Source organism: Gossypium hirsutum, chromosome A06 (assembly GCF_007990345.1).
Source record: "Gossypium hirsutum isolate 1008001.06 chromosome A06, Gossypium_hirsutum_v2.1, whole genome shotgun sequence".
NCBI classification, from domain to species: Eukaryota; Viridiplantae; Streptophyta; class Magnoliopsida; order Malvales; family Malvaceae; genus Gossypium; species Gossypium hirsutum.
This window is the reverse complement of record NC_053429.1, coordinates 32,021,618-32,093,706: the sequence shown is the minus strand read 5'-3', so window position 1 is coordinate 32,093,706 and position 72,089 is coordinate 32,021,618. Positions and strand designations below refer to the sequence as shown.

Genomic DNA, 72,089 nt, shown 5'->3' with positions numbered 1-72,089 from the left:
ACATAGGCCATTCCAACTGTTCTCTTTGTTTTATTGCTGCGTACATTTTCCAGAGCATTGCGGAGTTACTTCGTCTTAATGTGCCAATGGCGATGAAGTTAGCTTTTGACCGTATAACGGATTCAAATTATAAAACAAGAGATACTTCGATTCGAGATTTAGGTGGTTTTGACAGCGTGGAGTTGTCTGTACTCCTTTGTAATGATGAGTTCATACGGAAACTAAATAAGGAATGGAGGGATGAAGACCATTCTACCGATGTCCTTTCCATGTCCGAACATATTCCTGAACTTAATCTTCCTGTTGTAAGTATATCTGTTGACTGAAATGTTTTCTATAACTTGTGAGTGAAACCAATTGACACGTCCTTCTTTCTTTCTTTGCAGCTTATGTTGGGTGATATTGTTATTTCCATTGAGACTGCTGCAAGGCAAGCAGAAGAAAGAGGGCACACGCTTATTGATGAAATACGCATCCTTATGGTTGGTACTGTAATTTGAACTTCCTCCATTTATTTGATTGAGACTTGAGAGTGATAGAAATATTGGGCATATTATTTATATTAGATGTTTGTTGATAATTTAACAACTTTATATACTAATGGTATGAATAGAATTTCAAGAACTCTTTTCTTTAGAAGATAACACACAACATACACTCAAAAAGCAATCCTATAGATTGACCCTGTTGTATGTGAAAAGCCGAAAGTACAAATTTGTGGGAGGTACAACTGGTATGTAGGATTGAATTTCACAAGAGGGGTGAGAAAAACCCGAAAGGAATCAATCTAAAGAAATTACCATCGATACCAAAAAACTTAATGTAGTTGAAGGGTGACTCCAGCTTTTTTATCCATTTTGCAGGTTCATGGGTTGCTGCATCTGTTGGGTTTTGATCATGAAATCAATGAAAATGCTGAGGAAGAAATGGAGGAAGAGGAGGAATTTGTTTTGAAGAGTCTTGGATGGAAGGGAAAAGGACTAATACGCAGTGCATATGATGCTGAAGCTAATGCAAATATGGAAAATTCAAACGGTAATATCCTATTTTGTCTGTTTGTTAATAGTTGGACCCTTTTCCTGTGAGGTTTATATTCTTTTTGTATGTGCAATTTGTGTAGTGATTCAAAAGCTAAACAATAAATAATAGTAATATATTGTTTCAAGTGAGATAATCTTACAGGTAGTTTGTTAAAAGACAAGAAGAAAGAAGGTAGTCTTCGATTCTACAAACCAAAGTTCAAATACATCTTCTGTGATATGGATGGTGAGATTATTCCCACTGTAATTCTGTTTCTTATTAATTCCAGTACCATATCTAATGCTTTGGTAACTTTAACGCTAGGCACACTGCTGAACAGCAAAAGTCAAGTTTCTTTGACCAATGCAAGAGCTTTGAAAGAGGCATCATCGAGAGGCTTAAAAATTGTGATAGCCACTGGAAAAGTAAGATCAACGGGCATTTTACAATAAGTTTACCACTGTATTTCTTCATCTAGTAAACTGGAACATATGTATGCTTGTCTTATATTTCTAACCTCAATTTTACTGTTAGCATTCTATTGATTATGAGTTGCCGGATAACTTTTTCTTTTTTTTTTTCTCATCCATCTAGCATTTTGCTTGCTAACAAAGATATTGGTTACCAATTCCTGACTTGTTGCTTGTCAGGCGCGTCCTGCTGCAATAAGTGTTCTGCAGATGGTTGATTTAGCTGGAAAAGATGGCATCATTTCTGAGCATTCTCCTGGGGTTTTCTTACAGGTACTTTTCCTTTTTCCTTGCTGACGGCTTCTGTTTTGACTCTATAATGATATAAGAACTTCTATTAGATCAGTTTGTAAGAGTAGAGATGCCAAGCTGAAACGTTGAAGGGACCTCTTGTTAGAGAAAATTGTTGGACTTTCACGGTCCTCTCTCTTTTTGATGTTTTTCTTGCTTTTTTTTTTTGTTTTACTTTTATTTCTCAATGAATTTATTTTCCTTCCATTGAGATATTAATATAAGAAGTAATATGCGACAAAATATGGAGTGACTTGTGGAGAATTCACCATAAAGCGTGTGTGGTAAAATTCTGCTAGCAAATTTTCAGTTAACCCAACTAGAATACAATGTAAATTTTGATTCTGCATATTATTTTGCTTGCAAATCTGTGGCAGCTTATTTTATTACCATGATGTTGACTCAGTTGCTTTCTTTCTTCTTGGTTGCAGGGATTGCTGGTTTATGGTATAAATGGTCGAGAAATTTTTAAAAGGAATTTAGATCCAAATGTTTGCAGAGAGGTATCACTTCTTTTCTTTGAAGATCAGATAGTTCTTATTGTAACACTTTGGAGTTTCAACTTTCTTTGGGGCTACTGATTTTTTGACTCAGAATTATGGTTTCTTTTATAGATAAAAGGAATACTTGCAAGCATTGGCCATTTTTCTGCAACTTGCATATTAATTTTTCATTGTCTTAGTAAGATGTTACTGGGTCTGCCCCATAGGGACTGGAGAGAAATCTCACATTATGAAGTTTTATGAATTGTTTTTCAGATTGTAGATTTGTTGAGCTAAGTGTGCTAGTTACTAGTAACTGCTTTGATGATAGTACCCAAAATTTCTGTGGAGGACCACAGTTTTTGCTGCTATTTCATTACTTTACTGATATTACTGATTCTGCCAAGTTTATCTGGAAAATATCATATTCTTGTATTCTCTTCCAAAGTCTTGATTTTATTTCATTCTAATTTGAACAGTCTTTTTGCAAGTGGCTGCAATTTATTCTCATTTCGGTTTAGATAGGACTTTGTTTAATAGTATTCATTGCCAAATGTAAGGATATTCTTACTCCTCTCCTGTCCCACAATACTCCAGAGGGAGAAAAGGAAAAGGATCCATTAGCCATTATTCATCTTGTTATCTCTAAGTATTACTCCTAGGAATGACCGGAGAATTTTGGGTGGGCTGTTTCAAACATCAAGGGAATTGGGGGAATGATTTTTATCAACTCCCTTCCCAAAAGAAAAGGAATCAAAGATACTAAATGCTTAATGCCCTGATAAGGAATATTCATGTAAGATCCTTTATAAAAGAATCCATTGTTTTATATCTCAACTCTTCTTAAATTTTGCAGGCTGGCCATTACTCTTTGGAACATAAGGTTCCTCTGGTTGCATTTTGCCAGGATTGCTGTTTAACCTTATTTAATCACCCTCTCGTTGACACGCTACATACTGTATATCATGAACCAAAGGTACCATATGCTGTCATATTCTTTTTCCTTGTATTAATACATTTTGTTTGTTGACCATTAAACTTTTATGTTGTGTATTATACGCATAACAACTTTTACAGGCAGAGATCATGCCTTCAGTTGAGCATCTGGTGACTGCTGCCGACATACAGGTAGAGTCAGAGATTTAGTCTCTTGTTCATGCTTAAAGCATAGATAGAAAGTACTACGACTCTATCTTTTGTCTGCAAGGCTCATTGTTTTTGCTTGCAGCAGAGAAGGAAAAAAGGAGCTATGGTGATTTTTTTGTCTATTATTCGTTCTGAGTGGGTCTGGTTATTAGTTCAATGACCACAATCTTCAATATTCTTCGAGAAATCCTAGCATGTGTACCAAAATGCATTTACTTTTTAATCCTGCATAAAATCCTAAATGCAATTACAAAAGGTAGTTTCTGCCAATTAGCTTCTATGAATCTAATATAAATGCAAGTATATGATAGTTCTGTTGACACCAAACCACTTTCTAGAAAGAATAGCATAGTGCTTAAGATTTTTTGTTCAAGTATTATTCAATTTCACTCAGTTTCCAGTACATAATCGTACCCAGTAGGTTTTGTAAATTTTGTTGAATATGGTCCTAATTTAATCACATATTCTGGATTTGCAGAAGCTGATCTTTTTTGACACTGCTGAGGGAATAGCAACTAATTTGCGTCCATACTGGTCGGAAGCAACAAAAGATCATGCTAGTGTTGTCCAAGCTGTATCAGACATGCTTGAAATCGTTCCCTTTGGGACATCAAAGGGGAGTGGAGTAAAATTGCTACTTGATCACTTGGGTGTCAGTTCAAAGGAGGTACAGGACTCCTATCTTCTTTTCTCTTTCTGTTCACGCAATTTGCTTCAATAAACAGAAACCAGCACTCCCATGGTTGATTTTGCATACACACAGCAAATGCAGCATTCATGCTTTGATGATTCGGGCATTTTTTAGCTCAAATAGTCAAATGTAATGGCATTACCAATGTTGACCTTAATAATTCTAGGAAAATGTTAAGTTGTGCATAGTGGCACTGCTTAAGGTAATATTCAAGGAAAGACTTGCATAACTATTGCATTGTTTTCTTTTGAATTGATGAAAACAATACATCAAAAGGTCCAAATATGTCAGTAGCCGCTATACTTTTGTCAAGTTTGAGATTCCAGTCCATGTACTTAATAGAAAAGTCCTTTTACTTTGTCAATTTAAAAATTCTAATCCAACAGTTGACACAGTTAGCATTTTCTGTCAAAATTTGCTTACTATCAGTTATACTTATTGAATTCATAATGATTTCCTTCTCCCCTTGATATGATTGCACGAGTGTATTGATGATTAATTTTGACCAAAAGTAGTAAGGGTGTCAACAATTGGGCTAGGATTTTTAAATTGAAAAAGTAAGAATTTAACTTTCCAAGTATAGAGATCAAATCTCAAACTTCATTTATTTAAGTATAGTGGCGGACAACAGATTTTGACCTTTTTAAAATAATCTTCCTAGAATAGTATATTATCTATTCGCAGTCAGCACGTAAAGGCTAGAGACACCCGTCATCCAAGCCCATAATTCTAATCAAAATTTCCTTTTTCCTTCTATTTGGCCATAGATAATGGCCATTGGTGATGGTGAAAACGACATGGAAATGCTTGAGTTAGCATCTCTAGGAGTTGCTCTCAGCAATGGATCGGATAAAACAAAAGCTGTGGCCGATGTAATAGGTGTTAGCAATGATGAAGACGGTGTAGCTGATGCTATCTACCGGTATGCCTTCTAAAAATCCAAACTTCAAGCTTAAGACATACAACAATACCTTAAATGGTATATTGCCTGCAATTTTAGGCACTCAATTTTTTTCCCCTTCAAATGGAACAATTAGATTGAAACTTGTATAAATGGAGATGCATTTGTCATCTTTGCCAATAATTATTATTTTCTTTTCCTTATTATTTGTGCCTCTTGTTTCGCTTTGTATAAGAATTGCTATTATTTTTGGCTTCCAATTTGAAAGCATATGTGGCAACTAAATTACCTTGTGTAATATATTCTTCATTAGTGTTGGCAAGGGGCTGAGATTAGAGGACCATACATATCCGTATATTTGTGTCATGTTTTTATATTTTTACATGTTACAATCATATGTAATTAGTTCAAAGTAGCTTTGGTTCTGCTCAATTTTAGAATTGAACTCTTTTATTTTATTTTGGAATAATTTAAATTTTTATTTTTATGTCATTAGTTAGAACAAATAGTTTACATGGTTAACTATTTTGATTAAAATATGGATGTGAATTCTTTTTCTATTTTTCTTTTTTGAGAGTTTACAAGTACAAATTAGTCACAAACTAGAATCGAATCAAATAAAAATAGAATAAAACTTTGCATCTGATAACTACATATGATGGGATTAAACCCAATTTTTCTCTCTTAGTCTATCTATTTTTCTCTTTAATTTTGTAAGCTTGAAGGAAACTTTTTTGCCGATTTCCGTCGCTGGCCCTTTGGTCCCCCCTTTCTCCTTCCCTCCCTCTACCTCCTCTTACCCGTTTCTTTTTTTTTTCTTCCCCTGTTCTTCTTGCTCTTTGCTGGTGGGTCTTGCGTTGGTGGGTCTTCCCCTCATTCACCAACCGGTACTCTCTGGTGGTTAGGTAACCCTTGGCTGCCACCCATCCTGCCCCTTTCCTCCACCCACCGTTTCTTTCCCCTGTTCCCTCCTCTTCTATCTCTTCCTCTCTTCTCTTCCCACTCTTGTTTTCCTTTTCTCGGCATAATAATGATCACCAGAGGTTTCCTTTGGGTCCTCTATTGACAAGGTTTTCTCGAGACTTAAAGGCTCGTGTTTCCCAGATCCCTTGTGTTCCGTTTTATCGAGTCCTTTGTGGCTCATTTTCGGTTGTTTTGTTTCCTAGCAATTCCACATCTGTTGTTTTCGGGTTCGTAATTTTGTGTTCATCACCACCAGAGCAAGGACTCGGAAAGGGACCCAATGATTTAAGGTGATTTGTTCACTTTGTTTCCCTGCAACTTTTATTCTGGCGTGTTGAAGTCTTCCGCAGTGTGGCTTGATTGCTCTACTTCAAGCGGTCGAGGCTTGATGCAAGTATAGTTTGCTCTTTTTTTATATGGTTTGGTTAAACATACATACCATGTCCTTTATTGACTGAGCTTTCCTATGTTTTTGGGATATGTTGGTATTTTTTTATTAATGTTACAATTAATGATTTTTCCTTTTTGAAAAAAAAAACTATAATAAAACTTGAATTAAAATACTCAAGGAATAATCACACATACACAAAAGACAATGTAAACATTTTAATCGAAACAATTGTTCATGATAATTATTTTGAACTAATTAATAATATTATAAAAATAAAAGAATTAAATTATCTTAATTATGCTAAATTTTAAATATAATATTAAATCTCAAATGAAAAGATTATACATCATAATTTAACCTTTATGATTACAAGTAAATGTCAAAGCAATAAAATCGCCATACTTTTTAACTGCTCATGCTTTGTTGCTACACTCCACCATCTTTATTCTCCACAAACATGCAATTAAACAAAGTAAATCCAACCAAAACTCCATGAAAGAACTCAACTGAGTTCCATGTTAAAGGTCATAAAAGGATTATATAATCTCATGCCTATAAACTGAAACGTAAAGCATCGCCTAAATACATTAAAACTGCTTAATTGATGATAAAATTCCACAGAAAAAAAAAAGAAAAAAAAGTGAATGCATGGCATACAACAGCCTTAAAACTTATTGACATGTATCATACTTGCCCTGCGAACCTTCGCCACTGAATACCTTCAATTCTAGCATTCAAACAGTTTTGTCGAACTGTGCTCGAGAATTTCTCCTAGCACTTTCCAAAACGGTTTTATCTACGGTAATGAAGTAGGCCGCAATTGATGCTGTTAACCAATAAAGACAGCCCATGTTATTGCTTGACAAAAGAAGTAAGATCAATTATACTAACAAGTCATTCCCATTTCTCTCCTATTTCTATGTCATCAATGGACCCACCCAAATACTATGATGCAATTTATATAAATCATGAATTCATAGGTTGGGACTTGTAAGAAAATCCCATGGCTATAGACTCGAGAATACCTCCACTGATGATAAGAGCTTGAGCAGTATGGTTGAGGTTTGCCTTTGCCCAAGGAATCTTACGTACTGCAATCAACTGAAAAAAGGAGCGATCAGGGGAGCTCAAAATACAACTAGAAGGCAATCATAAAGTCAGCACTTAAGTTCACTAATTGAGTGATATCATGAGATAATGACACCCTAAGATTAGAATTGTTTTTTTAGGAAACCATTAATATTATGTACAACTTATGCAAGAAGGGATTGTTTGAAATTGTAATTACACGTCATCCTTATCCTTTCCAATAGGAGAATGACAAATCAGACTTTTCCTCCTGATTTTTAGCTTTTTCCAGTTGGAAAGAGATAAGGATGACATGAAATCACAGTTTCATACAATCAACTTATGCAGGTAATGAATTAATTGAGTTCTAATCTCAAAATGCATTGAACCTAGATGGAAAAGACATGGTAATTTTAAGCTAAAAGTCAGAATTAAAACTTTTCAACATCTGCTAAGTTGATACAATATCATCACACAAATGATGAACCTTGCATTACTTATGGTTCAAAAGACTGCAATAACCCATGACAAAAATAATAGAAACATCAACCAATGAGACAATTTTAATTCTCAGGATAATACCCTTTTAACTTTTGATGAAAAAAAAATTAAAATCCTTCTAAACCTACTTATATGAATTGTAATTCGATAGGGTAGTCTTCTCTGGTTGTTACCGTTTTCTTAAAACTCATACACATAATTTTAAATAAATAAATTCTAAGTAAATTTAAAAATATAATTTTTATAATGAACTATAAGCTAATCCGATCCTACCTTTTACTGAATTAGATCGCTAGGGTTCGCTTGTTGGGATCGTGCGATACCGATAATTAAATCGATGGGGGAGATGGCGATTTCTAGTATCAGAGTCCTAAATTGATATTTTCATTTTCGAAGTACCAGTGAATCATGATGAGATATTTGTAATATAGTTAAAAATGATTTATTAATGTAGATTAATTAATTTTGATCCTTCCCAAAAAAATCGATAAGAGCGAGGTTAGTTAACGTACGGTAGGTACGGCGCTGACAACGGCGGCGACCGCAGCCGCCTTGACACCGGCACGAATTCCTTCTGCAGTTTAAACAAAAACTAAGACATTTAAATAATTACGTCTCAACCTATAATTCAAATTCGATATTTTCCAGCTGCAAAAAATGAAGGAAATGAAAGATTAAAAGAAAAAAGGCCAACCTTGAGAGAATTGCTTGGCTCTCAAATTCTTCTCGTCTTCAGCAGGGGAAGGAATTATGAAGGAATTTCTTTTCCTCTGTATCCAAACATCCCTTATTTCTGATGGAATTCCCATTTTTCTACTTTGCAATTTCAAAGCACCAAAAAGACAATTTTTTTTTTTATTTTTCTCCTTTTTTGTAAAGCGTTCGATGACAGAAAAGAGTTTTAAGAGAGAAGAAAGTGAAGGCGGTGACTACATGTCACCTAAAGCTAGCTTACCATTTTCAACTTTTCATCATAGCCGTCCATCACTTAACATATATGATAAAATTGGATTATTTTTTAGTTAAATATAAAATTAATATCCCAACTTGTCCATTTCTCTCAGTTTGGCACCTATGATTTTTTTTTGTCTCAGATTAGTATTCGAATTTTTTTTTCGTTTACTAGTTTGGTACTTGAGCCTAACGAGTTAAGATTTTGTTGGTGTGGCAACGCTAGTCACTCGTGCATTGCCACGTGTAACACTCCCAATACCTTTTTGACCCATGTTTCATTTTTTTACCAGATTATTTTAAATATTATTACTTAATAATATTAACCCATAATATTCTTCCTTTAAATTTTTTCTTCACCATCGTCTTCAACATTTTTCACTACTATCCATTTTTCATTCATTTTCTCTACCGTCTTTTTCATATTTCCCTCTTTCATTCGTCCATGTGTTTTTCCTTTCCTTTCTTTGTTTCCCATCTCTTTCGTTCTCCTTTCGTTTTCCTTTCATTTTTTCCTTTTTTGTTCATCCATTTGTGCTCTCGTTCGTTTTCCATCTCCTTCACGTCTCCACCATGTATTCTTCTACAAACAAAAAATCAACTGCGCAGAAAACAGTTCTGTACTACCATTGTGGGTTAAGGGCTCTCATTTGCAACGCGAATACTCCAAAGAACAAGAGAGAAAATTCTTTGGGTTTGTGAACTTAAAAGAGATAAATTAGGGTTTGTGTTTTGGTCTGTCATAGTTGGGTTTGTAAGAAACAAAGGGTTTTGTATATACTGGCATTTTGTTGCAATTTGGGTTTAAGATGTATTCTTAGCTTTTTAATATTTTGATTTTTTTTTGTTGTTGTTGTATGTGAGAAATGAAGACCAAAGGTTGTGCTTTTTTTCGGTGGATTGAAGGTAACTATAACGGAATAGATTCAACTGCAGTAGAATAGGGATGCATAATAGATGAAATAATACTTCAAAATAAGATGCTATTGACAGAGAACAGGAGATTAAGACTTGAGAACGATGAGCTCAATATTGACAAAATGCAAAGAATGCGATTAAATGTAACTCATTTGGAAAAGAAGATAACATTATAGAAGGTTAAAATGTCAAGGAACAACAAAGTAATAGTTGCTTATAAATTGTTGTTAATTGTATCATGAATGGTGTTTTTGGGTTATCTTACTTATGGATGGTGAAATGTTGTCCATGTATTAGTTGCAGGTCTTGTTAAGAATGAATGAATCGAATTAAATGGAAAACATTTTTATGTTGTTGTAAAAGTATATGCAAATGCCAAAATCTACAACCATCATAAAATTATTTAACAAAATAGAACTATCAAAATGATCCAACAAAATAAGACCATCAAATTATCCATGTATGTTAACTAACTGAACCCAACTGGAAGGTACAAACAAAAAAATAGAATTCATAACTCATCTACGAAATCATATTGACATCAATTATCTTTATGGCTTACGATTGTTCCTGGGTGGATCTTTGGACTTAGCTTCTTTTGTGTTCCTACTTTCCTAAGTCCTACCAGTAGTTTCTTTGTTATCGCTTCCCTTCCTTTTATTGGTGCACTTGGTTGGGGCAGTCACCATGATTTCTCCTATCATACTAAGCTGCAATGCATAAAATACATAATTAAAAAACATGTAACCAAAATACAATAAGCATAACAATTCAACAATTGGTAACTTACATTCAAAATTTACATCTCTGTCCTCTCATCAGTGTATAACCCAATCCATTGCACAACTTATTTTTTCCTGCTATGAAGTCTTGTAAGTATTTGTTGTGCTAAAGAGGTTGGAATGGTGGGAGGAGTTAGTTGTGCTGAAAGAGCTGATGGTGATGATATAGATGCTTCAAATGCAACGGTTTGAAAAGGAGCTGGTAGAGTAGGATCAAAAGGAGCTGATAGAGCTGGTGGAGTAAGAGCTGGTGGAGGTGTACGCTACAAATTTAACATGTTAGAAGGTCTTAAATTAGCCAACAATTGCATTAAAATTCTTAGTCATCAAAACACTTACAATAGATGAGGTCTGACAGTTTCTGAAGTTGTGTCCAACTATGAAACACTTACGACACTTTATCTTCCTTCCTCTTCTAGACAAGTTACTCCCACTCCTCTTTCCATCTTTTCTCCCTCTGTTCTTTTTTGGTCTCCTAGACATTTTCCTTGGAATGGAGGGGGGTCAATTGGTCTCATATTAGTTTTTAACCAAAATTTCTCCCTTGGGATAGTAGGCAATACAAAACCATACAAATTTTCAAACATATCTTTTTTTCCACAAAATGGTTGCAACAGCATTTAGACATGGGATGCTAGTTAGATCTTATCTCCTACAATTACATGACTACTGAAATAAGTCAACAACTACAACATCACCAAAGTTTGCCACTTCAAACCCTTCTGCTCCATTCTATTTAACATGACAGTATGAACTCATTTGGATACTCTTGTGTAACTTATCACATGTTTTAGGAAAGAATTGTTCATTCCAATTTATCACATATCACATATATCATGTTGAAGTGTGATAAGTTTGAAAGTACTCATTTGGCCAATGCCCTTAAAGACAAGGGTAAGAAAAGAAAATATCATAATGAAGCTGCTAAGGGTCTAGCTTAAAAGAAACAACAGCACGCTACAGAGAGTTGTTTCTTTTGTAACAAGTCTTGACATGTGAAGAAAGATTGTACCAAATATCATGCCTGGTATGCAAAAAAAGGTATCATTCTTAATCTGGTCTGTTCTGAGATTAATTTAACTTCAACAAAGGTATAATTCTTAATTTGGTCTGTTCTGAGATTAATTTTACTTCAGTACCTAGAAACGCTTGGTGGATAGATTTTGGTGCTACTACTCACATAAGTGTTTCTTTGTAGGGTTGCTTGAATTACCAAAAGCCAAGTGATGGTGAAAGATACATCTTCGTAGGTGATGGAAGCGATTGGGCATTTTAGGTTGTTATTAGGAACTGGTTTTTATTTGGATTTAAAAGACACTTTTATTGTACCGTCATTTAGACAGAATTTAGTTTTTGTTTCTTCGTTAGACAAATTTGGTTATTATTATTCATTCGGAAACAATCAATTTAGTTTGTCTTTAAATTTAAATGTTGTTGGAACTGGTTATTTAAATACTTATGACAACATTTATTTGCTAGAAACAGTTGCATCCTATAACGAAACATTGCATGTGGAATCACGTGGTATTAAACGCAAATTAAATAAGGAAACTTCAGCATCATTATGGCATAAGCACTTAAGTCAAATATCAAAAGTTAGAGTTGAACGTCTTGTGTCTAATGGTATTTTAGAGGCCATTGACTTCACAGACTTTGATGTTTATGTCGATTGCATTAAAGGAAAACAGACCAAAACCAAGAGATTGGGTGCCAACAGATCTTCATACGTCTTAGAATTAATTCATAGATGTATTTGTGGGTCATTCCCTACGACATCCTGACATGGTCAACAATATTTCATAACATTCATAGACGATTACTTACATTATGGGTACCTATATCTCATTCATGAGAAATCTCATTCTCTAGATGTGTTCAAAGCTTATAAAGTTGAAGTTGAGAATCAACTCAACAAAAGGATTAAAAACGTTAGATCTGATCGTAGTTGTGAATACCGCGGTTGATATAATGGCTCAGGTGAACAATGTCCAGGACCATTTGCAAAATTCCTAGAGGAATGTGGTATTATCCCACAGTACACCATGCTAGGATCACCTACTATGAATGTTGTAGCTGAAAAATGAAACAAGACTCTTAAGGATATGGTAAGGTTCCTCTAAGGAGAAGCATTAAAGACAACAACTTACATTCTAAATAGAGTACCCAATAAAGCAGTTGCAAAAACACCTTATGAGCTTTGGACAAGTTAAAAGCCTAGTCTAAAGTATTTTCACATTTGAAGATGTCTAGTTGAGGTAAGGCTTTTAGGCCATATGAAAAGAAATTGGACTTCAAAATAGCGAGCAGCTATTTTAATGGTTATTTTGAGCGATCTAGGGGTTGTAAGTTTTATAATCCCATAATAAGGAATTTTTTTAGATGGGAACTGCAACATTTTTTGAGGATATTAAGTTTGGGGGGAGAAATAAGGTTAGAGACATTGCTTTTGAGGAGGAATTGATTCTAACTCAGTTCCTATTATCACTTTTGATGATGTTCAAGTTCTCATACCTATCATTTATCAAAAAGTGAATCCAGAACCTCAACAAGACAATGTTGAACAACTCCCCATTCAAGATGAGGTAATTGTTCCAGAAGAACAAACTCAACAACCTCAAGAACAAGTGCCATTAAAAAGGTCCACAAGAGAAAGGAGAAATGTTATTCTAGATGATTATGTTGTATTTCTCCAAGAATATGAGGATGATAATGGAATGATGGAAGATGATCCAATAAACTTTCATCAGGTCATGAAAAGTTCTAATTCTCAAAAGTGGATTTATGCCATGAAATATGAGTATAAGTCTATGCAAGACAATAAAGTTTGGGAACTTGTCCCATTACCTGAATGTGCAAAACCAATTGGTTTTAAATGGATATTTAAAACCAAGAGGATACAAATGGTAATGTGGAGAGGTATAAGGCGCGTCTTGTAGCTAAAGGATATACTTAGAAAGAAAAAATTGATTTTACTGAGACTTTTTCTCCAGTTTCATCGAAAGACTCTTTCAGGATAATCATGGCGCTTATTGCTCATTTTGATCTTGAGTTACATTAGATGGATGTTAAGACTATCTGTAATACCCCTACCCGTATTCATTGCCGGAATAGGGTACGAGGCATTACCGGAGTTTACGAATTAATTTTTTTTTTATATTCAATATAGCCCCTTTATAAATATCTAACCTTCCCTGCAATATTAAATCGAGACCAATCCACATCAACCAAATCAATTCAACATATTTTCAAGATAAATTCATGCATATTTATAAGATAACATCATCACATATCTAAAACCAGGTTTGTTAACCATACTAATGGCTAACTTTACATTCATTTCACATTAACATTTACTTTGTTAGCTTATACATGCCATTGATTTCCAAAATAAAGTTTCTTTATATACCGAAATCCTGAGGTTGACAGTGTGATGTGTCTCCGACCAAATCCGACCTCCGAGCTCTTAATACTACAAAACAGGGAAAAAGGAAACGGGGTAAGCACTTTGTGCTTAGTAAGCTCATGTAACAAGAATTATACTTACCTAATATTTTCAATACAATATAATAAACATTCATATATCCATTCAATGCATTATTACCCTAACATGCACAAACTCAACATTCAAGTTAGTACAATAATTTCCATGTATCAATAATATATATACCATGATTGATGAGCTCGTCAATACCATGATTTCCATTTCCTTGTTATTTTTCCATATTTATCCCGTTGAATTTATCGGAATTTCGATGGATTTTCAGAGGTACACATTTATTGTACAATTCCGGGTCCGTCAATTCATATTCATGTGCGCACATATCCATTTCAGATAGCACACTCCCGCGAACCTCAACCTTGCAGCGGGATTACCAGTCCAGGCTAAATCCCCTACAATATAAACTCATAGAGTATTGTCGGGATTACCAGTCCAGGCTAAATCCCCTGCAACGACAATTACTCTAATGAGCTTGGATCTGAATTACTAGTCCAGGCTAAATTCAGACCCTAATTCGGATTACCCGTCCGGGCTAAATCCATTTTACACATATTCTTCGGGAGGGCTATATCAGGATAGGATCACCCGTCCGGGCTAGATCCTTTTTACCGTCAATTCCTTTTCAGAGATCATCGAATTTTCCTTTCATTCAAACGAGATTTCTTCCCATTTTATCAAATATATCAATATTTCATAAATTTCCATATAATGAACATTCAAATAATATTCATATCAAAAACATGCATTTCAAGCATTTAAGAATATAATTCAAGTTACACGAACTTACCTTGATACTTGTTTGTAAACAATAAAAATCTACTAATCCCGAACTTTTTCCTTTCCTCGATCTAGCTTCGTATTTGAATCTTCCGGATCTAAATAAATAAATTTAATTATCAATTTAATACATTTCATGCTCATATGCAACATTCTCTATAATTCAACTATTATTTATAGTTCATTCAAAGCTGTCTACTTGAGTCATAGTCACTAAATTATTTATAACTTGAGCTACAGAACTCCAAATTAAGATCCGTTAATTTTCCCTGAAACTAGACTCATATATATTTTTACCATAAAATTTTCAGAATTTTTGATTTATCCAATAAGTACAGTTTATTCTTTAAAGTCACCCATGTTCTGCTGTCGACAGTTCTGACCCTTCTTCACTAAAAATTAATTATCTCTTCATACAGAATTCAAATAATGTTCTCGTTTGTTTCTATTAAAAATAGACTCATTAAGGATTCTATACATATAAATTTAAGCCCATAATTGTTTTTATTAAATTTTTTATGATTTTTCAAATTCAGAATAGGGGAACCCGAATTCATTGACCTTGTCTCACAAAATTTATTATATCTCAAAATTTACAAATCCATTGCTTACACTATTTATTCTATAAAGAACTAGACTCAATAAGCTTTAATTCTATATTTTTTTCATCTTCTAATTCAATTTATACAATTTATGGTGATTTTTCAAAGTTAGTCTACTGCTGCTGTCCAAACTGTTTTTGTGCAAGCTGTTTATTACCATTTTCCCCTAAGCTTTTAATAAATGATAATTTCATCCCTACTCAATTAGCCTCTCAATTGAGCTGATTTTTCTCAATTAACATTTTATTCTATCACCTTAAACTATTTTACAACCTTTAGGAATCAGAATTTCAGCAATAGACTTTAATTCCAAGCATTTTTACAATTAGGTCCTAAAAATCAATTTCTATTGAAATTACCTAATAAAATCATCTCATAAACAAATTAAAGCTTTAATTTCATTCTATTTCATCATAATCTTACAGCACTAAACCATGGTGACCTTCAATATCATCCATGAAATCAAAAACTAATGAATTTAATAGTAGGACCTAGTTGTAAAAGTCTTAAAAACACAAAAATTACAAGAAAAAGGCAAGGATTAACTCACTTGGTGCAAAAAGTATGGAATACCAGCTTAGATAACCCTCCTATGGCGTTTTTAGCTGCTGGAATTGAAAAGAAATGAAGAGAAATCTAGATATTTCCTATTTAGTCCTAGCTTTATTTAGTTAATTTTGCAATATTCCAATTTTACCCTTAATTTATCAATTTTTCTGCTGATTTCATACCCTTGCCGTCCAGCCCAAATAAATTTTGGGTCTAATTCCCTTTTAAATCCTTTCTCATTAGACTCTTAAGCTATTTAATCATTCTAGCAACTTTTACACCTATTACAATTTAGTCCTTTTCATTTAATTGACTACCCAAACATTAAAATTTCTTAACGAAATTTTAATACCACATTAATAACATTTCATAAATATTTATAAAATTATTTTTGACTCGGTTTTATGAGATAGATGTCACGATACCTTGTTTTTACCCAATTTCTTCAATAATTTCTTTTTCCATCTAATCACTAAATTGGTAAAATTTTTCTATCAATATTTTCATACGATTTTCCTATCATATCAATTTTCAAGCAAAAATATTGAAATAAATTTCTCTTTAAATCGGATCTATGGTTTCGAAACCATTGTTCCAATAACCTTGAATTTAGGCCATTACACTATCTTTCTTAATGGCAACATTGAAAAAACAATTTATATGATGCAACTAGAAAATTTTGAGTTGGAAGACTCAAAGAATATGGTTTGAAAATTGACAAAACTCATCTATGGACTTAAACAAGCTTCTCGGCAATAGTACTACAAGCTTCATCAAGTATTGTTTCGTTCGATTTTGAGATGAATATTGTTGATGATTGTGTGTATCACAATTTCAATAGGAGTAAGTACATATTTTTGGTTCTATATGTCAATGATATTTTACTTGCCGCTAATGATATAGGTTTATTGCACAAGACCAAAAGGTTTCTATCTAAGCATTTTGAGATGAAAGATCTTAGGGACGTCTCTTTTATTTTAGGAATTTAGATACATTGAGACTAATCTCAGGATATTCTTGGATTGTCACAAAAGAGCTATATCGATAAAGTACTCAAAAGGTTTGGCGTGCAAAGTTGTAGACCAGGTGACACCCCTATCGTTAAAGGAGAAAAATTTAGTCTTACTCAATGCCCTAAAAGTAACCTTAAAATTTAGGAAATGCAAAAGATTCCCTATGCATCACCTGTTGGGATTTAATGTATGCTCAAGTATGTAAGCGTTCGAATATTGCGTACATTGTTGGGATGTTAGGCAGATATTTAAGCAACCTTACTATAGACCGTTGGATAACAACCAAAAGGGTTATGAGATATTTTCAGAAACCAAAAGATTATATGCTTACTTATAGGAGATCAAATCTTTTGGAGATTGTAGGGTATTCTTATTCTGATTTCACTAAGTGCCAAGGTAGTAGGAAATCTACATTAGGCTATATTTACCTGTTAGCTGGAGGAGCTATATCTTGGAAAAGTATCAAATAGACACCTGTAGCTTCATCCACTATATTTACCTGTTAGCTGGAGGAGCTATACTTACAATAGAGGATACCTCTGTACCAGACATCATTGCTGGTACTTTTTCTCTTCTTAATACTGATATTACTGCTTTGATTGATCTTGGTTCCACATATTCATACATATGCACAAATTTAGTGTCTGTTAAAAATTTACCTGTTGATTTCACTGAATTTGTGGTTAATGTTTCTAACCCCCTAAGCTAGAATATTATGGTGGATAAAATTTGTAAAAATTATTCGTTGATGATAAGGAGTTATTGCTTTTCAACTTATTTAATGTTGTTACCCTTTGATGAATTTGATGTGATTTTAGGAATGGATAGGCTAACCCAGCGTGATGCAATAGTGAATTGTAAACAAAAATACATTGTGTTAAAATATCAGAATGGTGAGTTACTTCACGTTGAATCTGATAAACTAGATGCGTTATCTACTGTGATTTCAGCAATATCAGCACAAAAATATGTCAGAAAAGGTTATGATGCTTATCTTGCACATGTGTTGGATACTAAAGTATCTGAGTCAAAGATTCAGTCAGTGCCGGTTGTTCATGAATTTCTTGATGTATTTTCGGAAGAATTACCTGGTTTACCACCGATTAGAGAAGTAGAGTTCTCTATAGATCTTATTCTGGGGACAACACCGATATCCATAGCATCCTATAGAATGGATTCTATCGAATTGAAAGAGTTGAAAGCACAGTTACAAGAATTGATTGATAAAGGCTTCACTCGACCTAGCTTCTCACCTTGGGGTAGACCGGTTCTGTTTGTAAAAAAGAAAGATGGATCATTGAGACTGTGTATTGATTACAGGCAGCTTAACAAAGTCACAATAAAGAATAAGTATCCATTACCTCGTATTGATGACTTGTTTAACCAGTTGAAAGGTGCCACTGCATTTTCGAAGATTGATATTCGTTCTAGTTATTATCAGCTACGGATAAAAGATTCAGATGTGCCAAAAATAGCTTTTAAAACCAGGTATGGGCACTATGAGTTTCTTGTAATGTCGTTTGGCTTGACAAATGCACCTACAGTATTCATGGATTTGATGAACAGAATTTTCAAACCGTATCTAGACAGGTTTGTGGTGCTATTTATTGATGACATCTTGGTATATTATCAATATGAAAATGAACATGCTAATCATCTAAGAATTGCGTTGCAAACTTTGCGTGAGAAACAACTATATGCCAAGTTCAGTAAATGTGAATTTTGGCCACGAGAAGTTGGTTTTCTCATACATATAATATCTAATAAAGGTATTTGGGTGGATCCAAATAAAATTTCAGCTATTGTTAATTGGAAACCTCCAAATAATGTGTCTGAAGTTAGAAGTTTTTTGGGACTAGCTGGATATTATCGAAGGTTTGTTAAAGGGTTCTTAACGATAGCTTCTCCAATGACTCGATTGCTGCAGAAAGATGTAAAATTTGAGTAATCTGATAAATGCCAGTAAAGTTTTGACAGATTAAAACCTTGTTGACTGAAGCACCTGTGTTAGTTCATCCTGAACAAGGTAAGGAATTTATAATTTACAATGATGCATCATTAAATAGTTTAGGATGTGTATTGATAAAAGAAGGAAAAGTAATAGCCTATGCTTCTAGACAGCTAAAATTAGATGAAATAAATTACCTAATACATGATCTTGAATTGGTAGCTATTATGTTTGCATTGAAAATATGGAGACATTATTTGTTTGGTGAAAAATGTCACATATTTACTAATCACAAGAGTTTGAAGTATTTGATGTTGCAAAAAGACTTGAACTTAAGACAGCATAGGTGGCTTGAATTATTGAAAGATTATGATCTTATTATTGACTACCATCCGGGAAAAGCCAATGTGGTTGCTAATGCTCTAAGCAAAAAGTCTCTATTTTCTTTACGAGTAACGAATACTCGGTAATCATTTTCTGAAGATGGTTCAGTTATAGTTGAATTAAAAGCTAAACCGACATTTCTGCAACAGTTCTATGAAACTCAGAAGGGATATGAAGAATTACAAGCTAAATGAGAACAGTGTGAGTTGAATCTCGATTCAGAATTTCAGATTGGGTTTGATGGTTGACTGTTATTCAAAGGCAGAATATGTGTACTGAAGAACTCAGAACTGCTATAGAAGATTCTACTTGAAGCTCATTGTAACGCCCCCACGCCCGAAACCGTCGCCGGAGTCGAGCTTGAGGGGTTACCGAACATAATTTATCAAATTAAGAACTTCAAATCATTTGTTTCTACATTCACAGCTTTCTAACTACCCGCGTCATAGTTACAAGAAAAATCATATCTCAAGTTACGAAACTCAAAATCAAGATTCGTAAATTTTTCCTAAATCTAGACTCATATATCTATTTACAAATTTTTTTCTAGAATTTTTGGTTCGGCCAATTAATACAGTTTATTAGTTAAAGTCTCCCCTGTTTCAGGGTTTGACTGCTCTACCATCTGTGTATTACGAATCAGATATCTCTCTATACAGAATTTAAATGACTACGAGGTTTGTTTTTATTAAAACTAGACTAAAATAAGGAATCTTTACATATAAATAACAAATTCTAATTATTTTTTTAAAATTTATTATGAATTTTTAAAGTTAGAACAGGGGATCCAGAAATCACTCTGGCCCAGTTTCACAAAAGTTTAAATATCTCATAAAATATAATTTATATGCCTCTTTTGTTCAATCCACATGAAAATAGACTCATTAAGCTTCAATTTCATAACTTACTCATTATTTTATTTCCATTTATACTATTTTTAGTGATTTTTCAAATTCATGTCATTGCTGCAGCAATATTCTGTTTTAAGGCAAGTTTCATCTTTCCATGAATTTTTATGAACTAGATAACCTATTAAACTTCCATAATATCAAACATGATCTAAATTAGCCATCACCATGACTTATCAATATCAAACATTTTCTCAACCAAACATGGTCATATCATAAAATTATTTACACAAAATAAGTATATTGCTATACATGACATACTTAAGTAGTTGTACAAGCCATTTACCAAAGATAAAAGTCCTTTGGATAGTGTGATCGAACTTTCGACCTGTCCCGATTCCTGAGCCGGCTTGTTCAAAACTACAGTGAATGAAAAGGAAGGAGTAAGCATAAATGCTTAGTAAGTTCATATGTAAATAACAAGTAACATAACAATACAAATATACCAAACAACTTTACCATGGTATCACCAAAACATATGTCATATTTCTAAACATCATTCATCATCTTACCACCTTATCGTTGTTGTATCTATTTTCAGCCCGAGGGTTAAGAACATACCTGTCCAAAGTGTCCATTTCACAACACTTACCAAAACGTCACTTGCATCTTAAGTGTTCTTCCATTTCACTAGAAATTTCACCCGTTGAACACATCGGAATACAACTCGGATACACGGATAATTTGCACATAAGTGCCTCATATGTAATCAAGAAATCATGTAACCCGCCCTTAAGTGAACTCGGACTCAACTCAACGAGCTCGGGCGTTCGCATCCATAAGTGAACTCGAACTCAACTCAACGAGTTCGGATGCCTAGTTACATCTCACGAACTCGGACTCAACTCAACGAGTTCGGACATTCTCATCCATAGGTGAACTCGGACTCAACTCAACGAGTTCGGATGCTCAACCATCCTAGTGACATGTCACTTGTATCCTAATCTATTCCTAAGGTTCAAACGGGCTTTTTCCCTCGATCTCACATTTGCCGTCTTCCATGGAATATCGGAACCGATACTCGGTAGCAATTCATATTTATCAAGTAGTAAACATAATTTGCATATTACTCAACATTAACCACAAAGCATAATATTTCACGATTAAAAAAGTCAGCATATCATATAATTAACATCAATAACTTAAAAATAACAATTATGCTACATTATTTACACATGAACTTACCTTGGTACCAAAATATAAAGATTTTGCAATTTAGTCCACAATCTTTTCTTTTCCTCGATCGCGACTTGAATCTCGTTTCTCTTGATCTATAATGCCAAATTAATCTTATTTAATACATACATTCATCAAAATAGCATTTAATACGAACTTTGGAAAAATTACACTTTTGCTCCTAAACTTTTGCATAATTACACTTTTGCCCCTAGGCTCGAGAATTAAACTTTATTTCTTATTCTTATGTTTTATAACATGCTGGTCACTTTTCCCTTCTATGGCAACATCAAATTCTCTCTCTAACATATACTTGTGACTATTAGGTATTTTTGCCGATTAAGCCCTTTTACTCGTTTTCACTCAAAACCGAGTAGTACAAGTTGTCTAACATAATTTAAAACCTCATATTTTATCATAAAACATCAAATACACAAATTTCACCTATGGGTATTTTTCCAAATATAAACCCTAGGTTGAATTATTGCTAACATAAGCTTAATCGAGCTTCCGGGATTCCAAAAACGTAAAGAACATTAAAAACGGGGCTTGGAATCACTTACTATGGAGCTTGGAAGCTTGAAACAAACCCTAGCTATGGAGAACCCTTGAAATTTCGGCCTAATGAAGAAGATGGACAAAAATTGGCTTTTAATTTTGTTTTTAATTCATTTTAATAACTAAATGACCAAAATACCCTTACTACTAAACTTTCCAAAAATTCCTTCCATGTCCTAATTTTGTCCATGAACTTAAAATTGGTCAAATTACTATTTAAGACCTCCTCATTAATATTCCAAAACAGTTTCATACTAAAAACTTCTAGAATGCAAGTTTTGCAACTTATTCGATTTAGTCCCTACTTTCAATTTAAGCACTTTAGGCATAGAATTTCATCACGAAATTTTCACACAATCATGCAATCATATCATAAACATCAAAATAATTATAAAATAATTATTTCTATCTCAGATTTTTGGTCAAGAAACCACTATTCCGATTAAGCCCTAATTCAGGATATTACAACTCTCCCCCCTTTTTAAGGATTTTCGTCCTCGAAAATCTTACCGGTAAACAGGTGTGGATATTGGTTTCTCATAGTTTCTTCAGGTTCCCATGTAGTCTCTTCTACCCCATGCTTTTTCCACAACACTTTTACAAGTGCAACACTTTTATTTCTTAGTTGTTTGACTTCTCGAGCTAAAATCTTAATCGGTTCTTCTTCATAAGTCATATCCGGTCGCAGTTCAATTTCTGTCGGTGAAATTATATGTGAAGGATCCGAACGATACCGACGTAACATAGATACGTGAAACACATCATGAATCTTCTCTAATTCGGGTGGTAATGCTAGCCGATATGCTACCGGTCTAACTTTTTCAATTATTTCATACGGTCCAATAAAACGCGGACTTAACTTGCCCTTTCGTCCAAATCTAAGGACTTTCTTCCATGGAGACACTTTCAAAAATACCTTATCACCAACTTGAAACTCCATTTCTTTTCGTTTCAAATCCGCATAAGATTTCTGTCTATCTGAAGCAGCTTTCAAACAATTTCAAATCACTTTCACCTTTTCTTCGGTTTCTTTTATTAAATCAACTCCATAAATCTGATTTTCCTTGAGTTCAGTCCAATACAATGGCGTCCGACATTTACGACCGTATAATGCTTCATAAGGTGCCATCTTCAAACTCGTCTGATAACTATTATTATAAGCAAATTCTACCAATGGTAAGTACCTTTCCCAACTATCTTGAAATTCCAATACGCAACATCTGAGCATGTCTTCAAGAATCTAAATTACTCTCTCTGATTGTCCATCAGTTTGTGGATGAAAGGCAGTGCTGAAATTTAACTTTGTACCTAATGCCTCTTACAACTTTTGCCAAAACCGTGAGGTAAACCTCGGATCTCTATCCGAAATGATTGACAAAGGTATCCCATGAAGTCTAACAATCTCTCAGATATACAATTCAGCCAACTTATTAAGAGAATAATCTGTACGTACCGGAATAAAATGAGCCGATTTAGTCAGTCTGTCAACTATTGCCCAGATGGCATTTTTCTTCCCTGGAGTTAACGGCAACCCTGATATAAAATCCATAGTAATCCTATCCCATTTCCATTCAGGAACCATAATAGGCTGAAGTAATCCCGAAGGTACTTGGTGTTCAGCTTTCACTTGTTGGCAAACTAAGCACTTTGATACAAACTCGGAAATATCTCTTTTCATTCCACTCCACCAGTACATTTTCTTTAAGACATTATACATCTTCGTACTGCCCGGATGAACCGCCAAACAACTATTATGTGCTTCATGCAAAATCTTTTGAATCAACTCATCATTTTTCGGTACACAAATCCGATTTTTAAACATCAAACAACCATCAGAACCGATTCTGAAATCTGATCCCGTATGAGCTTCACACTGTTTTCTTTTGGCTAGCAAATCTTGATCATTTTTTTGAGCTTCAGTTAATAACTTTTTCAATTCTTCGAAACTCTGTTGACATTCTTCCGTCCATTCAAATTTAACATCCTTTCGGAGTAGTCTAGTCATAGGAGCAGCAATTATAGAAAATCCATTTACGAACCGTCGATAATACCCAGCTAGCCCCAAGAAACTCCTAACTTCAGTTACATTTTTCGGTGGTTTCCAATCAACAATGGCTGAAATTTTACTAGGATCAACCCGCATACCATCACCTGAAACAATATGACCCAAAAATCCAACTTCCCGAAGCCAAAATTCACTTTTACTAAACTTAGCATACAGCTGCTTATCTCTCAAAGTTTGCAAAACTATCCTCAAATGCTCAGCATGCTCTGTCTCATCTTTTGAATAAATTAAAATATCATCTATAAACACCACAACAAATCTGTCTAAGTATGGCCGAAATATGCGATTCATTAAATCCATAAACACAGCAGGAGCATTTGTCAACCCGAATGGCATAACTAAAAATTCATAATGACCATACCTTGTTCTAAAAGCAGTTTTAGGCACATCTGACTCTTTCACTCGCAGCTGATAATACCCAGATCTCAAGTCAATCTTTGAAAACCATGTCGCTCCTTTTAGCTGATCAAACAAATCATCAATTCTCGGCAACGGATACTTGTTTTTGATTGTCACCTTGTTTAACTGCCGATAATCAACACATAATCTCATAGAACCATCCTTCTTTTTCACAAATAACACGGGAGCACCCCAAGGTGAAAAACTTGGTCTCACAAAGCCTTTATCAGTCAACTCTTGCAACTACGACTTTAATTCTTTCAACTCTGTTGGTGCCATTCTATATGGAGAAATCGAGATCAGAGCTGTTCCTGATATCAAATCTATACCAAATTCTACTTCCCTGACTGGAGGCAAACCCGGCAATTCTTCTGGAAATACGTCCACAAATTCACACACAACCGGCACTGATTCAACTTTCTTTTCAACTTCTTTTGTATTAATTACATACGCCAAATAAGCTTCATAGCCCTTTTTCAAATATCTCTGAGCCGACATCGAAGAAATCATACTAGATAATGCCTCTGATTTGTCTGGCTCAACCCGCAGAATTTCACCACTTTCACACTTTAATTCTATAACCTTTTCTTTGCAATTTATTATAGCATCATGCAATGTCAACCAATCCATACCCAAAATAACATCAAATTCATCAAACGGCAACAACATCAAGTCGGCCGGAAAGTAATGACCCCGAATCATTAAAGGGCATTTCTTGCATACTTAATCAACTATCATGCATTTGCCTAACGGGTTCGACACTCTAATCATAAATTCTGTGTTCTCAACAAGTATATTCATACTAGACACCAGTTTCATGCATACATATGAATGAGTAGAACCGGGATCAATCAAAGCAATAACATTAGTATCATAAAGAGAAAATGTACCGGTAATCACATCGGGTGAGGAAGCATCTTCACGCGCTTTAATAGCATAAGTTCTAGCTGGAGCTCTTCCTTCAGATCTCACTGTTGCATCTCTGGCTACATTCTTACTGCTTGTTTCACTTCCAGCTTTTCTCGGATACCTTCCCCTCGAGTTTGCACCACTAGCTTTTACACTCTGAATTTTTTCTTTCTCAGCTCTCTCTGGGCAGTCTATAATAAAATGATCTGGAGAACCACATCGAAAACATTCATTTGCTCTGCACGGACCAAAATGATTTCTACCACACCGCTGGCACTCGGGTTTAACAAATCTCGTATTTCCCACACTAGCCGCAGAAGTAGTCTGAGATTTAGGACCCACATTTCTGCTTCTTAAAATTTCCATATGATTGCCCAACTAAAACTTGGGAACGAGGATTCATATTTCTTGACTTTTAGGGTTGCTGTGAAGGTGCCTTACTCATTGGCCTTTTCTTCCAATTTCGTGTCTCAGCCTCTACCTTCCTCTTCTCTTTAAGTAGTTCTTCAGCCTTACAAGCTCGATCAACTAGAACTACCATTTCTTTCAGTTCAAGGATCCCGACAAATACTTTAATGTCTTCGTTGAGCCCGTCTTCAAATCGTCGGCATATCTTGGCTTCGGTAGGAACATATTCCCTGGCATACTTACTCAATCGAACAAACTCTCCTTCATATTCTGAGACTGTCATATTACCTTGCTTCAGCTCAAGAAACTCTTTACATTTCTGATCAATAAATCTTTCACTAATATATTTCTTCCGAAACTCTTCTTGAAAGAATTCCCAGGTTACCCTCTCTTTCGGTACCACCGAAATCAAAGTCTTCCACCAATTATAGGCTAAATCTCTCAACAAAGATGTAGCACATTTCAAACATTCTTCAGGTGTACAAGATAATTCATCAACTACCCGGATAGAATTTTCAAGCCAGAACTCTGCTTTCTCTGCATCATCATCAATATTTGCTCTAAATTCTTCAGCCCCTTGTTTACGAATTCTATCAACGGGGGTTCTGTGAAATTTTATCATATCCACTCCTTGAGGCATTGGAGGCATAAGTTGAGGAATTGGGGGAGGTGGGGGAGGTCGTACATTTGGGTTCGTACGAATGAACTCAGTGTACCATGCACTCATCATGTGGAGAAAGGCTTCCCGATCCCTTTCTCCTCCTCCCTGACCAATAGTAGGAGGTGGGTTTTCAGCCGGAGCTGGCGCATTACTCTCTACTTCATCTACCACAGCTGGATCGGGATCCATTTACTATATAAAAATTCATTTAAAAAGGTCAGAAGTCGTCACACTATCACAATTCATACATATGGCATGTATAGCAAAATCCATACATACAACACGTAGTCCGAGAACCGACTAAACCTGCTCTGATACCACTAAATGTAACGCTCCCACGCCCGAAACCGTCACCGGAGTCGAGCTTGAGGGGTTACCGAACATAATTTATCAAATTAAGAACTTCAAATCATTTGTTTCTACATTCACAGCTTTCTAACTACCCGCATCACAGTTACAAGAAAAACCATATCTCGAGTTACGAAACTCAAAATCAAGATTCGTAAATTTTTCCTAAATCTAGACTCATATATCTATTTACTAATTTTTTTCTAGAATTTTTGGTTGGGCCAAATAGTACAGTTTATTAGTTAAAGTCTCCCCTGTTTCAGGGTTTGACTGCTCTGATATCTGTGTATTACGAATCAGATATCTCTCAATACAGAATTTAAATGACTACGAGGTTTGTTTTTATTAAAACTAGACTAAATAAGGAATCTTTACATATAAATAACAACTTCTAATTATTTTTTTTAAATTTATTATGAATTTTTAAAGTCAGAACAGGGGATCCAGAAATCACTCTGGCCCTGTTTCACAAAAGTTTAAATATCTCATAAAATATAATTTATATGCCTGTTTTGCTCAATCCACATGAAAATAGACTCATTAAGCTTCAATTTCAAAACTTACTCATTATTTATTTCCATTTATACTATTTTTAGTGATTTTTCAAATTCATGTCATTGCTGTAGCAATATTCTGTTTTAAGGCAAGTTTCATCTTTCCATGAATTTTTAAGAACTAGATAACCTATTAAACTTCCATAATATCAAACATGATCTAAATTAGCCATCACCATGACTTATCAATATCAAACATTTTCTCAACCAAACATGGTCATGTCATAAAATTATTTACACAAAATAAGTATATTGCTATACATGCCATACTTAAGTAGTTGTACAAGCCATTTACCAAGATAAAAGTCCTTTGGATAGTGTGATCGAACTTTCGACCTGTCCCGATTCCTGAGCCGGCTTGTTCAAAACTATAGTGAATGAAAAGGAAGGAGTAAGCATAAATGCTTAGTAAGTTCATATGTAAATAACAAGTAACATAACAATACAAATATACCAAACAACTTTACCATGGTATCACCAAAACATATGTCATATTTCTAAACATCATTCATCATCTTTCCACCTTATCGTTGTTGTATCTATTTTCAACTCGAGGGTTAAGAACATACCTGTCCAAAGTGTCCATTTCACAACACTTACCAAAACGTCACTTGCATCTTAAGTATTCTTCCATTTCACTAGAAATTTCACCCGTTGAACACATCGGAATACAACTCGGATACACGGATAATTTGCACATAAGTGCCTCATATGTAATCAAGAAATCATGTAACCCGCCCCTAAGTGAACTCGGACCCAACTCAACGAGCTCGGGTGTTTGCATCCATAAGTGAACTCGGACTCAACTCAACGAGTTCGGATGCCTAGTTACATCTCACGAACTCGGACTCAACTCAACGAGTTCAGACATTCTCATCCATAGGTGAACTTAGACTCAACTCAACGAGTTCGGATGCTCAACCATCCTAGTGACATGTCACTTGTATCCTAATCTATTCCTAAGGTTCAAACGGGCTTTTTCCCTCGATCTCACATTTGCCGTCTTCCATGGAATATCGGAACCGATACTCGGTAGCAATTCATATTTATCAAGTAGTAAACATAATTTGCATATTACTCAACATTAACCACAAAGCATAATATTTCACGATTAAAAAAATCAGCATATCATATAATTAACATCAATAACTTAAAAATAACAATTATGCTACATTATTTACACATGAACTTACCTTGGTACCAAAATATAAAGATTTTGCAATTTAGTCCACAATCTTTTCTTTTCCTCGATCGCGACTTGAATCTCGTTTCTCTTGATCTATAATGACAAATTAATCTTATTTAATACATACATTCATCAAAATAGCATTTAATACGAACTTTGGAAAAATTACACTTTTGCCCCTAAACTTTTGCATAATTACACTTTTGCCCCTAGGCTCGGGAATTAAACTTTATTCCTTATTCTTATGTTTTATAACATGTTGATCACTTTTCCCTTCTATGGCAACATCAAATTCTCTCTCTAACATATACTTGTGACTATTAGGTATTTTTGCCGATTAAGCCCTTTTACTCGTTTTCACTCAAAACCGAGTAGCACAAGTTGTCTAACATAATTTAAAACCTCATATTCTATCATAAAACATCAAAATACACAAATTTCACCTATGGGTATTTTTCCAAATATAAACCCTAGGTTGAATTATTGCTAACATAAGCTTAATCGAGCTTCCGGGATTCCAAAAACGTAAAGAACATTAAAAACGGGGCTTGGAATCACTTACTATGGAGCTTGGAAGCTTGAAACAAACCCTAGCTATGGAGAACCCTTGAAATTTCGGCCTAATGAAGAAGATGGACAAAAATTGGCTTTTAATTTTGTTTTTAATTCATTTTAATAACTAAATGACCAAAATACCCTTACTACTAAACTTTCCAAAAATTCCTTCCATGTCCTAATTTTGTCCATGAACTTAAAATTGGTCAAATTTCTATTTAAGACCTCCTCATTAATATTCCAAAACAATTTCATACTAAAAACTTCTAGAATGCAAGTTTTGCAACTTATTCGATTTAGTCCCTACTTTCAATTTAAGCACTTTAGGCATAGAATTTCATCACGAAATTTTCACACAATCATGCAATCATATCATAAACATCAAAATAATTATAAAATAATTATTTCTATCTCGGATTTGTGGTCACGAAACCACTATTCCGATTAAGCCCTAATTCAGGATATTACACTCATACTAGTACCATGTCTATTCATCCTGGTAGTAACAAAACGTATAATGATTAGAAAAAGATGTACTGGTGGCCGGGTAGGAAACGGATATTTCTGAATTTGTATCTAAATGTTTGATATGTCAGCAAGTAAAAGCTGAACATCAGGTGCCTTCGGGATTATTACAGCCAATTACGATACCGAAATAGAAATGAGAAAGAATTACTATGGATTTTGTATCGGGATTACCCTTGTCTCTAAGGAAGAAAGATGCCATTTGGGTAATCGTCGACCATTTAAAAAAGTCTGTACACTTTACTCCGATACGTATGAATTTTTCTCTAGATAGATTGGCTGAATTATATATTTCTGAAATTGTTAAACTGCATTGAGTATCGGTCTCTATTATTTCAGATAGAGATCCTCGATTTATATTCTGTGTAACACCCCACGCCCGTATCCGACGCCGGGATAGGGTTCAAGGTGCTACCAGAATTACAGACTAATAAAAAAAACAAAACCGAGTTATAAATTTGTATTTCAATTTAAAATTTCTTGAATTTCATCTTTAAGTCCCTAATATAGACCTATAACGCCCAAAATATGCTTAGGAAGTGATTTGGGACTAAACCGGGTACTTTGGAAACTTTTCTTTGAAAATAGCGGCACACGCCAGTGTGGCCTGGGACATGCCCGTGTGGCCTGCCCGTGGGGCTCCCATGGCCGTGGGTCCAGCCCGTGGGCAGATCTATTTTGCTCACATGACCGTGGGACTAGCCTGTGGGCTATTCTGACTTTGCCACACGGCCTGGGCACACGCCCATGTGACTTGGCTGTGTGAAAACCTGATTTTTCACCATTTTTAAGCTATTTTCACATATCAAACACACCTAGTTCATGCCCAAAACATTGACTTATAAATCTTGATCAAATAACATTCATTTATCCATTTCCTGTACCTAAACACAATTATACACTAATAGAATCCAACCAATCAATTATTTCAAGCCAAAACATGTACGTTTCATTTTCAAACACAAAACATCACATTCAACATACTTTGCATACTTAATCATTTATACAATTACATTATCAAATCACCTCCTATACATGCCGTATAAATCAAAAAGTTGTTTAACAAAATCTACCAAAGTAAATCTGGATAGTGTGATCCTTGTTGTAGATCCGATCCTCCATATGTATATAAGTCAATCTACAAAATAAATAACATACACAAGTAAGCTTATAGAATCTTAGTAAGCTCATAGGCATAAATACACAAATCTTACCAAATATTGTACACAATCATATATCTATTAGCTTATATAATTCATCCTACAAATCACAATTTCATTAATAAACTCATTTGGATAATTTCCAGGTTGCTATTCACAAATTTAACTCCCTTTGGCCCACTTCTCATTTACTTCCATTGTCAAATTAGGGAACAATAAAGGAATTGAGTGCTTCATTATCACATTTTCATAGTAAACTATGGACTTTCACATTGTCACACATCACACACTGAAGCCATAGCCCTGCTATGGTCTTACACGGATCACATCACACACCGATGCCATATCCCAGCTTTGGTCTTATACGGGAACACATATCACATTGCACCGATGCCATAGCCCAGCTATGGTCTTAAACGGGTGCATATATCACATCTTTTCCGTCGATTGATCATAGTCACAAAATTAAAGCACTCAAATCCATTGTTCCAAATAATATGTACTTTTAGTTAAATCCTATTTCATACTTTTTACAATTTAATAGTATTAATCTACAATAATATACTTAAAAACCATAATATTTTCATAACAAAACATTAAAATTGTCATATGAACTTACCTGGGCTAATTTGCAAAAGGCGTAGAAAATCAGGGACTATTCTTGAATTTTCTCCTTTCCACAATTCACTTCGTTTTCTTGATCTATAATTATAAAAGCATTCCTTCATTAGCATCTATTTTGATTCTATTCTATTTCACAACTTATGCCCTTAAATTTTTAAAATTACACTATTACCCTAAACTTTTTAGTTTTTACAATTTAGTCCCTATTCAATTTATTCATCAATTAAACTAATTCCTTTCAAATATCATTTTATCTAAACACTACAAACTACTTCACAGTCTTTGACATTCCAAGCTTTAACACAAAACCCTAATTTCAACAACTTTCACAATTAGGTCCTAAAATTAATTTCTATGAAAATCTCTTCATAAAATTATCATTTAATAAAATTAAAACTTCAATTCCATGATAAATCATCATAAATTTTCAGCACTTATTCATGGGAACTTTCAAAATTACCCATGAAATCAAAAACTAATGAATTAAACAAGTGGACCTAGTTGTAAAAATCTTAAAAATACAAAAATTATAAGAAATAATCAAGAGTTGAACTTACATGCTGTAGAATATAAAAACCAGCTTCTTAAAAGCTCTCTAATGGTGTTTTTAGTTGATGAAGCTGAAGAAAAATGTTTAATTCTCTAGAATTACCAACTACATCATATTTTACTATTAAATTTTTACCCTATTTCCAATTTTGCCCCTTGTTCACACTTGATTTTTATTTTTCCTGCACACACATGCCATCCAGCCCAATAATAGGTGTTTAGTTGCCTATTTAGTCCTCCTTTAATTATTACTAGAGCTATTTAATCACATCTCACAATTTTGCACTTAATTCAATTTAGTCTTTTTTACCCAATTAACTACCGAAACCTTAAAATTTCTTGGCGAAACTTTAATACTAACTTATTAACACTCTATTAATATTTCTAAAAATATTTATGGCTCGATTTATGAATTTGAGGTCTCGATACCTCGTTTTTATCCCATTTTATCTACAACTTCCTTTAATTCATAATTTCAGTATTTCTAAATTATTTCTAAAACCACACTTAACATTTTCCTACTAATATCTAAACTCATATGTTAGATTTAGTGATTTCAAATCACTATTCCGATATCACTAAAATTTGGGCCGTTACATCCTGATTCTGGAACAAATTGCAAGAAGCTCTGGGCACACAGTTACATTTCAATATTGCATTCCGTCCTCAGACTGATGGATAATCCGAACGTGTTATATAGATTTTTGAAGATATGCTTCGGTGTTGTATTCTGAAATTTGAATGTAATTGGGAAAAATATTTGCCTTTAGTTGAGTTTGCTTTAATAACAATTACCAGTCCAGTATTAAAATGGCACCATATGAGGCTCTGTATGGTCGTAAATGTAGGACTCCATTATATTGGACAGAGCTCAGTGAGAAAAAAAAGATACATGAAATTGACTTAGTCCGTGAAACTGAAGAAAAGGTGAAAGTAATTCAAGATAATTTGAAAGCATCCTTTAATCGTCAAAAATCTTATGCCGATCTTAAACGAAAAGATATAGAATTTAAGGTCGGTGATAAGGTCTTCTTGAAAGTATCACTTTGGAATAAAGTTCTTTGGTTTGATCGAAAAAGAAAATTGAGTCCACGATTTATCATGCCATATGAGATTATTGAAACAATTGGACCTGTCGCATATCGGTTAGCATTACTACCAGAACTTGACCGGATTCATAATGTTTTTCATGTGTCTATGTTGCGACGGTATTGGTCAGATCCTTCACATGTTATTTCTTTGACAGAAGTTAAGATTCAACCTGATATGACTTACAGTGAAGAACCGATCAAAATCTTAGTACGTGAAACAAAAGAGTTAAGAAACAAAAAAGTGGTTTTAGTAAAAGTTCTTTAGCAACGACATGGTATAGAAGAGTCTACCTAAGAACCGAGGATACTATGAGAAAGCAATATCCAAACCTCTTTACTAGTAAGATTTTTTAGGACGAAAATTCTTAAAGGATAAGAGTTGTAATAGCCCATTATTAGTGAAATCGGAATAGTGGTTTTGGGGCCACAAATTCGAGCTAGAAAGAAAATTTATTTTAATATTATTGCATGGTCCGTATTATGATAAGAATGTTATATGAAAATTCTAATAAGAAAATTTTACCGATTATGTGTTTAATTATGGAAATGACCAAAATTGCATAAAATACAAGAGTTAAGTTCTAGTAGATAAAAGGATCAATTAGCTCTATAATTCAAAATAAAAGGTCTTTATATGGTAATTTGATCATTAAAGAAAAGTTAGTATATATTTTTGGTGATTTATCCATGGAAAATTAGAAAAAGATAATGACTAAATTGGAAACTAAAATAATTAAAAGATGATAATAGAAAATATCATCTTATTTTCATCATCTTCCCCAAATTAAAACATGGAAACCCTAGGAAATAGAAAAGTGCTCAAGCAAGCTTTCTTGGCTTAATTGGATCCGGATAACTCAAATTCGAAGCTAGATCGAGGAAAAGAAAAAGTTATAGATTAGTATATATTCATACACAAACAAGTATCGAGGTAAGTTTGTGTAACTTAAATATGTATATCATATTAATATGTTTAAATCGAATGTTGTATTTGTGTGATTGTATAAATGTTATAAATATATGAAATAATCATATGTCTGATCATGTCCGGAGAATATTACGTTCTGTTTGAATAATAAATTTTAATGGAGTTAAGTTTCGTTTGAATGATGAATTTCGATGGATATATGTGATTTCCCGTATTGAATATGGTCTTGCATATTTTGCGAACAGAATATAGCTTAGACGAGCAATCTTGTTATAGCCCTCTTGAGCATCATGTTATATAGTTCCTGTAAGCATCTTGATCGGTAGCTATTTTGCATGTGTTACACACTACCGCAACTCTGTATGAGTGTCCTGTTACATGATTCAGTTGGTTCTGATCCAACATATTATGCGGACACAAACGCAGCTCTACGTGAGTGTCCTGATATAGGCTCTTATGAGCTTCCTGACATGGCTCTCTTGAACTCCCTGTTACCTTATTCGTTGCTTCCTGATAATCACTCTTCGAAGTTATCTGATAAGCTCTATGAGCTCCCTGATTAAAACTCTTATGAGTTTCTTATTTAGCCCTAATAAGTGCCTTGTTACATGGCTCATCTGAGTATCCTGATATGCGGCTCGAGAGTGTGCTTTTTTATTAAGTGCTCTAATGAGTACCCCTGATTATGAGTTGACGGTTTACAGTTTTTTACACCTTGTGTGTACTACCTGAGAATCCATCGATATTTCAATAATTCAACGGATAAAACTCCTTACATGAGAAATTATGAGATTAAAAGAATTATGTCTCGAATGGTTCTGAAAGTTTATAGCATGATGAGCTCATCCATGCTTGCTTGATGTACATGTGAATTATGTGACTAACTTGCTTATTTGAGTGTATGTGATTAGACAAATTTGCTAAATTGATGGGAAGCATGTTATTGTATGCTTATCTTAAATGAATATGATTGGTAAGTTTAATTCTTGTTATACAAACTTATTAAACATTAAATGCTTACTAGGTTTTCTTTCTTTGTTTTATAGTGGTCGGAAGCTCGCAAAGGTTGGAGATCGATCAGAGCATCATCACACTATCTACTAGCTCGTCTTGGTATAAGTAGTAAACTCATTTTGGTATAATGGCATGTATAGGCTAACTTTGCCAATGTTGGTATTTAAATGGTTGTTTGTAATCTAGCCATTGGAATGGCTAGTAATGGATTGATTTGATATATTTATAAGGTTATATCATGGTAATTACATATGTGTTTAGTATGGTTTGATTGAATTATGTTAAACATATATGTATATAAAAAGGTAAGATAGTAAACATGATTGCATATGATGATATATCATGTTAGATGTTAGAATTGGCTTGGTTATAATATTTGAATTGGCTGGTATATGTTTGGAAGTATTGATGTAGGTTGTTATCAAATTTGGGTAAGAAATAAAGCTAGGAAATAGCTTTATTTTGTCCACACAGGTAGACACATGGGCTTGTGACTTGACCGTGTGTGACACACGGCTTGGTACATGGGCATGTGGATTGGCCGTGTGTCCCCTACATCTTAAAATTGAGAAACAAAATGCTCAAAATTGGGCACACGAGTAGAGACACGAGCATGTGTCTCAGTCATGTGTGATACACGGCCTAACACACAGGTGTGTGGCAGACTGTGTGGCACAAGTCAGATAGTTAAACGGATAAGGACACGGGCTAGGACATGACCGTATGCCTCATATCGAATGCCCACACGGCCTGAGACATGGGCATGTCACCTCACACGGCCTACTCACACGGGCGTGTGACCCTTGTACATAAGAAAAATTTTGACATTTTGCAAAAACAAATTTGAGTCCCCGATTTAGTCCCGATTTGTTTCTAATGCTTAAATCGGGCCTCGAGGGTCCATTCAATGGACGATATGATTGGTTTCGGATATGAATAGTAAATGATACGAATTATCTGAAATTGTTCTGTAAAATCTAGTAATGCTCTATAACCCTGTTCCGACGACGAATAAGGGTTAAAGATGTTGCATCACATATCCGACAATGTCCAACAAGAAATAAATCTCGTTTGAACAAATGAAATTAGATGGATACAGGGCTCCCGAAGTGGTTGTGGTTTTGCATATGTTGCGAACACACCATAGCTCGCAAGAGCGTCCCATTATAGCTCACATGAGCATCCTGATATAAGCTCTCTTGAGCTTTTCAATACTTGGTTCTTCCAAGCTTCCAGTTTATATGCTTTTAAGAGCATTCTAATCGGTAATGATCCTGCACGTGTTGCGGATACGCTGTAGCTCTTATGAGCGTCCTGATATATGGCTATCTGAAGCTTCCTGATTAAAAGCACTTTCATGAGTTTCCTGATAATAGTTCTTCGGAGTTACCTGTTAAGCTCGCATGAGCTTTCTGATTTAAGCTCTTATGAGCTTTCTGCTATTAAGCCCGAATAAGCTTCCTGTTACATGCTCACAGAGCTTTCTATTATTTAGCTTGGAAGAGCTTCCCATTTAAATGCTCAATGAGCATTCCTAAATATGAATTGACGGATTTCAGACTTTTACACTTCATGTGTACTACCCTTGTATCCATCGATAATATAAATGATTCAACGGGTAAAGTTATGATGTGAGATTATAAGAATTCAAGATGAATTACTATGATAAATACTTGAAATACAAAGATATGGTATGTACATGTTCATGAACATTTGAAGTAATAAATACATATGTGAAAATTGAATATTGATGAGCTCATATATATTTCTTGGTATTTATTTGACTAACATTGTAACACCCCTTACCCGTATCCGACACCGGGACAGGGTATGAGGCACAAGCATTCATACAAAATCGAGACATGGATTTCAGTCCAAATTTAAAACTTTTCATTCACATGCATACCATCCCTTATATGGGTCATCGAGGCCCAAAATATATAATGGGTGTGATTCGGGACTAAACCGAGAACTTTCGGAACTTTCATGCCACTTAGAAATTTTTCCTCAAAACATGAGTCACATGCCCGTGTGGGCAGGTCGTGTGGTCACACACGCCCGTGTGGCTTGGGACACGCCCGTGTCCTCAGCCCGTGTAACTCTCTATTTATGACGTCACCAATCGAAATAGGGTCACACGGCCAAGTCACACACCCATGTGCTAAGGTCGTGTCCTTTACACGGCTGAGACACATGGGTGTGTCTTTGCCCGTGTGGCCAAGAAAATGGCTATTTACCAAGCTATTTGCCACCCTCATTTGCACACTCACATACAAACTTTCAATGGAACTTAACATGGCATAATTAAGCTACCAACACAACCATAATCAAGGCTTAAACATATCAAAATAATTATTTACTGTTCATAGCAAAACTGTCCACTTGAGTCATAGTCACTAAATTATTTATATCTTGAGCTACAGAACTCTAAATTAAGATCCGCTTAATTTTTCCGAAATTATACTCAAGTATATTCCTACCATAAAATTTTTAGAATTTATGGTTTAGCCAATAAGTACAGTTAATTCTTCAAATTCATCCTTGTTCTGCTATTTGACAGTTTCAACCTTTCTTCACTAAAGATTAATTATCTCTTAGTACGGGATTCGGATGATGTTACTGTTTGTTTCTCTTGAAATTAGACTCATTAAGAAATTAAAAATATAAATTTAAACCCCCAAGTATTTTTATACAATTTTTAATGATTTTCCAAATTCATAGCAGGGGAACGCGAAATCATCCTGACATTGTTTCACAAAAATTCAAATATATCATAAAATGAAATTCTTTTGCTTACAATGTTTCTTCTATGTAAAACTAGAGTTAATAATATTTAATTTCATATTTTATTAAACATACAATTCGGTTTCCAAAATTTTTAGTGATTTTTCAAAGTTGAACTACTGCTGCTATCCAAAACTGTTTTAATGCTAATTTTACTCTCTCATGATTCCCTTATACTAAGTCCTTATACATGCCATAGACTTAATATACTTACATTCACTTATACCCCAAATGATAGCCTGATAGTATGATAGAATCTCCAACAATCTCCAACCCGAGCTAGCTGAATAAACTTATGATATGTGGGAAAGAAAAAGGGGTAAGCCATATAGCTCAGTAAGTCCACATGCAAACAAGATGCAACTTAAACAAGCATTAATCATATATTTGACATAATGAACATAATCTTGCATTTTATCAAATCTATTAAACTCATTCTTCATATATATATATATATGTGTTCTCACTACAAGTTCATCATGTCTCTTGTCATTCTCATGAGTTTGATGTACATACATGTGCCCACTTGCACATAATAACTTACTTTCTCATCTTCGATGTAATCATCAAGATTACCCATTAACTTCTCTTAGAACTACCCATTGAGCACTTGGAATACTATCGGATGCATCAGAATCTCACACCTAAGTGCCTCATATGTAGCCAACGCTACCTCATATCACATATCACGTGTTGTTCGCTTTCGAGCTACTCACGGGTCTGCTCACATAGGCTGTCAGGTATCCACAACACATGCAAGACTACCCAGCCACCGGTAGAATATGCGAAACCAATACCCAAACGCCAAAACATGTGTCACATACATCATGAACTCAGAACACAACTCATGAGCTCAGAACACATAGTTCCTAGTGACATGTCACTTATATCCTAAACTATTCCTAGGTTCAAATGGGATTCTTCGATATAATATTTCCATTGAGCTTGCTCGTAAAGTCGATTTCAATATCCATAGCACCAATCACATACTCATGGAATAATCAAGCATACTCATAATAGTAATAAAGCATTAAAATTCACTTGATGTCAAAGCAATAGAAATATGACATAACATCTCATATAAACTTACCATACATGCAATATTAAAGCATTTAAAGTATGGCACATGTTGCAATATTTGCAAATGCACTTACCTCGACACCAAAATGGCAAAAAGGGACCTAACCGTTAATTTCTCGTTTTTTCCCGTTCTAGGTTTGAACCTTGCTTTCTTTGATCTATAATATCACATTTAGTCTATTTATTAGTCACATTATTCAATGTGATCCAAAAATTATACTATGGAAAAATTACATTTTTACCCCTAAACTTTGTCATATTTACACTTTTTCTTCTAAGCTCGTAAAATGAAATTTATTCAATTTCTTTGTACTTTAAGCCTAGCCAAACCATTTTCATAACTATAACAGCCCACAATTTCCATTATAACACACTTTTACTACATATTTTATAACTTTTATAATTTAGTCCTTTTAAGCATTTTCACCTAAAATCACTTAGCAAAAGTTGTTTCTCCAACCATAAACATGCATAATATACCATTAAACATCAAAATGCACAAATTTATAACATAGTTCAAACCCTATACCTTCATCATAATTCAAATAAATGGTAGAAATAGGTAGATCTTTTTACGAGGATTTCAAAAACGTAAAAATTATTAAAAATGGCGCAAGAACAGACTTACAATCGAGCTTGGAAGCTTGGAAAAACCTAGCCATGGTTTCTTCATGTAAAACTCAGCCAAGGAAGAAGATGGACAAGAAATTTTGGCTTTTATTTTGTTTTTAATTCATTTTAATTACTAAATAACCATAATGCCCCTAACTTAAAAATATTCTATTCCACCTATTTCACGTTCATTTTTGTCCAAAAAATTAATTAATGGTATAATTACCATTTAAGGGCCTCCAATTTAAAATTTCATAACAATTGGACACCTCTAACGTAGAACTCAACTTTTTCACTTTTTATAATTTAGTCCTTTTGACTAAATTGAGTGCCCAAACGTCAAAAATTTCAAACGAAATTTTTAAAAAATCATTCTGTGAAATTTTAGACCATAAAAATATAATAAAAATAATTTTTTTCTCGTCGGATTTGTGGTCCCGAAACTACTGTTCCGATTAGGCCTAAAATCGGGCTGTTACAACATGATTTTTGAGTATATGTGTTAGGCTTTTGGCCATGTTGTTTGGAATATGTTTTATTTGCTTACCTTTAATGTGATTAAATGGTAAGTTAAATTCTTGTTATAAGAATTTACTAAGCATTAAATGTTTATTCTGTTTTATTTCATCTATTTTATAGTACTTCGAAAGCTTGTTGGGTTTGAAGCTTGGCGGAGATACTTCACACTATCCATCAACTCGTTTCAGTATAAAAAATAAATACATTTTGATTATAATGGCATGTATAGGCTAAAGTGGTCATGGATGGTATGTATATGTTTGGTTGAAATTAGCCATTTGATATGGTTTGTAATTTGGTATGTTTTGATATATATAAAATGATTTAATATGCTTAATATGTGTTTGAATTGGAGGATTAATGAAAATCATATAGGCATACTGATTATGATGGTAAAATTGATTGAACATGCCTATATGTACATATGATATTTTGGTCAGTATAGATAGTTGAATATATGTGTTGATATGTTTTACATAAAAATTACTTTGGCTTGATTAGAATGATTTATATTGGATTGGCAATGTGTTTAAATGTTATTGTAGGTGAAAGACAAGTTTGGGTGAGAAATAAGGCTTGGAAATTGCCTTATTTTGTCCATACGGATAAAGACACGAGCGTGTGTCTCAACTGTGTATGACACACGGCCATGCGCACGGGCATGTGGATCGGCCGTGTGTCCCCTGCATCTTTAAATTTTCAATATAGAATGCTCAGGTATTTTCACACGGGCAGAGACACAGGCGTGTGTCTCAATCGTGTGTGGCACACGGACGTGTGACTTGGTTGTGTAGTCCCTACAACTAATTAATGTAAATTAAAATGTTCACACAGGCATGTGGCTTGGCCGTGTGAGTCACACGGCTTGACCACACGGGCGTATGTCCCTTGCATTTTGGAAAATTTTTGAGATTTTGCAAAAAATTTTCTGAGTACTCGGTTTAGTCCCGACTTGTTTTTAATATATGTTTTGGGCCTCGAGGGCTCATATAAGAGACAATATGATTGTTTATGATTGATTTCTGATATAAATGAGAAATGATATGAAATGTCTGTATTTGATCTATTTATTCCGGTAATGCTCCGTAACCTTGTTTCGGCGACGGATATAGGTTAGGGTGTTACAATGGACATCACATATATAATAAGGGTAATTACATGTTATTATTTACTATCATGATAGGTTAGCCCAACTTAAAAGTGATCTAAATTTGGTTAAGGTTTATTTATTGGGCTTTAATTATTAAATAAAGTATGGGTCAAATATGTGTAGATAATCTAGTAATTAATTCCTAATTAATTTCTAATTAATGATAGGCTAATTAGGAATTGGGGCTAATGAGCCAAAGTTATATATATTAGGGTTATGGTCTACAAATTACACACAAGATAACTTTTCTAATATCTCATCCTTAGGAAAGAGAGAGCAAATATTCTCTAAATTTCTTGTTCGCTAATTTAGAAGATCAAATCCCCATGATCAAAAAACTTCAAGGAATTCATGGATTCAGGTATGCTTTCGTGTCTAGTTTTGTTCTTGATTTATTCTTGATGATTTGACATGACAGATCCTAATTTATGATTTATTAAGTTTTGTATCAAGATTTTAACGATTCTAACACTATGATCTAAATCTTAAATTCTAATTAAGTCATAAAAGTAACAATATTACGTCAATAAAATTTTTCTATTCATCTAATCTAAAGGTGTTCATGGGTCGTTGGGTCACCTAACCTGCATTGGGTCAAGCTTGGGTTCATTTTTCAACTTCAAGTTAGCCTTACCCATTTACTTTTCAAAATAAATAAAATAATTTTACTTTCATATTTATATATATTTATAATTAAATTTAAAAAAAGTTTTTTTTAACATTAAAACAAGCAATTTGGGTGAGTCTGAGCTCTTGCTTGAACTTGAATTTTTTTTTAACATTAATATTATTATAGGTTTTTATCATATTTTCTCTTTTTGGATACAATGCCTAAAACTATTCATAGCACCTTCTCAACTCTTAAATAGGAAGATAATGCACTTCAACGCACTTGAACTTATGTCCTCTTGCGCTGACAACAATACCGATACCAATCGAGTTAAGATTTAATTAGCCATGAATACCTATAGTTTAACCATTTGCTTGGATGCTAAGTTCTAACTTAAATTTAACATGGAGCATTTTTTATACATGTGATTGAAATTGTAAATACGTTTTTATTTATTATATGATTGAATCTCACATATTAAAAGAATAATCCTTCATTTCAAATGGTTTCGCCTCAAATTTTAAAATTGATGGCTAAATTAATTTAAAAATCTCTCAAATTTTAAAATTAATGGCCAAATTAATTTAAAAATCTCATTTTGACAATACTAATACTTTTGAAGATTCAATTAAACATTTTAAATTTAAAAATCACTTTAGAATATTTAAAATAATTTTAAAATGTTTAGTGTAATTAATTTTATTCTTTAAAATCTAAAACTTCAATTTTCTCCGAATAAAACGATAAACGACATTGTTATTAAATTTATATTAAAATGTAATTTTTTGAAATAAAAATTAATTAATCTTGAGGGAGGAGGGAGGCGAGGCAGTGGCCTTCACCCCAATCATGGAAAATCGCCCTTTTAATTTTATAGGAAATTACAAACTAGTGGTAAAATTTTATTTCAATTTTCAGAACTTTTTATTCATTTCTGGACCGAAACAAATTTCCCTACTAATTTTTTTTTTTTTAGAAAAAGTTTATGGGAAGGATTTTTACATCGATATAAAATTAATATGATTTCACATCATTAACTTTTTTTACGATTCATATATTAACAATTTAGCCATCATCTTTTAAATTTTATTCATATAGATTATGCATTTTAAGTTCGAAGTAAAGAAAAAAATTAACTATTTATTTTATGCAAAAAAAATCAATTATTAAATATATATTAATATAAACAATATTATAGATAGATATGATAGATATATTGCACATGACAAGTACAATTATATTGATAAATTCAATGGTTGAACTGTTAAAATATGAATAATAGAAAAAGTACTTCTATGACATGTTTGGTTACTAGTGTAATAATATGAGTAAAAAGTTTATTTAACACATATTCCAAAATAGTTACATATAAAATAAAAAATAATTTTTATAAATTTAAACTTGAAATGAGAATGATGAGTAATAAATCTTTTTAAAAAATAAAATCTCTACAAAATAAGTAAAAAGAAGAAGAAAGAATCATTATCTTTACCACAAACAAGTCATGTGAGTGGCTAAAAATTACCAATTGCAATTAGTTTATTGCTTACTTATGTACTAAAACATTTGGAAAAATAATACTCATATCAAATATAGTGGAATTAAAAAAAAAACTCATTCTTTTTAAAGTAATATTTATTACGAGAGTACTTTCGTTATTTTATATTTTTGTATAAAATATCAAAATCTATCTATAATAAGATTTGAACTTAAACACTATAATTTTTAAAACCTCCAACTTTACTTTTTGAACCAATGTATTATTTATTTTTATATCAATTTATTTATTTATGGTCACCCTATAATATAGTGTTAACAATCAACCACTAAAATAAATAAAAATTGATAAAAATATATTTTAAGTCTCTATGTTTAGTGTATATTTTGAATTTATTTTATTTAGTATTATTTTTTAGGATTTTAATATTTTTTAGATTTAAAAATTCAATTCTAATTATTAGTATGATTAAAATTATTTAATTAAATTTGTCAATGTGACATTCTGAAACAATAAAAATATACATTTAATAATTATGTAATAAAAATAATATTATAATAGACTTGAAGTTAATAAAAAAATTAATAATATTAATAAGGATAGTAAAATTTTTAAATTTCAAATATTGAGAATCTAAAATTTTAAAAATAGAAATAAAGAGAATAAATTTCCACAACAAAAAGCATATAAATTTGAGCATATTTTAACCAGAAAACTATCAATCGCCCGATGCATGGCGAAACCTGTGGGAAGGAGAATGATGTTATACACTATAAAGAATACAACGAATGCGGCGCCACCTGTTTTGTGCGCTACACAACCTGGGAATGGGACTAGAATTTAGATCCAAAGCACAAATGACATGTTTTATATTTTCAAGTGTTTTCTCGCACATTTGATTATTTCTTTTAGGGGAGATTACGGGTTTTTTTTTTCACCATCAATATTTTAACGGTTAAATATTTATATTTCATATTTCATTGATATAAATAATACTAAAATTTTTAATTAATTTATATTAAATATTGAATGAATAGTTTTATTTATTTTTTAAATGTTTATTGAATGGAATATCATAAAAGTACAATTTTATTTAATTTCCATATAAACAAAATTTTCATTCTTACAACTATTCTCATATTTGATAAATAAAATTGCTGATACCAAATCTATTACGATTTTAATTATTTATGAAAATTAAATTATAATGAATTTTCATATATCAAAATTAGGCAAAACTAAAATTTTAAAATAAATTTACAAATTTAAATTTTAAAATATTACAAAATTTAAAATATTCTGTACGATGTACCCAAAAAAAAAATAACACTCTCCGAAGACAATCCCTATATAATAGCATTACCATTAGCGGCCAATTCATTTTCCAGTTTTTTCTAAAGTAAAAGAGAACACTCGTAATATAATAATATATAAAAGCTTGTCCAACTATTCTCCGAGAATTGAGAGAATCGAACCTTCACGTTTTCCTTGAGAAAGCTAGCGATGGGAAATCCCGGCGATACGCAGATGAAGTTAGCCACCGGCGAAGGCGGTTACGTCCTCGAAGATGTTCCTCACCTCACCGACTACCTCCCTGATCTTCCTGTACTTTCTCTTCTTTTTCTCTTTTTATGTATCTATTTTACTTGTTTAGTACTGATCCGGTTTACTTGAGATCGATAGAGACGAGGTAGCGGTGCACATTGTTGAGATTTTTTGTTTAGTAGTAGTTACTTACTTGATCAGGCTTTGGATTTCATTGCACTGTTGGTTGCTGGGAGCTAAGATTTTATTTTTTTTCATTTTCAGTACCTTTAAAGTTAACGGTTTTCCGTCACTTTAGATCAAAAGAGCCGAGGTGCACAGTGTTAAGATTTTTTTTTTAATAGTAATTTTTCGATTTTCGATTTCATTGCTCTGTTGAGTGCTGAGAGCTCAGATTCATTTTTTTTTTGGTCCCTTTCATTTTGAGCATCTTTATGTCATTATTTTTCTTCTCTTTAGATAAAGAGAAACGAGGTGTACGTTGTTGATATATTTGTTTAGTGATAGTAATTTGATCAGCTTTTGATTTCATTTCTCTCTTGGTTGCTTAGAGCTCAGGTTCCTTTTTTTTTCCTCCATTTTGAGTACCTTTAAGTTGCTGCTTTTCCTTTTAACTTTCTCTCTTGTTATTTCTCTGTTTATATAATATATATATATAACATTTTATTTTATCGGTATATATTTACGTGGCAGAGCTATCCGAATCCTTTACAAGACAATCCAGCTTATTCAGCTGTCAAGTGAGTAAAATTAAAACTGAAAGGCTACATCAGCTAAATTTTGTATTGTGGTTGACGGTGGTTTATTTGTGCGGCTTTTTTTATTCTCAGGCAGTATTTTGTTAATGACGATGATACCGTCACTCAGAAGGTGAATCCTTGTCTACTTGATTGGATTTTGCATTTTAAGGAAAATTTATTTGAAGTTATACTCTGTTTTCTAAGGCTTGCATTTCGTTGAAGTTGAGGTTTATATGTGGTCAAGAAAGAATGCAGTGAAACCTTTAGACAAAAACAATTGTTTATTTTATGTGTTGCAACTAAAGTTATAAATTCTTAGTTACCTATATACCTTTTTAATCAATTGGTTAAGTGATTCACTAGTTTTATTACAGATTGTTGTTCACAAGGACAGTCCAAGAGGGGTGCATTTTCGACGTGCAGGACCTCGCCAGAGGGTAAAAAAATTCTCATCTTGCCTACATGCTATTGGGTTGAAGTTAGTGAATGATAAGCTATGGACAGTTCACTGACTGGCAGTTCTTATGTTTATTAGGTGTATTTTGAATCAGATGAAGTGCATGCATGCATTGTAACATGTGGTGGTCTATGCCCCGGGCTCAACACAGTGATCAGAGAAATTGTCTGTGGCCTCTATCACATGTATGGTGTTAAAAAGATTCTTGGAATAGATGTAAGTAATTTTGGTACAATACGTTGGGTTATTTGTTTATGATCAGCAAAGAGAATACCATCATCTGATAATCTCACTGACAACTTTTACTTGAGACATCTTTAGGGAGGATACAGGGGTTTTTATTCAAAGAACACTATCACCCTAACTCCCAAAGTTGTCAATGATATCCATAAACGTGGTGGTACAGTCCTTGGGACGTCAAGAGGTGGTCATGACACCTCAAAGATTGTCGACAGCATTCAGGATCGCGGAATCAATCAGGTGCGAATGAGGTGCAAGTGTAGAGTTTGTCAGAGATCCCCTTTGTTTGTTTGAATTTATGTCTCATATTTATTTATTTCAAATGTCTGGTATCATGTGGCTACTTTTTATGGGTTCTAATTGTCTCCTTTAGTGATTCAGGTTTATATACTCGGAGGTGACGGGACACAAAGAGGAGCAGCAGTGATTTTTGAGGTATTAGCATTTGGCATTTTTTTTTTCAGTTTCTGAGTGTCAAATAAGAAATTTGTTCCGTAGAGGTTGATCAATATAACCAAGGGTTAGTCAAGGATGCTTCTATTAAGTATTGTCTGAATCATCTAAGCTATTCTTCATTAATTTGAATACCAAACAATGGAACTAATTGTTATTCTTATGTTTAATGATCTTGGCAGGAAATTAGGCGACGTGGCCTCAAAGTAGCTGTTGCTGGAATCCCAAAGACCATTGACAATGACATTCCGGTACTTCACATATTCGTAGTTGTAGTTCTCTACAAATTTCATTGTTGTTACCACTTGAAAGACTTGTTAATTAATCCATGAGATGACATGGTGCTGGGTTGCTGATTTTGGTTCAGGTTATTGACAAATCATTTGGTTTTGATACTGCGGTTGAGGAGGCTCAACGTGCCATTAATGCTGCACATGTTGAATCACTAAGTATTGAGAATGGCATTGGACTTGTAAAGCTAATGGGACGCTATAGTGGTATGCTTAGTTTTAATTATAATGGATGGGTTCTTTACAATTATGTAATCGATGCTGCCTGGTGTCTCTAGTTTTGTTTGATTGTGGAATTGGTATTTTTGGACCCCTTCTTTAATTCTCTTATTTAACTGCTGCTGCAGGTTTCATTGCAATGTATGCTACTCTAGCCAGCCGAGATGTTGACTGTTGCTTGATTCCAGAGTCACCATTCTATCTTGAAGGAAGTGGTGGACTTTATGAATATATTGAGAAACGGCTCAAAGAAAATGGACATATGGTTATTGTGATCGCTGAAGGAGCAGGACAGGATCTTGTTTCAGAGAGCTTGCAGTCCATGGACCAGCAAGATGCTTCAGGAAACAAGCTTCTTCAAGATGTTGGACTGTGGATCTCTCACAGGATAAAGGTGCTACCTTCAATTGATGCATGGCTATCTAGTAGATGTCTATGTAAAATCTACACTAAAGTCTTTAACAGTCTTTTATCACTTTGTGTAGGATCATTTTGCGAAAAAGAAGATGCCCATTAATCTTAAATATATAGGTTAATGTCTCATCCACGCTTTATTTACTTTGTTCCTACTAAATTCAACCTTTTGATAATGTGCAAAGATATATGACATGAAAAATTGGCTTGCAGATCCTACATACATGATCCGGGCTATTCCTAGCATTGCTTCCGATAACGTCTACTGCACCCTACTTGCTCATAGTGCAGTTCATGGAGCAATGGCTGGGTATACAGGCTTCACTGTTGGTCCTGTCAATGGCAGACATGCTTACATTCCATTTAATGTATGTTCCACGATTCCTTTCATAACTTCTCTGTTTGTGCACACTGTTAAAAGCTATAAATTATTGTCCAAGTGTCCATAGAACCCATCAACCATGAATGTTGCTAATCAATTTTTGTTTGTTATTCTCGCTTTGTTTGAGACAGAAACTTAGAACAAAAGTTAAATACAAGAAGGGGAAAGAAAAAACTGTGGTAGGTTGGATATATATTTGCCAAATTTGACCCGAATCCGAAAACCTGAACCGATCAACCCGAACCCAAACCCAAACCCGATTCAACCTGATTTTGACTATAAATGTCAACAACCCAAACATGAATTAACTTAACCTGATTGAAAAGACCTGAACCCAAAATGATCCAAGCCCACATTGACTTGAAATTTTCAAAATTTGAATTGACCTGATCAAGATTGGCTCAACCCAAAAGTAACTCGATGAGTTCAATTGACAGGTCTAGTTGCAAGGAAGTGGCATATACGTAGGTTTAGCCATTGAGTTTTTGTTGTTCGATCTTACTGGCAAAAAGATAAATCATCATGGAGAGCTTCATGTGGTCTCCCACTAATATTTAAACACTTTCTTGGCTGAATTTATTAGGATGAGAATAATTTTTTTCTGATGGTAATTCGCAGCGTATCACCGAGAAGCAGAACAAGGTTGTGATTACAGACAGGATGTGGGCAAGGCTGCTCTCTTCGACTAACCAGCCAAGCTTCTTGAACCCCAAAGACATTGCTGAAGCCAAGGAAGAGAAACAACCTGCAACTGGCTTGTTGGATGGGGAAAATTGCAAAGAGAAAAAGTCAAATACCGAAGAAGATCCTTGTATGGTTTGAAAGTTCCCTTTATTCACTCGGAATTAGCACTCTTTATCATCCTTAAATAATCAGTTAAATAGTAACTCGGGCTGCATGGATTACTAAATAGTTTGAAATTTTGGTGGAGATGGATATTAACATTAAGAAGTTCATAGTCTGCTTACATGAGTTTTGAAATGTATGATCAGCTAATCTAGGCTGCCATGGAACTGAAAGTACTGATCAACTTGGAATTGCATCATTTTTGTCTTTCATGTTCCTTTGTGTTATGTTATTTCTGTATGCTGTAAGAGAAGATAACTAATGGTTATATCACTATTCCTGGTTAGAAGCTGTTTTATGAGTAATTTATTATTATTATTTCTTTTTCTGAATCCATTAATTGGGGGCCAAAAGAAACACAAGAAATTTTATTAGTCTGCTGCTGCTGTTGTATGAATTACTTATAGTTTGAAATTTTGGTGGTGTTTTAATCAATTGGGTAAGTCAAAGTTGATTTCGGATTAAGTCAATTGAGTTTTTAAAATAATCTGACTATTTATTCGTCTTTTTTGAGTTAGAATTGTTTTTAAGTTCTGTTGCGGAAACTTCAAGTGAAGCAGAGAGAAAGAGACGAGAGAGAAACATAAGAGAAATTATGACAAAGAAAAGACTTGATTTGATTCAAAATTCAATGAATGCTGCTGGCTTACACTGTTTCCTTAAGTAGCTGAAAAGGGGATTAACCAACGCCATTCGGTTATCACAGTTGTATATTAACAGCCTGTTAAAACTTACCGTTTAGCTTAATATACAAACGCATCGTATAACTTGCTAAAACTCACCATTTCTAAGTAGTGTTTTTCCTCTCTAATGTTTAATGGTTACAACTGAATTTTAAAACCATCAGCTATCCTATCCTTGCTCCTTTTTTCTCCTGTAACAATTACCCTCCTCTGTCAAAAGATCATTCACCATTGATGACATAATAATTCTTCTCTGTATTTAAATCAAATGCTTACTTTAACCTTTTTACAGGATTATAGACTCGTTTAGATTATTTACTGAAGTAAGTTGTTTTTCTCTTAATGTAAATGTTTTTACAATGTCACTTATCACCAATTTGCAAGAAAAATAATTTACTTCAATAAATAATTTACAATTGTGAGAAAAAAAATTAATAAAAATCATATTTCTATAGAAGAAATTTATAAAATATCAAAATATAAGATATGCTGTCAAAGACATATAGAAAAAATAAGCAGTAATACAGTAGCTAAAGATACTAGAGGTGGATTAATAGAAATCTCACTATTTAATAAAGATAAAATTAAGAGGATTAAAAAGAAATACCCCAAGTTAGATATATACATTTAGGAATAGTAATGATAATTATAAGAGTTTTGTTTAAAAAAGGTCATGATATATCAATAATAGCAGTTTTATTAGATAAAATATTTGAAAATCCAATAAAAGCAGTTATTGGAGGAATTCAATCAAATTTACATGTCAGAATAATAAGATTTAAAGTTAAATCAAATTACTTTATATCTATTACAGATCATTTGATAGAAGAATGTTTATACCTTAAAATTCAGGCAAAAAATTATGAAATTAATTATTTAGCAGAAGATCTAGCAATCAGTTGGACTTCTATTAATGAATATACTAATACAGCAGAAGTAGAAATTAAAGAAATTAATAACAAATTATTGAACTCTTTGTACCCAATAAAATCACTGCTGAAATACAACTAAAATTATTACATTTAAGAGATTTATCAATACCAAGAGATTGGATGATAGAAAGAATAAAGTAGTACCAGTACTTATAAACCTGTAAGTACTAAGTACAATAGAATATATGTCGTCCAGTGATAAATTATATTTTAAAAATACAGCTATAACAAATACCAATGATAATTTGGTTTTACCCTCAAATGCTCAAATAGAGATAATTTGGCTTTACCCTCAAATGCTCAAATAGAGGAAGATGAGGAAAATCCAAGTAAAAGTTCTATATCTTCAACACCAATAAGAATGAATTCAAATTTCCAATCCAGGAAATATTACACATATATTGAAATTACATTTCAATTTAGAGAATATAAAACATATTCTTTACATGCTTTGTTAGATACTGAAGCTACAACTAGTAGTTACAGAAAGAAGTCATTCCTTTAGAAAAATGGGAACCTATGAAACATCCAATAAAAGCCACAGGAATAAATGGTAATGAAACCATAATTCAATATAAAGCTATAAATATATCAATCTACCTAAATAACGTAAGATTTGTGATACCTAAAATATTGTGCTTTCCAACAATGCATGGAGATATATTATTAGATAATAATTTTATATATCAACATTTACCATTTTCTATTGATAAAAATTTAATTATGTTATTTGTAGAAAAAACATCTGTAGAAATACCATTGGTAGAAAATCATAAATTTGTTTGTGATAAAAACTTTACGCCACCAAGAAAATAACAAATTAAACAACTTGAAACAAGTCATTGGTTGTTTAAAATATTAAAAAATAATTTTAGTGAAGAACCATTAAAATTATGGCAAAATAGCCCTAGAAATTGTGAAATTAAATTAGAAATTCCCAATAAAATTATTAGAGTAGTTAAACCAATGATCTATACTAAACAAGATATAGATGAATTTGATATACAAGTTAAAGAATTATTAGAAAAATGATTAATAAAAACAACTAATAGTTCACATTCTAGTTCAACCTTTATGATTAGAAATCATGCCGAAATAGAAAGAGGAAAAGCTAGAATGGTTATTCATTATAAAAGATTAAATCAAAATATTATTTTTTATGGTTATTTTATTCGAAGAAAGGATTTTTTAATTAATTTATGCTAAACAAGCAAAATATTTTAGTAAATTTGACTATAAATTAGGATTCTTGCAAACCATGCTAACAGAAGAGTTCAAGCCTTTGACAGCTTTTAGTGCACCTAATGGATGTTATTAATGTAAAGCAATGCCATTTGGATTATGTAATGCACCACAAATCTTTCAAAGATGGATGGATTCTATATTTAATAAATATAAAAAATTTTGTGTAGTTTTTATAGATGATATTTTAATATTTTCAGATACATTAAAATTACATAGAAAACATTTAAATATCATCTCTCAAAAATTCATAAAAAAATAGAAATAGAATTCTTAGAATTAAAATTATCTATAGATAGTTCTAAACTATAAAATCATATTATAAAAAAAATTAAAAAAAATTGAATATAAAAAGAATTATTAATTATGGAAGAAATTCCTTTCGTATAACTCAAAGGCACCATATTACTTAATACTAAAACTCACTGTTTGGAAGCAGTGTTTTCCCTCTCTACTGTTGAAGGGTTACAACTGAATTTTAAAACCATCAGCTATCCTATCCTTGCTCTCATTTTCTCCGGTAACAAGTTGAGTTTGAATTTGAAGATATATTCAAATAAAAATGGATGAATTGAGATAAAATTTCAGGTTTCTTAGGTATTATTCACTTAAATGCATGCGTAGTAATGTTATTAATTGAATTATGATTTATTTGGTAAATGAAAATAAAAAAGCCATAAAGAAATTGGAAGCACCGATAAGGCCACAAAAGGTGAGAATAAGGAAGAACACCTAGCCCAACGGAAAGCTGTTAGATGAACCGAACAATTGTGGGAGCAATCGAAGTTTTCGACCGACTTGGGATTGGTGTATCAACTTCTATTAATTGTCAAATTAGCTTGATTTTAGTGGAATGTGTCAAATCTAATCTTGGTTTTAGCCATCCTAATAAAAGATCCGAATGTATTACTATTAACTGACCTTAAACATCATTTTTTACGCCCTTAGCTCTATTGCTGTTTGAGAAGGGAAAGTAAGCGTTACTAGAACAAAGCGGCCTTTATTAACCACGCGTCACCCCCTCGTAATCCCACAACCATGCAAAGCAGCTAAACCGAACACGCGCCACAACGCCACCACGCCCACCACCCTTAACACTCTGTTCTAGACATTTGATACCCTCACCCCTACACACATTTCAATGTCACCCCACCCTGCGCCACGTACCCCCCCTCTTTCTCACTTCTTATATCACCCTTTCCCCCATCTCTCTCATCTTCACTCTTCTTTTCTTTTCTTCCACTTTTTCTTCTTTTCCCTTATCATCATCATAATCATGCCGATCAACGATCAAAACAGACCCATGGCTCAAAAGCTCTACGACTCAGCTCCGTCGTCTCGCCAGGTGGCTAAGTTCTTGACCGCCTCCACGTTGGGCGCAACGCTGCTTTTCTTGTCTGGGTTAACCTTGACCGGTACGGTCATTGCCTTGATAATAGCTACGCCGTTGATGGTTATCTTCAGCCCGGTTCTAGTCCCGGCCGGGATAACCATATTCTTGGTGACGATGGGGTTCTTGTTTTCGGGCGGGTGTGGGGTGGCGGCGTTAACAGCGTTGTCGTGGATATACAATTACGTGCAAGGGAAACACCCACCAGGAGCTGATCAGCTCGATTACGCAAGAAACAAGCTGGCAAGTACGGCTAGGGATATGACAGAGAAGGCTAAGGAATATGGACAGTATGTGCAGCATAAAGCGCAAGAGGTGACTCAAGGGCAAGCATCTTGAATTTAGGGTTTTAAGAATGAGGGCGGGTGTGTTTGGGTGGTTTGAGATGTTTTATGCTTTGTTTGGTTGGTGTTTCTCTTTACATGCATTCACAGATCATATGTTTTAAGCTTTGTAATTTGTAAGGGATGGTTATTAGCATAGAATATTCTGGTTTCTTTGTCAATAAAAATGGAAGAAGATTGTAAAACCAGCATCACTTCAATCTTCCTTCTTTTTTAATTTCATTCCCTCACTCAGCAAATCATCTTCGTTTATGATCACTACGGATCTCATCTGCATGCCTTTCTTTTTTTATTATATGTTTTTTAACTACCTTGGAATCAATTTAAATTCAAATTTATTCAATAATTTTTTTAGATCACATAAAAATAATATGAATAGAATACATGATTGTAAAAAATATATATACAAATTATTCAAAATCCAATTTCTTTATTTTCTAAATGCAACATAAGAAATCTTTTTCAATTACAATATGGAATTAGTTTATGAGAAATATATTATTTTTAATTTTTATTTATCTCTCACATTTATTTATTTTAATAATTCTTTCAAAAAGAATAAATATAATCAAAACTTACCTTCATATTCATTTAACACACTTACTTTAACTATATCAAGCTTAATCATTTTCTAATTAATTATACTAACATAAAAAAATACTTCAATTTATTATAAACCATGCTAACTAATCATATCATAAAAATAATTAAATAAATGAATTATGATAAATGTAATAAAAGGTATTTCAGTCTTGAAACATGTAAATTAGTTTTTTTTTTTAATTTTACCTGTTAAATGATGACATAAAACATTAATTTAAATTTAAATGTTTAATTATTAATTTAATTTCTAAATTATAACTAATATCATTTTTATTTTTAATAATGATAATTCTAAAAAATTTAAAAATTTTAATAATAAATATAAATTTTAAAATTATTAAAAATATTTCATATTATTTTAAAACAAAATCAACCCAAATTCATTAAAGTCAAAATTTATATTCAAATTTGAGCTCATGGTATTTTTATTTTTTGAAAATTTGAGCTCTCTTTTAACAATCCGACAATAAATTCTCGATTTGATGAGAATTATCTAATGCAATGAGACACTAACATTACTTGTTGAAGATGTTCTCCGGTGAAATTCTAAAAGTACCTATTTCAATAAAATCATAGTTTTATTAATGTTGACATACAACCAAATCAAAGAAAAAAATATATTTAGAGTAATTAAAATCTTTCAATTTTGCATGTCTGTGGTGACAAAGAAAAAGATGAAGACAAGGAGCACCTATTGTTGCTTCTCCGCCCATGGGAATGTGTTGATAGCTTTGGTGTTTTATTTTAATTAAAAGTTTACTTTTTATCTTTTATTTCTTCCCATAGATTTAAAATATTATTTTCTAAAATTTTAAAACTCATCGAGTTCTTATTCAAAATTTAAAATTTATATTAAAAATTCAAAATCTAGAAATTATTAAACCCAATAACTTAAATGATAAAAGCCTTTAGGTATTAAACAATAAGATCTTCAAATGGGTAAGTTTGTAATAATAAAGGGATGCAAAAATGAGTATTCACTAAAGTAGAAGAACGTAAATATTAAATAAATTTTTATGTATCTTTTAGTTGAAAACATGGATGATAAAAATGAACTTTAACGAAAACATAAGAAATTTGAAAGTGACTAATCAAAACTTTCAGTTGATTTTTTTTTTTTTTTAAATTCGTAAAATAGGGAAGAAAGTCTTGTAAAAAGACAATGATTTCTGGATTCCAACTTGAAAGTTTAGTAAAAGGTATTAAGGTTTCTTTTGTACATCTTTAATATTTTTTTACATATATATTTTGAATTTTTAGAAATTTTTTATTTATAATATTTATTTTTAAAAATAATTTAATCTTTTAGAATTATTGTTAAGAAAATTTTCAAGAAAATGAAAATGATATTTTAGTCATAATTCAAAGACCAAATTAATAATTAACCATTTTAAATTAATGTTTCACATCATCATTTAACGAAAAGATTAATTTATACATTTTGAGATATACAAGAACTAACAAACCTATTTTTCAATTAAAATATCAAAATACAACGCAGTTTTGATCTAAATTCAGGGCTTCCCTTACCTTCTCTCCCCCAATGGCTCCACCAATTAAATAATTAAAAGAAAAAAAAGTAGGTGTCAAATGCGGAGCTTGACACTTCTACAATAAACAGGAGTGAAGTCAGAATAATTATTTAGAAGGTGGAATAAAATTTTAATTTTTTATAATTTTAATAGGATTAAAATATAATTTTATTTTTATTAATTTAAAATTTAAAAAAAATTAAAGAACTTAAATAATAATTTCTCATTTTAGGAAACGAAGCGTACCTATATATATGCGTGTGTGGGGTTGGCACTTATAGTAATTAGTTTTTATATTATAAATGTTTATTCGGCAGCATTTCATTTTAAGGTTTGGAGCTCAACATTTGGTTGTTATAGGTATGGGCTTCATGTTGGACCCAAAGTTTGACAAAAGTTAATGTTAAAATTTGGATTTAATCCCTTATAAAATATGGTTTTAATTTAAATTTGGATTTAATCATTTTCAAATAACTAGTTTCTAATATCATATGATTTTACATGTTTATTTTTAATTTTTTCAATTTATTATTCAAATTGGTAAATATAATTAACTTATTTAACAATTCAAATATAATGTTCAAATACCTTATTAAAAGATTGATATTTTAATAGTTCAAATCATCAAATGAAACAAAATAATAATACAAAACTTGGAGAAATAGATTCTTTAACTGTGATATAAAAAGTGAATCACTATTCATATTTATTATCAACATCAATAAATTTATCATAACAATTTTTTACTACACCATTTGTAATTGTATAAGTTTTTTCCTTGTGAAAATTATTTTTAAAATTTATCTCAGCTTGAATTTTAATTCCCAACAATAATTCAAATTATATGTAAAATCAATATTTAACTAAAAAATCAATTAAACATCGAATTAATGCATAAAACTATTAAAATAAATCAATTTGAAACTATACAAAAAAAAAACACGAAACATATTCACAATAAAATAATAAACACATTTAATAATAATGACTTAAAAATAAATGTTTAAAGTTGACTTTTTTTAAAAAAGTAAAGCCACGTAACATTTTTCACCTACACCAAACAAATAATAGATAATAGAAAACAATTTTTAGATTGAAAATAACTTATAAGTGAAATTTAGATACTTAGAGTTCTATTAAAGTAATGATTCATAAAATTAGCATAACTTAAAAAAAATTAGCACAACTTTATATGTTATTATAATTATTTTTTTACAAATAGAAGGTACTGATGCATTAAACAAAAGAAATAATGACATAAATCCTAATCTTAATTATGCCTCTATTCAAGTAATAAATCTATTTTAAAATTAGCACAACCTTTTTTAACATCAATTTTTTTAATTAAAATTGTAAATTAAATTATAAATATTTTTAAATTTATAATTATCACAACTTTTATTAAAATATATTTAATGTTGAACGTATAATTATCGCTTTTATTTTACATCAACTTTTTTAACTAATACATCTAAATTAAACATTATACAAACAAATTCGAAATTAAACTATGTTAGAGTTAAATTTGAATTAGATTTTTGGATTGTAATCAATGATAATTAACTATTGGGCTTGGAGCATATTTTTACCATAATATTATAAAATTTACTAAAGTCAGAATTAAACCAAACTAAAATATATTACGAAATTGGGCTACTGCGTGGTTGAGATATTCACTAATACAAGTAAAATGAAGTTGTGTTGGAGTTGTCAAGCTTCAAAGATTGATAGATAGCAGTCTTTATATCAGGACAACTTGACCATATCATAATCTGGAGTTTGAGTTACGTTAAACCCTGAATATTTGTTCCCAACAAGAAGCAAAAAACGTGCTTTTCTTTAACTTTTGACATGTTGTAAACAGGGAAGCAGTAGTAGCGTCTGTTTTAAGCCCCAAATCACGATCGAGGGCTCACCCGACTCGAGAGCAGAAGAATGAAAATTTTAAAACATTACAACAATGCTTGCATCCATAGAAAGGCAAAGAACAAAATTTACAGGCACCAAATGAAATATACAAATGAATTCTCTTAAACCATTAGTATAATAACCCCCAATTCTTTTTATTTACATTGCAACTCCCAAAAATTAATATGAAAAACAAATTTTTAGAACTTACAACAAATAAATGCCATTCTAGTCGCACCTTTTTTAACCCTCTGTTTCTATTTCTACTTGTCAAGAACTGGATTTGTTAACCAAGTTACATACAAAAACAGTAAAAAGTAAAAGAAAGAACCTTGTTAATGTTGTTAACCAAGTTACATACAAAAACAGTAAAAAGTAAAAGAAAGAACCTTGTTAATGCGTAAGTCTATATATGTCTTTTAACAATGGTGCTTTATGACTGCCAAAATAGCTCAAAATCATTACTATACAATGAGCGGTCTTGTATCTCTAGATTCGCTATATGCCAGTTTATAAGTTGTGATTGGAAAAGCTTACACATTACCAGTCCAACCGGGAAAATCCACCATTCGTTTTCATCCCTGCATCCAAAACCATCTCATGTTAGAACCAAAGAACAGTAAATCCAAAACCTAAGGCATCGACTGAAGGCATCGACTGTTACTAACATGTTAATATTCCATGGCTGAAGATTCGGGATCGTTTTGCTTGATGACAGCTGATGGTGATAGTGAACATACCCACAAAGGAATGCAACACCCTGGTGTAAACATGAGATGATGATTACCATACAGAAATTGGTTCAAGCAAAAGACAGTTCACTACTTTTAACTTGCACTTGAAGCAACTCGGAATACAAAAGGATAAGAAATTTGGAGGGGAAGAGGAAAATATCTCCTCTAGCCATCAAATAATCATTGATAAGAGCGAGAAAAATGTGTGATTTAAGGGTTTTATAAAATTGAAGGAATATAAATTGTATCTTCCTCTATACTTATTTATATCTACACCTTGACCAGGTCCCTCATTCGTAGGTACAGCCTACAAACATTCCATTTTTACCTAGGAAATATCATTCCAGTCAAATCCTACCTCCCAAAGACAACTTAAAATAAAATATTAGATTTGATTAACCATTGAGATAAGCAAATTAATCAAAACCAGACAACACAATTTCATTACCAAGACCAGATAACACAAATTCATTACCAGCTATTCTATTCTTCCTCATAGGAATTGTAGAAAAACAAGCAAAACGATGTTAACAAGTGAAATGAAGATCAAAGTTACAGGAACTTACAACATTAATCAAGGATGTTAAGTTCCACAAGGCGTAAAAACGTGCCAAACCTGCGGATCGCCTTGGTCCATGACTGAATAAAGCATTTATGCCAGCAGGAAACGGAAGAAGAATCCCCAGAGGTAAAATAAACAAAACTAGAAAGACTTCCACCAGTGAAATTGAATACAACTGTAGGAAGGTAAGCAACACTAAGCTAAAATCTCCTAAAAGTAGCATTGATATGACTAAACCAACAAGATCCTGCAATCATAGACAATGTGTTAGGTGATACACGTAACACTACTATAATCTTTAAATTCATGTGATCTACCTGGTGACCACCAGGTTTAGTGTTATGGAGTATGAAAGAGAGAAGGTAAAATATATCTCTCTTCTCTTCAAGCTTTTGTAAGCTGTTAGCATCTATAAGCCCTCTGTAACTCCTCTTCCGCCTTGCAAAACCTTCGCTGCTCCGGTGACCTTGGGTTAAAGGCAAATCTTCTCTTGGAGAACCAGATTCATTTGGCATGTCAGTGATGTTCACACTGAAGTAAATAGAATAAGTAACCAAGTTAAGTTCCATATAAGTAAATAGAATAAGTAACCAAGTTAAGTTCCATATAGTCAAGCATCCAATGATTCTATCACATGCATATACATAATAAACTTCAACAGTTCAAAGTTTCTTTCCATGAGAGAATACAAACACAATTACTCTTTCAACTTTAGTTCCGAGGGCATCAGCCTAACACTCATCCTATTCTTGCACTGGGATGAATTTCTATTTATTCACTCAGTAACTGCTCAACTAGGCCAACCTGACTTCGGTACCAATTACATGTGTAAGTTCAGACATATAATGACACATAACATACACATGTATTATTACCGTGAAAAAGTCTCAGTTTTGACTCCACCATTGGTATTTCCCAAGCATAGAGGTTCATTTTCCTCTTCAACAGAATACACCAAAAGTCCATACTGGAGATAATTCCCAGGTGTAGCCTGAAACCAGGCAAGATCAATGCGTACACCATGGATTCTCAAAGCAGGATTAGCATGCGTTTCAAGCCATCGAAGAACAGGCCGAAATGTTGCTCTCAGCCGTCCACGACGAACCAGGCGTAATTGTGCATTCAAACCTGCCACCAGTCGATACCAAGTAGTAGGGGCCACCAGCTGTAAGAGGTATAACAATTAACAGAACTTCATTATAACTAAAGTTTGGAAGATGAAAAATACTTGCACAAAGTACATGAGTAAAATATAGAGCTAACCTGACTCATAAGACTGGTAAGAACGTTATCAATCTGAAGGGAAAATGGAGCCATATAGCTTCCATCACCTCCAAATATTATAGCCATAGGAAATCTCTGAAGGAGGCGAGGAGGAAGGTCTGTTCTCTTTTCGTCTCCACCAAGGAAGAAGTCCACATAAGCCAGCATTAAATCGGTAGTTGCAGAGACCTACAGTGACAGAATGCCACAATTGCAATTTAAAGCTACAGCCAAGATTTAGGCTTGAACAGTACTTGTATCAAGATTAAAATAACTGTTCAAACCAGTAAATATAGGATTTACGCATAAATCCAAAAAAGGTTAAAACGGAAAGACCAGTTCTCTTTTCTTTTTTTCTGGACTCAAGCATCTCCATTGCCAGATATAGCACTAGCTCTACTGATGATGTGCTTCGGTCTTTGAGTTAGCATTTTCACCTCCAAGAATATAGCATCCATCTAACCATGTATTAAAGGAGTAATGTTAAAGGAGTAATGTAACATTACTCCTTTAATTTGGTTTCTTTTTTATTTATAAACAAAACCAACAAGTTGAACAGGAAACTTTAATCAGGATGGTATTTATTAATGGGAAGAATTTTAATCTGCCATTCCAAATTATACACATAACAACAAGAGCCTCAAATGTGGAAACTTAAAATCTCCAGAATTTATGAGAACTTCAGGATGGTATGATTAATGGGAAGAATTTTAACCTGCCATTCCAAATTATACACTTAACAAAAAGAGCCTCAAATGTGGAAACTTAAAATCTCCACAATTATGAGAACTTCAGGATGATATGATTAATGGGAAAATTTTACTCTGCCACTCCAAACTATACACATAACAACAAGAGCCTCAAATGTTTTACAATTACACTAGAGAGTTCAGAGCATAAAAGGCATCTATCCGAGTCCACAGACATGTCTATGTCATTGGTTTACAAAAGACGACAATAAGAGAAGAAGCAAAGACAACTCTAAGCAAACCAAGTAAAACGAAGCATAATAGTAAACAAATGAAATGAAGAGTAAAAGCAAATAAAGAAACCTTAAGCCCCTCATAAAGAGCCCGTGAACGGCACGAACGTAAGCAGGCATGATCATATTCTGATCGTACAAACTCACGTAGTCGTTGCAATCTCATTCTTCGGCGCCATTGCTGCCATGACAAAGCAAGAGGATAAGCAAGAATGGAAAGAATGCTGTAAATTGCACCTTCCCACCACTGGTAAGCAGCAATTGCATTGATCTCATCCACGAATGTATTGTATGCACCCTCATATCTGCAAGATCAAGGAAATAAAATCAATATGCAACAATGATGATTAAAAATATTAATAAAATCCAGTGCACAGCACAATCAAAGATCACATGCTGCTGTATGAGAAGCAATTCAACAGAAAACTCAGCAATATACTCACACAATCTCTTTTATTTCTTCTGGAGGAGTGTGGGGCAGATGCCAAGGTTCGCTGAAAGTATTAGGACCCATGAAATACATTCTGTGGACGTGGCTCTGTGACTCTTCAACTCTGTTTGTTTCTAAGACCTGTAAGGGAAAAAAGGGCAAAACTAAAGTAAACCAAAGGGAGGAATGGGCAAATGGACAAGGGAATCAGTATACTAACAAGAGGCAAATATAAAGAACAAAAAGATCAGCATATAAGGCCAAGAACTATGAAAGAATAATAAAAGTGAACATAGAAAACTTCTATACAACCTCATTCAATGACTCCAGGAATGGGAAAGAATGATCTCTCTGAGAGCCATGCTGAGTAGGAGCTGGGCCAGGTAATTCATCAACACCAACAAATTTCATTCGTGCAACACTAAGCACCAGTGCTAAGAGGATGAGAAGACCTAGAAGTAAAAGACCAAATAACCAAGGTCCCCCAAATGTGTAGATTAACTCTTCGAGAGCTGTAAAACAGTGTGGCATGTGATATCTGTCTGAAATGCATTCAAAAGGGCAAGCGGTTTCAGCAACACCACCTGTGAAGGAAGGAGGAGGTTTTGAATACAGAATTACCATAATGAAGGAAAAAATTGAATTTAATTTATGCTAAATAGGACATAAAACCAGAAGAAAAACCAGTCAGGACAAAAAAAACAAATCCAACAACAGCATGTATAAGAGCAGTGCATCACTTGAATATAATCTGGCTTGATACTGACAACAATGAAACGTACCTCGAACATAAACATAAACAGCACGGCGGGGAAGCTGTGAAGCAGGGCAAGGGTGACAGAGAGAACTATCTGATCCACTAACATTCTTGTAAGTACCAACAGGACATTCCTGGAGAAACAGAAAGTTAACTTGAACAGCTAAAAGAGATTTTTGCACGCTAGTACAAAGAGATGGTAGACTTGCTCCAACCAATTTGAACAAGTGGACAACATTATCAGAATAAACTTCATCCAAAAAATGCATTCATATTCCATGGGCCTATAAGCTGACAATATGATTGGATAGGTTTTTTAATCCTTAACCTTCAAAAGCGTAAGCAGTTCAATGTAGAATGAAAATTTGGTGGTTAAATATTTTAAAGTTCCAAGTGTTTAAAGTAAAAGTATAGTCACCAACCAAACTCCACATCAAATGAAAAGAATCTGAAAATTTTCAAAATGCAACAGATTTGCCAACTTACTGCACAAAATGTCCCATACAGCCCCTTTGGACAAGTTTTACCAGTCACAGTTCCATTTTCTCCGCCACCACTCTGGTCTCTGCCTGATCCTCCCCTGTACAAGACGATCAAAACATCACCATGATACCAAGAGGATAAACTTCATAAACAAGTGTCTACGGCAAGCATTAAGTCACAAATATGAAGTAGAAGGAAGTCCATTTTGGCAAGCGGTGACTGTGCTGGTTGTAAGTTGCAACAGAGAGCTTGTTTGATACAATTTTCTTTTTTATCAAAACCATTCCATCAAGACAAAGCACCAGCTAGGTGCTTCAATGCAATGACAAAATATAGGGATCAAATACTAACTAATGCAACCAAAACATCAAGTTCAATTCAAAAACATAACAGCATTTGATTCAAATGAGATTAAGCATTACAGCATAACCATTAGCCCGCCACCCAAGTCCCAAAGCTCCAGAGAGCTTGTTTGATACAATTTTTTTTTTTATCAAAACCACTCCATCAAGACAAAGCTCCAGCTAGGTGCTTCAATGCAATGACAAAATGTAGGGATCAAATACTAACTAATGCAACCAAAACATCAAGTTCAATTCAAAAACGTAACAGCATTTGATTCATAGCACCAAAATGAGATTAAGCATTACAGCATAACCATTTAAGCCCGCCACCCAAGTCTGAAAGCAAATCTTATATAATTATATTTGCAGGTTAATGCCTCATTCTACAACACTCTTAAACTATATAAATCAAAACATATAAATTTAGTGAGTCGCATAACAGTAACTCCATATAAAACCAACATATAAATTTAGTGAGTCGCATAACAGTAACTCCATATAAAACCATTGAATTTCTAACATATCCATAAAACATTCCCCATTGAAATAATATTTAGGAATGGACACTTCATGTTAATAAATGGCCATGCTTCTGATTAATTTTAATATTCCTCTTTTTATGGGGTTAATTTCTATATCAACTAATGCCCTCAATTGAACAAAAAGGAAGACGCTACTCGATAGTCAGAGAATGAGACAAATTCTAGGTTGAAAAGCTTGTTAGCAGCTATCATAGAATATCATTTTATGGACACAAACCACCTGTAGTATTGATTGCCAAATATATCAAGGATGCAGAAATGTTATCAAATGATTAGGACCAATAGTAACCTAGCATTCAGAAAAAGAAATTGCATTGGAAACAAACCTAGCATAGATGTTTCCCTTCACACTAGCAATTGGCTGGTAAACATCTCCAGTGGGAATGTCTGACCAGTGAAAATGAATCCTTCCACCCCCTCCTCCTCCACCACCTTTGGAACTACCATAGCCTCCAACACTGGAAAGACTAGCAGATTTGCCAAGAGTCAACTTCTGCAGAAACAGAAGTACAGTACCACCAGAGCCACCCCCAGGAGCTATGCTTGAACCATTAGAAACAGAATACTCTTGTTGCCAGACAGTTTCTTCAAAACTTTCTCCATCAGCCCTCACAGCACCCTCAACAGACAAACTTGGCAAAGGATGCTCCATGGAACCCATCACTGTCCAGGCATAACATCTCATAAAAATTTAAGACAAACTTAATAAAACCAGTAGCTATTCACTAAGGCTATCTGTGGTAGGGAAGATGGAAAGAAGGATGATTTTTTTTTAATCTAATGGTTGAGATATATAATATTTTCTTTTTTGTAGCTCAAACACTATTAAAACTTTTTACTTCCCCCTTCCCATCCTACCTAAAAGACCATACAACAACTCAGATATCCTCCTTTTTTAACATACAAAAGGAATTAAACCTTTTCAACATTTTGTAATGCAGATTATAAGCTAAATAATTAAAATACTCAAATCCTAGGAGATGGAAGAGTTCACATGTCAGTAACTGCAAATCAACCGACCGGTTGCACTAAAGTTCTAACTGCCCACAGCATGATCAGTAAAATTTTACCTATTCATATAAACATTTCAAAGGAGACAGACAACGAAGTTAAAGGGTACTCAGACAACCTTACTAAATGCAAAAAATAGAGCCATAAATACATGCCCACAGAAAAAACCCAAAACCCTTACCTATAACACCACCGCCTGCAGATGAATCAGCTGAGCTCTCATTTCCACTTCCACTACCAAGTTCACAGGGCAACTCTGAATTCCCATAAGAAATACCACCCTCAACACAACTACCATTATAACATGCAAGCCCCCCTCTACCACCATGGCCGCCGCCGCTGCCAATACCATTGTCTAAAAAATTTCCTTTACCAGCACCTCCTACACATCCTGTACAATAACAAAAAGAAGTCCATCCAGAAATGACTTTTAACAAGTTTCTGACTCTTCTTTATTTTTCTTGAAGACAATTAGAGTCACTAAAAAGGTAGTAAAATACCATCTTCATGTGGAGTTGACTTGCTACATGCACGTACATGTTTGTAGATATATTATGAGAATTTGAACAAAAAATATAACCTAAATAAAATGGATAAACATACCCATCCCAGATGCACTAATTACTCCAGAAGACTGCACAGATATGGTTCTTGCCCAATGGAAATGAACAACGGATCCCTTAATAAGACCTTCGACAGTGATGTCCTCAACTCGGCATATCTAAAAAATAAACTAATGAAACAGTTAAATAAACAGAAGCAAGCATATTTCTCAGCTCATACTGCAAGACAATATTAACTAAACACCTGGAGAGTAAAAGGCAGAGACGAATTCACATTGCAATCTTCAGGTGGATGAAGTAGTTCAGTGGGGCAATCTTGGAGCTCACAATAAAGCCTTGGTGTACTGCCAAACGCAGAAAAAGGAACAGTGAAACAAAATAAGGATACAAAACTACAATACAAGGGTGAAGGAACCAAAACCAGAACTTACACAGCATCAGATGATGCAGTCTCCAGGGGACCACGTAAAACAGATCCAGGTCCAACCTTCATGCAAAACAGATATTATTAATTCATTAATCGCACGAGACAAAAAGACACTCTCCCAGCCTAGAGTATTAAATCCCGCAGCAAGGACTCACAACAACTAACAAATGGCATTCACAAGTATTTATACCATACATGTGGCCATGTCCATGTGAAACACCTTTCTGTTTAACCGTCATTTCAATAGTCATGATGCCTATCCACCAACATCAACATGGAGGCAAGGAAAATCACAGAACTAAGAAACATGAGAAAAAATATGCGTTGCTTTATTTTGATAGCTGACGTCTAATCCACCAGTTTGAATATGGAAGCAACAAAAATCATGAGAAAAATTTGCATTGATTTGTCCACCATGTAATGGGAAAAAAACCCAACAGTCAAATTCATACTTCCATTCAAAGAGGCTTCCATAAAAAATATATATATACTGTGCTTGACATGGTAAATCACATGGAAGCAAAAAATAAATCATCATTCTTAGTAAAACTGAAGGAGCAGAGGGATCACAGAAGAAGGCAAGTTTAGAAAGAGAAGTAAAACTTAATAAGCTACAAACAGAAACTAGAGTAATATTCTTATAACCCAAAACTGTTGTTCAAACAGTTAGAAGTTTAACCAGTTATACAGCTTAGCCTCCAAATTGAAATGTTCCCAGAATATACGATCAGAAATTCACAGGCAAACAAAATTTATGAAGTTTTGAATCAAAAACAACAAAAGAATTATCACAATAAAATAATAACTCACATGAATACTGTAAAACAGAGACAGGACTAGACGTTGCGCCTGAATCGTATCTCCAGGTCCAGATAAATTCAATAAACCTTGTCCATGTACTCCCAGATTTGCATTTGAATGTACTACTGATGATTCCTGGGCAAGGGAAAGGGAAGTTGTCAACAATGTTTACATTCTGAGAAACATGCAACATAAATAGCAAGGAAGTGGATTAAACACCTTGAGAACAACTAAATTACTAGCCTCAAGCCATGAAGTTGCAACAGTTGTGTCTTCACCACCATCTATTACCATTTTGGAATTCCACATCAAGAATATTTTCACAGTCATGCGTAAAGCCCCATAGACCTGATACGAGTCAAACAGAGAGATTAGAAAGTATCAGAAACATAATATAAATGGGAGAAAAAGAAAACTGAGATAGAAATGGTCAAATAAAGCAGAACCAAGTAAAAAGCAGCTGAGATAGCTTATGTATAATACTGTCACTACAAATCATCTGGCCGCTTCTATAAGGATATCTCAGAACTTACAAAGACTCGTTAAAAACATTAAAATGTGTCATATGAAGAGGAAATATATGGTATAGAAGATGGAACAGAAGGGCAAAACATCAATTAAAATAAAATGAGCAACTTCAAGAAAGGTATCTGTTTTTTAAAATGTAACCAAGTAAACAACGTAGCAATGTGACAATGCTAAGACTTTTAGAAGACAACTGAATAGTAAATATGGAGAATATCGCATCACATAATGATACAAAAAAGAATGAGATTTCATCATTGAAGACCAAAAGAAAATGCATCAGTCACCTCGATTATAGAATCACTCATTAACAGTTCTTCTGCCAATAGTTCAAACTCTGAAGATGCATAATGTGCTAGCCCAAAGCTCAACATCCCCCCGCTCAGAAGACTTATCTGCCCTTGCACCTATATAGGGAGCAAACACTAGGATTAGGTTCCTCATGCCAAACCAAATTTTACAAGCATAATCATAAAAGATGTAATACAGGAGGTCCAGAAACAGTAGCTATACCAAAAAAGGGGGAGAAAACCTAAAGATAGGTGTTCAAATATTTCAGGTGTATACTCAATTTACTGTTAGCTTTGCTGAATAAAAAAGAAAATAAAACACAGGAAGCCACTTTGAAGCATACAAACCAATAATCATGAGTGCCAGGCGATATCGACATTACTTAGTATCTTGTTACAACAACAAAAACTTTAAATTCTCGAACCTGAACACGACTCCAAAGCAACGGAACAGAGGCTCTGGCACGATTTTGAATATAGACATTAGTCCAAAGTGGCTGATAAGGAAACTCTAGAAGAAGAGTATCCGTATCTGTTGACAAATTATTATTGTTAACAGTGAGGCTTCGGGGGACAGCATCATAAAGGGTTCCAGCCGCACCAGCATTCTCAAGGCAGCCACGACTAGTTCCTCCTGAAAGATAGTAATCAATTGATTAAGCAATTACCAAAAATGTACTAAATGGGAACAGAAAATAAATAACAAACACAATATTAAATAATGAAATCATAAAGCTCTCAAAGGTAAAGCCATTTCCAAGCTTATCATCCAACAATAGTTCATTTACCATGGAAGTTATTCATTTATTTCAACTTCAAAAGGCATCCCTATAGCTCAAAACAATATAATCATCAAAAGTTGCCTTAAACTGCACTAAAAAAATCTAACCAATCTTTTGCTTCTTGGTCATGTGATTTTGTCTCTTCTTTTAGCAACTAGAAAGTAATAAATAATCATAAAACTCTACATAAAAAATAATGTGTTAATTTCTTAATCTTTATACACACTGAGCTTCTTCCCATGGTCAATTATAAAATAAGATGAGAGGAAAAGGAAAAAAGTTTACCATGCACATATATTTTCGGTTCATCATGCCTGCTGAAGATATTGACTGAAACTCTTCCACCACCCCCACCACCAAAACCATCACCTCCACAAGCACTTATCCTGCCACTTCCAGTCCTGCTCTTCACAGAACAACAGATACTTTGGCATCAAACCCTAATTATGGCAGGTATATAATGACATGTAACCCGTAGTTGCAAATCTAAGAGAGAGAGGTAATTAAAACCAAATGCAAAGAAAATCATTTCCAGAATTGCAGCCACTAAAGCAAAATAACAGGCCAGGTGGCCTAATGAGTACATAAGGGAGAGATCTTCAAGCGCTCCAGCCTCCACATTAACTAAAATTAAAGTCCATTTCCAAATCCAAAATTATTCATATCTGCCTTGCTAGATATTAGAAATGTAAAGCATGCAATACGTTCAGTTAAGCAAAACATTGTTTAAAAACAACAAACAGTAGACGCAAGGTGTGTTTCATCAATATCCAGCACTCTGACTCGTACGCATGATAGGATAAGTTGTAGAGCCTTAAGAAGTTTCATCAAGTAAGTCCATTTTATCATATATCACAAAGGCCTGTTACAAGCCTAATTAAACTTTCATAGTTATTATTCGATAGTCTTAAATCTTAAACACAAAGAAATTCGGTGTTTTCAATAAGCGATTAACATGTTAGAATTAATAATAGTTTACAGTTAACACCTTAGCTGGGCTACATAAAAAGCCGCTTAAGAATCAAATTAGCGCTATTGGGTAATCATTTCTTGTCTTTATTCCCCAAATTTCTGTTTTTTACTTACCAAACGAAGAAAACAAGATAAACACGAACTTCTAAAACTAAATAAAACAAACAACACTAAAAGAAAGAGACAAAATAAACAAGAGAAACATTACATTTTATGGGATTTAATATAGATGCTACCACCTGATCCACCACCTCCTTTAGTCCCTCCATTGCCCCCATCAGCCAACAAGCTCCCATTCACCTCCAACAAGTCTTTAATCTCCATTTTTACCCAGCCACCACCTCCCCCTCCATAATCCACCTCCTTACTCGTTGTCCCTCCCTTACTCCCATAACTGCACGGCTCCTGCAATGATGACCATGAATAAGCATCACCGCCCCAGATATCCTCCGGTAGCTTCCTATCATCCACCAAGCAACAAGCTCCGCGGCCCCCATGACCTCCACCCGCTCCCTCCACTCCCTGAGGCGTCCCACTCGTCTGTGGCGGCGGGTCCCCCGCCCATCCCGTAGTGTTCACGGCCGAGCCATCGAAAAAACTAGCGTTATAAGCCGCGAGCTGGAAAGTTCCAGTTACTACAGTCGAATTCTCTCCTAGGGAAAAGTTCCCGCTGATATTCACGGTTATTGAACAGCCCAAAATGGGGCAATGGAATCTAACTCCAGGAAGGATGTAGAAATTACCCTTTCCCTGTATATACACGTCACGAGTAAGGTTCAAATCGGCCACAATCTGACACGTTGAATCCAGAGAACCTACCCCGCCGAGGTCATCAGAGCAAGAGACCGACGGCGCGTGAGGCGGCGGCGGAGGAGGCGCCGGAGGAGAGTAATCCCGATGAAACAATAGACCCTCGGAATCGGAATCGATTATCGAAAAATCCGATTCGAAACTCGAACGAGAAGCTGAGACGTAGGAGGCGTAGAAGAGGAAGACGAAGAAATGGAGAAAACGGAAGTGAAATCGAGCCATTTACTACTGCTGAAAGTCATTAGAATGGAAGGTTAAGATTCGGCTCTAGAGTAAATTCCTCGATTTGGAAACACAGCAATACAATAACCGTCGAAACCACCATGAAAAATGAATGTTCTTTTCACAATTACCCTCTATAAATCTCGATTTATCTCCAAAAACTTAAAAAATTTATAAAAAGAAAAAAAATTGAAAACCCTATAAATTTTTATTTCTCTCTAACGCTCTGCAACAACAAAAAAATGGTTTGTAGAGAGAGAAAGAGAGAAAGTGGTCGTTTCACAGAGAGATGAAGTAAAAGATGAAAAAATAAAAAAGAGAGCGCTTTATTAGGAGTTGAAGAAGACGAAGGGAAGATAGAAAACGGTCAGCATTACGTGAGATCGGTTCGTTTTCGAGTTGTGTTTAAGACGATTGGTTAGAGTGTTTAAGATTACATGTTTTTTCGGATATTCAATTTACTTTTTATAAATTTTCATTTTCCTTTTTGTAAATTTTGATAATATTTATATTGAGGAAAACGTTTTCGGAAACAAATTTTGATAACATAATATTCACTTATTTTCTATTTTTTAAATATTTTCACATTTACTAAATACGATATTCAAATATTTGACTATTGATTTAATTTAGGTTAAATTACACCAACAGTTACTCAACTTTAGAGTAGCTAATAAAACAGTCACTCAGGTTTCAATTCAATTGCTTAACTTTCAAAAAATAACAAAACAGTTACTAATGTTATCAAAAGGTGACAAATCAATCACTTATTAACATTTTCCGTTATTGTCTTAACGGGACCGTTGACCTGGTAAGTTAACTAGCTGATGTGACCGATTAACTTACCACGTTGGTGAAGCAGTTAAAGGGTCAAACTTTACATGTGTTTAGGGAAAAAATACGAATAAGTGGGTTGGTTTAGGGTAAAAAACACATTGATTGTGATTAATGGGAGGAAAAGAAAATTAGAAATAGGGTGTTGGGTTAAAGATCATTCAAAAATCTATTCAAAAATCGGTTAATAATGTTAGTTTAGGGTTGGAAAATCTATTCAAAATCGATTAACAGGGTTAAGGACAATAAGAATTCTGGTTTGAGAGAACACTTATAACCCCAACTTGAGTGACACTGTTGCACTCCTCCAACTGCAAACACTCAAGAGAACCGACAGACTTGGCAAAAGCCACCAATCCATCACCAAAAACGAAGCAACACCTGCGAAGGCACATTTGCTTCAGGTTAACACATCTTTTTTCAATGTCTTCAAAAGATCACATCAGTTACCCCTCAGCAATAAGCAATTGTAAAAAAGAGTAACTTTTGCAAACCCTAAGCATTACCCATCCCCCAAAATCTATTCTTGCTCACATTTTGTAGACCACTCAGCATTAGATTAGTCACAAATTTTCCATAATGCCTGATCACAAGAAGAGAAAAGTTCATTATGCTCAAACCACGTAGCTTAACCTTTGAAAGGACAAAAGATGCTAATGACAATAGGCGTGAAACTCTATGATCCCCAATAAGTGGGCAATCCTTGATAGAGATGGATTGTAGCTTGAGGCAAAGCTTTTCGATAGCTTGGAGGCCCTCATTACCAATCTTTGGGCAAGATTCGATGCTCAACACAATCAAATTACGGCAGTTGGCAACAATGGCAATTAGCCCCTTGTTTGAAACGTGGGGGCACTGGCAAAGATCAAGCTTTTCCAACAAATGCCTTTCTTCAATCTCCAACATGCAAAACATTTCACAAGGAAAGTACCTTTAGAGAAGGAAAACCACAAGTTACAACAACAACCCCTCCATGTGAAGAGCTGCTTCCCATAATAGAAAGCTTTATCTTCTCCTATTTTTCTTTTTCTTTTATTCTTTTACTGCATAAATCCTAAATTAGTCATAAAGAGACTGTTCAAATTAGTGCTAATAGGCCAGCTGGATGGTTAATGGCTAATGACAAGAAGGAATCTGTCAACTGTCATGTCACTTTAATGTTACGTCTGTAATGGAAAATGTTTAAAATGATTGTTTTGTTATTTTTTGAAAATTGAGTGATTATTTTGTCAGCTATCCTAAAATTGAGTGACTATTGATGTAATTTACCATTTAGTGTATTTGGATTTAAATGTAATGCAAATAGTAAATAAATTT

At 33.6% G+C, this 72,089-nt stretch overlaps 5 protein-coding genes across 5 annotated transcripts in view; 3 read left to right on the top strand and 2 right to left on the bottom strand.

Moving 5' to 3' along the window:
* Positions 1–5,204, top strand: part of LOC107897085 (endoribonuclease YBEY, chloroplastic) — a 6,027-nt gene extending 823 nt beyond the window's left edge. Inside the window, exons 2-12 of the mRNA XM_016822424.2 lie at positions 54–305; positions 387–482; positions 864–1,035; positions 1,183–1,266; positions 1,345–1,445; positions 1,671–1,763; positions 2,213–2,284; positions 3,120–3,239; positions 3,341–3,391; positions 3,888–4,076; positions 4,868–5,204. Of these exons, the coding sequence (XP_016677913.2) occupies positions 54–305; positions 387–482; positions 864–1,035; positions 1,183–1,266; positions 1,345–1,445; positions 1,671–1,763; positions 2,213–2,284; positions 3,120–3,239; positions 3,341–3,391; positions 3,888–4,076; positions 4,868–5,035 (1,398 nt within the window). The 3' untranslated portion in view covers positions 5,036–5,204. The remainder of the gene's footprint in view (positions 1–53; positions 306–386; positions 483–863; positions 1,036–1,182; positions 1,267–1,344; positions 1,446–1,670; positions 1,764–2,212; positions 2,285–3,119; positions 3,240–3,340; positions 3,392–3,887; positions 4,077–4,867) is intronic.
* Positions 5,205–6,650: 1,446 nt separating this feature from the next.
* Positions 6,651–8,892, bottom strand: LOC107897084 (early nodulin-93). Its single transcript, XM_016822423.2, has 4 exons — positions 8,619–8,892; positions 8,437–8,498; positions 7,381–7,456; positions 6,651–7,181 (listed from the first exon to the last, which is right to left on the bottom strand). The coding sequence occupies exons 1-4, from the start codon at positions 8,731–8,733 to the stop codon at positions 7,090–7,092; spliced, it is 345 nt and encodes a 114-aa protein (XP_016677912.1). The 5' UTR covers positions 8,734–8,892; the 3' UTR covers positions 6,651–7,089.
* Positions 8,893–44,600: 35,708 nt separating this feature from the next.
* Positions 44,601–49,090, top strand: LOC107897082 (ATP-dependent 6-phosphofructokinase 3). Its single transcript, XM_016822421.2, has 13 exons — positions 44,601–44,823; positions 45,457–45,503; positions 45,594–45,633; positions 45,878–45,940; positions 46,039–46,176; positions 46,282–46,440; positions 46,582–46,635; positions 46,836–46,904; positions 47,021–47,150; positions 47,291–47,556; positions 47,648–47,693; positions 47,790–47,944; positions 48,577–49,090. Exons 1-13 carry the CDS (start codon positions 44,722–44,724, stop codon positions 48,778–48,780), a joined length of 1,473 nt encoding a protein of 490 aa, XP_016677910.1. The 5' UTR covers positions 44,601–44,721; the 3' UTR covers positions 48,781–49,090.
* A 3,779-nt stretch (positions 49,091–52,869) lies between these two features.
* LOC107897083 (oleosin G) lies at positions 52,870–53,612 on the top strand. The gene has a single exon (XM_016822422.2). The coding sequence runs from the start codon at positions 52,938–52,940 to the stop codon at positions 53,388–53,390; it is 453 nt and encodes a 150-aa protein (XP_016677911.2). The 5' UTR covers positions 52,870–52,937; the 3' UTR covers positions 53,391–53,612.
* A 4,144-nt stretch (positions 53,613–57,756) lies between these two features.
* Positions 57,757–70,247, bottom strand: LOC107897081 (uncharacterized). The gene is made up of 22 exons (XM_016822420.2): positions 69,115–70,247; positions 68,220–68,335; positions 67,578–67,786; positions 67,150–67,269; positions 66,557–66,685; positions 66,347–66,472; positions 65,541–65,596; positions 65,354–65,453; positions 65,150–65,267; positions 64,728–64,937; positions 63,862–64,198; positions 62,653–62,746; positions 62,192–62,300; positions 61,722–61,993; positions 61,423–61,550; positions 61,050–61,284; positions 59,998–60,186; positions 59,610–59,899; positions 59,052–59,265; positions 58,739–58,981; positions 58,107–58,198; positions 57,757–58,019 (listed from the first exon to the last, which is right to left on the bottom strand). The coding sequence occupies exons 1-22, from the start codon at positions 69,936–69,938 to the stop codon at positions 57,872–57,874; spliced, it is 4,359 nt and encodes a 1,452-aa protein (XP_016677909.2). The 5' UTR covers positions 69,939–70,247; the 3' UTR covers positions 57,757–57,871.
* Between the last annotated feature and the right edge of the window lie 1,842 nt (positions 70,248–72,089).

Coding starts and splice junctions, on each gene's coding strand:
- LOC107897084 (XM_016822423.2), bottom strand. CDS start 8,733: ATGGGAATTCCATCAGAAATAAGGGATGTTTGGATACAGAGGAAAAGA. Junction 7,457..8,436: donor TTGTCAGCGCCGTACCTACC/GTACGTTAACTA, acceptor TCCTTTTTTCAG/TTGATTGCAGTACGTAAGAT. Junction 7,182..7,380: donor AGCTCTTATCATCAGTGGAG/GTATTCTCGAGT, acceptor ATTGGTTAACAG/CATCAATTGCGGCCTACTTC.
- LOC107897081 (XM_016822420.2), bottom strand. CDS start 69,938: ATGGCTCGATTTCACTTCCGTTTTCTCCATTTCTTCGTCTTCCTCTTC. Junction 68,336..69,114: donor TATATTAAATCCCATAAAAT/GTAATGTTTCTC, acceptor TGTGAAGAGCAG/GACTGGAAGTGGCAGGATAA. Junction 61,994..62,191: donor TGTTTATGTTTATGTTCGAG/GTACGTTTCATT, acceptor CTTCCTTCACAG/GTGGTGTTGCTGAAACCGCT.
- LOC107897083 (XM_016822422.2), top strand. CDS start 52,938: ATGCCGATCAACGATCAAAACAGACCCATGGCTCAAAAGCTCTACGAC.
- LOC107897082 (XM_016822421.2), top strand. CDS start 44,722: ATGGGAAATCCCGGCGATACGCAGATGAAGTTAGCCACCGGCGAAGGC. Junction 44,824..45,456: donor ACTACCTCCCTGATCTTCCT/GTACTTTCTCTT, acceptor TTTACGTGGCAG/AGCTATCCGAATCCTTTACA. Junction 45,941..46,038: donor GTGCAGGACCTCGCCAGAGG/GTAAAAAAATTC, acceptor TATGTTTATTAG/GTGTATTTTGAATCAGATGA.